Here is a 72,089-nt window from a genome sequence, read left to right as displayed (position 1 = left end):
CATCTTCCATTTTTGTTACAAAGACAGCATGAGGCTTTAGGTTATAGGTAAAGAACTTCTTTTACTAAATTAGTTGATGTGATCTGCTTTTAAAGAAGCCATATTATCTTTTGGTGAATCATTACTTTATTCTTCATTATTTTCCAATCTTTCCATGGTTGCTGTTATTGTTACTTTCTCTAATGCAGATTTTCAGAAATGCAATTATATTGTTCAGTTCCAATTCACTCCTACAATGGAGCCACATCCTTGAATTCTTCATTTTTTTCTTGTGAAATTGTTAAGTCCAAGCATGTTCAAATACAAAGAATAGAAAAAGAGGATTGTAAATGAAATTGTGAATCCCTACTTTGTACAAATCTACATAATAGCCATGTCTGGAAAATGTATCACTCATTAATCATAGAGGTGGGAAACACAACTTATCATCAGTCTTCTGGAGTGTTAGTTGATTGTTATATTAATTAGTTCTTGATTATTGATTATGGTTTTTAAGCCTTTAAAACTGTTCCTTCTATAAATCCTTCTATAAAGTGTTCTGGTTTTGATCACTGAAATCTATGAAGATTACCTCAAACAAACTGAGATTTGGGAAAAACTAGCTTAAAAAGGCCAAGGTGACCCACCGCATCCAGGGCCATCATCATTCATCTTGACCTATGTCTAGCCACTAGACTGGTGATTCTGGAGGAGAGAGAGAGAGGCTCGTGACTTTGCACAGCTCTGTCTCACTTAAATCCAATTCACTTATAAGTCATCACTCTCCTAATGTCATTGGTACACTTTGAGAACAAAGGACAAGCAACTTCATTCTACATATTTTCATACAAGTATTCCCAGATTTCTCTGAATCTCTTTCATCAAATTTATGATACAATAATGTTCCATTCCATTCATTCATCAAAAATTATTTAGTCATCCTCTAACTGGTAGAATCACTTTGTTTCCAGTTCTTGGCTAAAATAAAAAAAAATGATGCTATACATACTTTTGTTCATATAGGTCCTTTAGATCTTTATCTGATTTCTTTGGGGATATATATCTGGTAGTGATATTTTTGGGTCAAAGGGTATACAACTCTTCAGTGAATGTAATTATAGATTGCTCTACAGAATAATTAGATCAATTCATAGTTTCAAGTTTTATATATTCAGGCTTGTATTTGGAAACTCATTCAAATAGGCAGTGTCTGTGGCAGGATTTGAACTCAAGTATTTCAGACTCCAAGATTAGCACTCTATTCATTATACTATCTATCTCTTTCTATAGTACATTAGTGTCCCTGTCCTCCCTGAGAACTTTCAGCAATTGTACTTATCCTTTTTCATCATCTTATCCAATATGATGAGTGAGGGGTAGAATCCCAGAGCTAACTTAATTGGATTTCTTTCATTAGTGATTTGTAGGATTGTCCATATGGTTGTTGAATTTCTTCATTTGAACTATTTCATCTTTAGAAGCACTTAACTTCAACTATATTAAGCAAATAAGTAATAATTTTAGCAAAACTTTAAAAATCAAGCCATTGGGAATGAATGACTTTTTCTTCTTATAGATTATTTCTATTGATTTTTATAGATCTTAGATATTAGAGATCTCTAATGAATATTGGATGTTATAAGAAAAATTCATTGAAAAGATTTTCCCCTTACCTTCTAATTTTAATTGCATTGATTTTGTTTGTCCCAAAGTGTTAGAGTTCAAATGTTGGAGTTTGTTCTTCTCAGGGCACAGCCGGTTTAGAGGCTTAGAGCCCTTCGGATGTCTCCAAATCCAAAGGTTCTGTCCTTCAGCCTCTGCCTCTGCTTTCTCCTGCCTCCAACAGAGATGGAAGATCTCTCTTATCTCCTTCTGGGGAGCCCGGCACCAACTTGCCGCGGAGAGAGGGCTTCTGGTGTAGCTCCACTGAAATCCCAAAAGTGTTCTCTGCAGCAGAGTCGTTTCTCTCGAGTCTAGCGCGATCAGCCAGCCAAGAGGAAAAAATGTATTCTGGAATGGCTGTCTCGCCTTATATCTGAACCTTCTGAGAGAATGGGATTATGGGTTTTCTCCCATAGTGCTCTCTGGCCCAAAGAGCTTTAAGGTGTGGACTTTGAGTAAAGGTGGGAACACAAGCCTTGTCTTGATTAGTTCTACTTAGAACCTTGTTTCAGGTTCTGGCCAAAACAACTTCTTGTAAGATTAGATCAACTCTAATTACTTAGCAGTTAGTAAGGATTCCAACACCAAAGTTTTGCAATTTCATGGAATTAAAAGCCATTTTAAGTCTTGTGACTCTTTCTATTTTTGGTTTGGTCAAAAATGCTTCCCTTAGTTATGAAATGGCTCTTCTAATTAATTTATGATATGACCACCAATATTAACCTTCTTGATATTCTTCACACTTGAAATCTCCCATTTCCAATTCTTTTCTCTGGCTGTTCTTCCTCCTTAGTGCTCTTCCATAAACAAATAATTTAATTTTTTGACTCCAAGCATTCTCTCTCACTATCCTTATGCTTGGTATGCTCTCTCTCCTCCCTTCTTACTATTGACCTCCATGGCTTTCTGTAAATTCTAATCAAAATTCTATTTTTTTTGGGGGGGGAGCCTTTCCCAACCCTTTTAATTCTACTACCTTTCTTCGGGCATTTCATACACATATCCACACACCCATCTCCTGTATATAGTTTGCTCTGACTTAATCGTTTGCATATTGCTTTCCCTATTAGATTGTAAACTTCTTGTGGGCAAGAATTATCTTTTTATACTTTTTGCGTCTCTAGGACTTAGCTCAGTACCATTTTTTTTAAAAATAAGATCCCTAATAGGAATTTTATTTTATTTTTTGAGGCAATTGGGATTGAGTGATTTGCCCAGGGTACTAGGCAAGTGCTAAGTATCTGAGGCTGGATTTGAATTCCAGTTCTCTTGACTTCAGGGCAGGTGCTCTATGGCATCACCTACCTGCCCTTCATAAATTTTTGTTAATTATTTATTGTATCCTCCATTATTATGGAATTAGGAACTATTCTGTGTTCTTTTGCTTTTTCATATTCCTAGTATTTAGAACAGTGTTTGTAAGAGTTTAATAAATATGTGTTGACTGAGTGATTCATGTAAAATACATAAGAAGATGAATCTAATGTAGATAATTTTATTTGAGGGGGAGAGAGGGGAATGGGAGAAGATGTCAGAGAATCTTAGCATTAGAAGGGAGCTCAATGGTCACCTAGTCCAAACCCAATCTGAAGAAGCTCCTTGATAATATACTGGACAAATGGTTGTCCAACCTTTGTTTAAAGACCTTCAATTAGAACAACCTGCTACTTTCTGAGGATGCCCATTCTGTTTTTGATTTACTCATTAGGAAGTCTTTACTTACATCAAGCCAAATTTTCTTTGTAGTGCCTGCATGTTTTCCCTAGTTATATTATCTGAGTCCAAGCAGAACAAGTATAGTCTGTCTTCCAGATGACAGCCTTTCAAAGCCTTGAAGTTATTTCATCCTTCCTAAATCTTCTCTTCTCTACACTATGTATCCCCAGCCTTTAGAGACTAATTACTATTACAAGCTTCAGTACTTCAATTGTCAAGGTAGAAAGCACAGACTGATTCCACAAGGATTCGGTGTCTTGAAACCCCTGTTTGATGAAATGCACATGTATTATTAATGCTCAAAAACCACTGAAGGAGTAACTCTGTGGTGAAAGCTTCCCAAGAAATTTATTGGGTAGGTTTGGAGATTGGCCAAATGATCTTATCCGATTCACATTTTCACTTTTAGTCTCCTTTCATTGACAACATATTTCAGATTTCAATTTTGGATATCAGAACCCATTTAAATATTTCACAAAAGCTTAATGGGTAGTCAGAACCAAATTAAACAAATGGCTAAGGGTTCAGCTGCTAGACCTTTACTTGAGCCATTACTGAGTTAGGAAAAAACCACAAAGCAATTTATATCTAACCTGTCTGCCCAGAGAGAGACCTCTATCTCAGCTCTATCCTCTAGGGCATGCTTAACCCATCTCAAATGACACATGAAGAGAAACATCTGTTCTTTGTCAAATAGGTACACAGGAACTATTCAAACTGCAAACCCAAATCAATAGCAAATGCATATCCTACTGCATTTTAAATAGATCTGGGGAATATTGTAATGCAGAATTCATTACAAGTCATAAAGTTTATTTACCCAGCTTAATGCTTAGCAGCAGAATCAAATTTCATCTTTAAGATGGAGGGAAAGCAACATGTAATGGAGAGAATTGGAGAAGATAAGAATTTAATAAAAGAGAAACCATACTTCACTGAACTTATCTCTTTCCTACATAATTTTGAGTCCTACTCTGATATCTCATATTCCTGTTCTCATAAACCTTATAAGTCTCCCTATAGATCTTTCTTCAGTCACTTGAAATGTCAGGATTTATCCCTTAGGGAATTTGTATCCCCAATCGACAAGATTCTTTTTGTTCTCACCTCATTTGCAAGCTGATCAGCCCTTGCCTGGAAAGATGCTTTCCCTATTTCTTTGGAGAAACTTTCTTGTCCCTGTTGCAATGAGAGATGATGGAGCTCTTTTCTCAATATTACTGTATTTAGGAATAACTTTTCTGGGTAGACGTGTTAGGATAGGGAAATGCAGAAAAGGCAGGTTATATTTATTGTTACTCTTTTCTTTGTGTTTTTCCCTAAAACAATAACAACAACTAAAAATAGTTTTCAACATTCACTTTTACAAAATTTTGAGTTTCAAGTTTTTTTCCCTACCTTCCTTCCCATTTCTCCTTCCCCAAGATGGCAAGCCATCTGATATGTCATATATGTACAATCATATTAAACACTTCCACATTAGTTGTGTTGTGAAAGAAGAATCAGAACAAAAGGGAAAACTACAAGAAATAAAAAATAAAAAAATGTGAAAATAGTATGCTTAAATCTACCTTCAGACTCTGTAGTTTTTTCTCTGGATATGGATAGCATTTTTCATCATGAGTATTTTGGAATTGTCTTAAATTGTTGTATTGCTGGGAAAAGCTAAGTCTTTTTTTTAAGTTGATCACCTGCTTGTTTGCGTTTTTAAAATCTTTTCATTTACAGGAACATATAGGTAAGGCTATGGACTGGGTCTGTAATTTCACTAGAATTAAGAATTCTAGAAGAGGAAACTTCTTTTTTTTTTTTTTTAACCAATGTAGGTCAATTCTTTTCTGTGATCCATAGACTTAGAGTTACCTAGACTAAAAGCTTTGAAAGGTTAAATCATACATTTGGAATTAAATAATCAGTATATGTCAGAGTAAGGATTTTTACCTAGTTCTTTCTGACTCTAAGGCCAATCCATTTAATCTTCCACATTAAGCTGCATGTATGTATGTATGTGTATAGATAGACAGAGATAAAACACAATATATACACACAAATACATACATGTATGTATGTGTATATAGATAAACATTTGTGTAGCACATATAATCTATCCTCTCATATTTATGAACAACAAAAAAGGTATTTAAGTAGAAACTGAATGATCACTTGTCAGGGATAAAGTAGACAAAATTTAGGATTTACATAAATGTTAGATTAATATCTAAAATCCCCTTTAACTCAAAATTCTGTGATTCAATGAGAATCATCAATCTCAGTGATAACAAACTGAGAATGGCTTTGATTTGTACAAATAGCCCAGAGAAATTCAGAATACTATCTATGGATGTCTAAGAAAGCTCTGTTAGCTCTAAGGGTTATCCAGACCAATACTAAGGTTAGGTACTCTTAATTTCAGATCCATGGAACCTTTGGCTTCATCATCTTCTTTCTTTTCTCTCTCCTTCCCTCTGTCCCCTCCTCTTTCCTTCCTTCCTCCCTCCTTCTCTTCCTTCCTTCCTTCCTTCCTTCCTTCCTTCCTTCCTTCCTTCCTTCCTTCCTTCCTTCCTTCCTTCCTTCCTTCTTTCCTTCCTTCCTTCCTTCTTTCCTTCCTATAATACTTATTAAATGTTTATTATGAACATAGCTTAACACAGTGCCTTGTATATGTAAATGCTGAATAAATGTTTAAAGAAGTTAGATGACATGATTTTGAATTTGGAATCAGAAGGACATGAGTGAGAATCCTACAATAGACACTTCCTAGCTTTGTATCCCTTGGCAAATCACATATTCTTTCAATTTCAGTTGTCTCATCTGTAAAATGGGGATAATTATAACACCACATAGAGTGGTTGTGATGATCAGATGTGATTATATGTGTATAAACATGTGCAAGCCTAAAAGTGGTTTTTATATGTATAAATAGCTATCTGTAGGGCAGCCAGGTGGTACGGCAGATAGAGTACTGGGCTGGGAATCAGCAAGACTTACTTTTATAAATTCAAATGCAGTCTCAGACATTTAACTGGCTATGTGATCCTGCCACAATCCTCTAGTTTATACATCTGTTAAATTAGTTGGAGAGAGAAATGGCAAACCACTCCAGTATCTTTGCCAAGAAAATCCCAAATTGGATCATGAAGGATCAGATTTTCTCTTTGTTGAAGAAATCCCCTTTCATCAGAAATGCATCCACATACAGTATCTTTGTTAAAGTATATAATGATCTCCTGGTCCTGCTCATTTCACTCAGCATCAGTTCATATAAGTCTCTCCAAGCCTCTCTGTATTCCTCCTGCTGGTCATTTCTTACAGAACAATAATATTCTATAATATTCATATGCCATAGTTTATTCAGCCATTCTCCAATTGATGGGCATCCACTCAGTTTCCAGTTTCTAACCACTACAAAGAGAACTGCCACAAATATTTTGGCACATACAGGTCCCTTTCCCTTCTTTAGTATCTCTTTGGGATATAAGCGCAGTAGTAACACTGCTGGATCAAAGGGTATGCACAGTTTGATAATTTTTTTGGCATAATTCCAGATTGAAGAGCATTCTTTCTGAAGATACTCCTACCTTTTAGCTGAGAACATTTTTTGTCTAACTTTTATCTTATTTTTCTGGGATCCCAGTACTTTATGACAGTCTTACAATTATGCCAGCACCCTTCTATGAGTAATCTCCCCCCATTACAATGTAAACTCTTCAAGAATTTGCACAGGCACTATTGACTTGTATACCCAATATTAGGGCAGCTGAGTGATACAAAGGGTATAATGCTAGACTTAGAGTTGGGAAGTTTCATCTTTCTGTGTTCAAATCTAGCTTTAGATACTTAAGTTGTGTGACTGAACAAGTCACTTCACCCTGTTGACATCAGTTCCTTACCTGCAAAGTGATCTGGAGGAGGAAATGGCACACACTTTTCAAAATTGTTTTTTTTTAAGTGTCTTTGCCAAAAAACAAATGAACAAATCCAAATGGGCTCATGAAGAATTGAACACAACTCTAATGAATAAACAACATCACCAATACTCTATCTCTGTCTCTATATCTATGTCTGCTTATCTCTTGACCTTTTTTTTTGGTCCCCATATATTCTGGCTGAGAGGAGTGATTAAGACATTCTCTGAATTCCATCCTTTGTCAAAAACTTCCAAAAAACTTGTACTGAAAGGATCCTTGGAGGTCTCGTCATTTAACCCCCTCATTGATATGGGAGAAAGCCTTACAAAGAGTTCCAACCCAGCAAGACTGAGACAGGACTAGCTAGACTCTAGATCTCCCTCCTCAATACTTATCATTTATCATTTATTTAAATCATTTATTTATAAAGGGTTAAAGATAGCAGCTGCATGTTTCTACTGGGCTTATACCCCAAAGAGATACTAAAGAAGGGAAAGGGACCTGTACGTGCCAAAATGTTTGTGGCAGCCCTGTTTGTAGTGGCCAGAAGCTAGAAAATGAATGGATGCCCATCAATTGGAGAATGGTTGGGCAAATTGTGGTATATGAATGTTATGGAATATTATTGTTCTGTAAGGAATGACCAGCAGGATGAATACAGAGAGGACTGGCGAGACTTACATGAACTGATGCTAAGTGAAACGAGCAGAACCAGGAGATCATTATATACCTCAACAACAATACTGTATGAGGATGTATTCTGATGGAAGTGGATCTCTTCAATAAAGAGAGCTAATTCAGTTTCAATTGATCAAGGATGGACAGAAGCAGCTACACCCAAAGAAAGAATACTGGGAAATGAATATAAACTGCTTGCATTTTTGTTTTTCTTCCTAGGTTATTTATACCTTCTGAATTCAATTCTCCCTGTGCAACAAGAGAACTGTTCAGTTCTGCACACATATATTGTATCTAGGATATACTGCAACCCATTCAACATGTAAAGGACTGCTTGCCATCTGGGGGAGGAGGTGGAGGGAGGGAGGGGGAACAGAAGTGAGTGCAAGGGATAATGCTGTAAAAAATTGACCTGGCATGGGTTCTATCAATAAAAAGTTATATATATATATATATATATATAAAGATAGCAGCTGCAGATCATCTGGTAGTAGGAAGCAGCCTGAGTCCAAAGGCTGACAAATTCCACAACCCACAAGAAAAGTAGACCTTTCTTCCTTGTTGATTACACCACTGGAAACGTATGTGAGTGAAAATATGTTCTTTTGGAAATTAGATTTAAGACCACAATTATCCTTTCTGATCCATGTGGTGGTTAATTTTGCACATTTCTCTTCCGTGAAGTGGAAGTCTTTTTGCTAAATATTATACATGCATGAAGGAGGAGGCAGGCTGCCATGAACCAAGATTTACCAGTGGGATAAGAGAGAACAATCTTGCATTCCATTTATGTACTGAATTTTTGAAGAAACCCAGTGGTTTTATAATCATTTATCTGGACTTCTCTTTGGACATTACTCTATTCCTCTGTTCATGGTAGAGAAAGAACCAAATGGAACCAAAATTAAAGTAGTGAGATTGGTGTAAAAGTTATGACATTGATTTTTTTTCTTAAAAATAATTGTAACATGGGCAGTTAGATGGCTCAATGAATAGAGCACTAGTTATAGAATCAGGAGGACTCTGTTCAAATATGGCCTCAGACATTTAGTAGCGTGACCTGGCCAAGTCACTTAATTCCAACTGCCTAAAAAAGTTGTAGCAGAATTTTAACATCCAAATGACTATTTCTCCTTTTAACCAAGTTATCTTATATAAAAATACACTAGTTGCCTATTCCTAAACATTTCTGGAATGTTTCTTTTGTAACTATACTTCAAATGAATTTCCAAAACATTTTCAGGAGAAATTAGATTTTGGTATTTAAAAATCATAATTCATTTTTTCCAAAATGTATTAAACAGCTTGACCAATTACTCTATTCTCAATTCCTCCGGGTTATTTTCATAAAATCAAAGTCATTCTCAATTTGCTACCACTGAGAATATTCATTGAATCATAGAATCTTAGAGTTGAAAGGGAGCTTAGATATGAATCTAACATTTATGTAAATCCTAAATTCTGTCTACATTATCCCTGACAGATGGTCAACCAGTACCTACTTAAATACTTTTTGTCATTATTTGGTCTTTTTTTTTTCAGTTATGTCTGACTCTTTGTGACCCCATTTGGGGTTTTCTTGACAAAAATACTGGAATAGTTTGCCATTTTCTTCTCTAGCTCATTGAAAATTTGAGAAAATAGAGGCAAACAGATTTAAATGACTTGCCCAGGATCACACAACTGGTATCTGAGGCTTGATTTGATCTCATATCTGACACTCTCTCCACTGTGCAACCCAGTTGCCTAATGCTTTTAGTGATAAATACCTTTAGTTGTAGGAAACGTCGTACTTATTGAAAAGGCACATCTCAGATCATGACAGACTAACTTTATTTCCCTTTGAGGAAGTTATTGGCAGATCAGGGCTGTATTTATATCTTATTTAGATTTTTAGCAAAATATTTCATAAAGATTTATATGGGATTCTTGTGGGGAAAATATAGAGATGTAGGCTAGACTACAGAAGAGTTTAGAATTCAAATGGCTTTACATAAAGAGTAATCATTAGCGGTTTAATGTCAACTTAGAAGCAAGTCTCTAGGGTACTATCCCAGAGTGCTGCTTAGCCCAGTGCTGTTTAACATTTTGTATCAATTACTTGGATAAAAGCATAAATGACATGCTTGCCGAATTTGCAAATGAGACAAAGCTGGAAGGGGAGAGCTAACACACTGGATCACAGAATTAAGAGTCAAAAGATTTTGACAAGCTAAAATACCAGGCCAAATCAAAATAAGCTGAAATTTAATAGGGATACATTTAAAATTTTATGCTGAGGTTCACAAAATCGACTTCACAAGTACGAGATGGGGGAAGTTTAGTTAGCAGCAATTTATCTAAAAAAGTTCTGGGGTGGGAGGTGTGGTTCAAAAATTATAAGCTTAATATGAGTCAGTAGTATGAGGCAGCAGCCTTTCGTGCTAATGTGATGTTAGACTGTATTAAAAAGGGGCAGAGTATGTAAGACCAGGAAGAGGATCATCATATTCATTCTGATCAGATTATCTTTGGATTATTGTCTTTTGTTCTGAATACTGTTTTAGGAAGGAGATTTGATAAAGTCAAGGGTTAACAAAGGAAGGCAGCCAAAGGAGAGTTTTCAGTTGATGTACACATGAGAAACCACATGAGTTTTTTTTTTTTTTTGAGTAGGTAAAAAAGACCATTTTTTGCCTCAATTCTTACCTTGACTTAATCACTGAATAAGTAAGGCTTCTGTCAAATTAAGACCTATTCAAGACATTAGCTTAAAAAGACAAAAGATATCCCTCTGTATCCAGAGATATCTCTGGTCCTCCTGGTCTAGATGTGGTCCCTGGACCCAGATGGCTTGGGAGGAGAAAGTGAGGCAAGTGATTTTGCATAGCCCTCCATCACAGCTCTCCATCACTTAAATCCAATTCATTTTTATGTCATAGCATCATCTCCCTGATGTCATGGTCTTCTTCAAGTACAAAGGACAAATAGCAACAACAACAGCATCAATTGAAGGAGCTGGGAATGTTCAGTGTGGAGGAGAAAAGGCTGGATTGCCGCTGAAGGTCATAACAACTTTCTTAAGCTATGTGAAGGGTTGTTTCTTTCAGAGGAACTGCATTTATTTTCCTTGTGCCCACAGGGTAGATTTAGGAGTAATGTGTAGCAGTGACACAGAAGCAAATTTAAATGTTAGGTAAAAAACTAAAACTCCCTAATAATTGGAATTATGGAAAAGTAGCATAGACTGCCTCAGGAAACAGTAAGAAGAAATAAAATAATTTCCAGAGACAAAATTTTGGGATAAATTATAATCAATTAATCATGGACGGCAAATGACTGACAAAAAGGGCTCCTTACCCTCTCATCTGCTAAAGAAGCAGTATGATTTCTTAAGGTTTTGGGGTCCTTGGTTGAGAAATATGCCAGCAGACAGCAATCATCTTTGATTGGTTACCAATTAAGGAGAGGTGAACTTCACAGAGAAGTGAGTTCACTCCAGGACACTCTTGGACAGAAAAACTGTGTCTATATCAGAATACCCTCAGTCTTGGGCAATCTATATCAAAGCTTCTTAAACTGTGGGCAGAGACCCAAGAAAAGATGTAGTAACTGAAAATGAAAGTCATGAAATTATGATTTATTATCAGTAAATTTTGATTTGTATACCTTACAAATGTTATTTAAAAATCAGTTTGTAGCTGAGCCCATCAGTCCCACTATAATTGAGACTGCTCCCTCCTTTTCTCTCCCATCAGAATCAATTTTGACTACGTTATCCTAATTTCATTTTTGAAAGCTTAATATACCCTGAGATCAACTTTTTTCATTATCATTATCAATTATAATAATGTTCTCTATTCACATCATAAGGTATACAAATCAACTTTCCTCACAAGCTTGTGAAATACTATTGTCTATATGTCACAGATACAGACCTGATATTAGGAAAGTCAGATCACTTGGCCCATTGGTATTATCACATTGAATGTGTTCTTTATTATATCACTACCTTGATTATAATAATAATTACAAACCCAGATTATATACTTAAGTCTCCTCAGGCAATTCCACTAGAATTCTGTAATTGTTTTGAGAAATAGAAGCACAGTGACAATAATAAAATAGCCTCCCAAATTTCTACTCTGAAGAGGCCAGTGCTCATTTGAATGTTTCCTTAAATTTCCAAAATTGGTATATTTGTTTAAAAACTTATATTTGGAGGTAGAGTAGTGATTTGGTCTATTCATTCTGGGAAAAAAAAATTGAAACTGTGTTAGAAATGTTACTAAACTGTTCACCATTTTTGAGCCATTGAAACTAGTATAGATCCCTTGTTTACCAAAATATTCATAGTATTATTTGTTTATGGTAACAAAAAGCTAGAAACAAAATTGGTATCCCATTGACTGAATATATTGTTTTATATGAATATAATAGAATACATACAGAGTGTAATAGAAAAGGTGAAACAAATCAATTCATATTTTCCTTTGGTGTCCTCTAGAAAAATATTCTTCCATCTGTGGAGAATGGAACGAAAATGACTAACTAGGAATTACAGAAGAGCAGCAAGGTGATACAATAGATATTACCTTTAAATTCAACCTCAGACACTTACTAGTTATTAGGCAGTGCAGTGGTTACGGTATTAGGCCTGCAGTCAAAAAGATCTGTGCAAATTCAGATTTAGATTCTTATTAGCTATGTGACCATGGTCAAATTACTAAGCTTCCAATTTCCAGTTTTCTGAACTGCAAAATGGAGATATGATAGCATCTATCTCCCAAGGTTGTGAGGAATATTTGTAAAATACTTAGCACATAGTAGGTGCTTAATAAATGCTTCAATTCCCTCTCTTCCCTCCTCACCCCCACTGTACTCCATTATATGAACTGATATAATACTGCAATAAGCAGAAGCAAAATGACTATTGTTGTATATAGAGATTCAGGGGTCCTCAAATAACGGCTTGTGGGCCAAATGCAGTACCTGAAGACATTTATCCCCCTCACCTAGGGCTATGAAGTTTCTTTATTTAAAGGCTCACAAAACAAAGCTTTTGTTTTTACTATAGTCCGGCCCTCCAACACTGTGAGAGACAGTGAACTGGCCCCCTATTTAAAAAGTTTGAGGACCCCTGCTTGGAGATATTGAAGATTCAGTTCCAAAGTGCTACAATAAAGTAAAAATCTCAATTTTAAAAATCACATGAAATTTTTGGTTTCCCAATGTATATAAAAATTATGTTCACACTATATTTATCTATTAAGTTAATAGTGATATATCTAATTAAAAAAACTTTTAGCAAGTGGTAGTCTTTGCTGGTGGAGGGTCTTTTCTTGATGTTGTAGGCTGCTGATTGATCAGAATAATAGTTGTAGCAATTTGTTAAAATAAGATAATAATGGAATTTGCTGCAGCCATTGATATTTCCTTTCATGCAGATACTTAGAAGCCTTTGTAGAATTATTTATTAGCTTAATTTCAATATTGTTGTGTTGCAGGGTATAGGGAGGGCCAAGTAGAAGAAGAGAAATAGGGAATGGCCAGGAGATGGAGCAGTCAGAGTACAGGCGACATTTACCTATTATGTTTGCTCTTCTTGTATGGGAGGTTGTTAATAGTGCTCCCCAAAACAATTACAATAGTAACATTAAACATTGCTGATCATAGATCACCATAATAGATATAATAATAATGAAAAAGTTTGAATATTATGAGATTTATCAAAGTATGACACACATTTATTGGAAAAATGTTCTGATGGACCTGCTCCACATACAATTATTACAATCTTCAATTTGTGAAAAAAAAGTGCAATATCTGCAAAATACAAAAAAGCAGAACTCAACAAAATAAGTTATGCCTATAGCAACACAGAGTAACTACAATGCTACTTTCATTTTTACTATTATATTTCTTGAAATAAGGTAAATGAAAATATCACTAAAGGATAGCTGAATTCAGATTAATTGCAATGACTAAGTTTGGTCCAGGATAACAAATGATGAAATATATTTGAGAGTTAAGTCACTCTTCTATTGAGAGGAGATGGGAGTATATGGATATGTAATACTATATAAGGGTGTCCCAAAAATTTTAGTTCAGCTTTGCACTAACACTTTTGGGACATGCTGTATGTATACTGGCTGATTAGTAATTAAATAGTTTTGCTGAACTGTCTTTCTCATAAAGATGTATTTTCTACAGAAAATGTGATATGTCAAGAAATGACTGGCATACAAAACAAAAGACTACAATAAAATATTAAGAAATAAAATTTTAAAAATTTAAACTTGATTATGTTAATTTATGCATGTCTAAATTCTGAGAAAATCATTTACACTAATAATAAGTCTTTTGATTCTAAAGAACAGCCTATTATCTGGTACATTGCTTTAGGAAGCCATCTGGAAAAATGTCTTACGTGTTTGAAGAGCTGAGTACTTAAATGTAAAACAGAAGTCTTCCTGTTTATATAAATAAAAAGAGGAACTACATTGACTTTTTTTCCACTTGAAATGAAATCCTTTCTAAAGAACTTAATTTTTACTTCCAAATATAGTAACAAAAATTCAAGTTTGTACACCTACCCATATCAAGGTGAGATGAAAACCCAAACTCTCTCATTAGTACAATTAGGAGTTGAGTATTTGCTTTGTAAAATGATTAATTTCAAAATTGCTTAGAAAGTTTTCCTACTATATTTAAATATTTGGTAACATCTTATAGAAGCTGGAGGAGGTATTTAAAAGTAGAGTTGAATTAAAGATGTAACAGAAAGAAGACAAATTATTTCTAAAGTTTTGACACCCATCAGTGGAAACTGATCATTCTATGTATTTATTCCTGGGTAGAATATAACTTTTTTGAGGACAAGGACTTAATGGCTCCTTTTTCAGTCTTTGTGCCTCTACTGCTTGCCTAACATATGGTGCATAGTAGACACTTAATAAATATTGTTTATATGAAACATGAAAATTCCATTTATAAGCAGTTTTTAAGAGTACAGATATAATGAATGTTTATCCATCCAACAATTAATCAATAAGTATTTATTAAGTTCCAATTAAGTACCTTGGTAGGTGCTACCTACCATGTAAAAAGAATGATGGGTGTGGTTAGGTGACACAGTGAATAGAGCACCAGGCCTGGAGTCAGAAAGACTCATTATCCTGAATTCATATCTGGCCACTTATTAGTTGTAGGATCCTGAGCAAGGCACTTAATCATGTTTGCCTCAGTTTCTTTATATGTAAAAAGAGCTGAAGAAGGAAATGGCAAACCACTCCTGTATTTTTGTCAAGAAAACCACTAATGGGGTCATGAAGAGTTGGACATGATAAAATACCTGAAATATCTACCAGACGACATAGTGTCTCAATTTTCAAAAAAAGGAACTGACATTTTTGGATGCTTCTAACAAACATTCCCTTTCTTGACTCCAGAAATTTTCTTTTTCTGTCCCCCAAGTCTGGAATGCTTTCCTTCAAGTTGACCATGTGTTCTTCTAAATGATTTTTAAATAGCTTGATCCTAAAGCTTTTTACCAATATGGTAATTCCCTTCTCTGAATATTGTCCAACTCATCAATATCCTTCTTAAAATGCAGTATCTGCAATGTACATAACTTTCTAGGTAAGGATGTGTCCATAGATAACTCATAAATGTGTTCAACTGGCTGCCTGAAAAAAATGTAAGTATAATACACTTAAAAAAATAGATGGCTCTCTTCATCAGTGCACAAGTGGAATTGGTTTGAATCATTTCAATGTTGCTGAGAGCCACTTCCATCAGAATTGATTGTTATATAGGCTTGTTGTTGCCATGTATAATGATCTCCTGGTATTGCTCAATTCACTCAGCCTCAGTTCATGTAAGTCTCTCTAGGCCTCTCTGAAATCATCCTGTTTATCGTTTCTTACAGAAAAATAATATTCCATAATATTCCTATATCATAACGTATTCAGCCATTCTCCAACAGATGGACATCCACTCAGTTTCCAGTTATTTGCCATTACAAAGAGGGCTGCCACAAACATTTTGGCACATACAGGTCCCTTTCTCTTCTTTAGTATCTCTTTGGGATATAAGCCCAGTAGAAACACTGCTGGATCAAAGGGTATGCACAGTTTGATTAACTTTTTGAATGTAATTCCAAACTGCTCTCCAGAATGGTTGGATCCGTTCACAGTTCTACCAACAATATATCAGTGTCCCAGTTTTCCAATTGTAACATTCATCATTATCTTTTTCTGTCATCTTAGCCAATGTTCCAGGTGTGTAGTGATATCTCAGACTTGTCTTAATTTGCATTTCTCTGATCAGTAGTGATTTGAAGTACCTTTTCATGTGGCTACAAATAGTTTCTATTTCTTCATCTGAAAATTGTTCATATCCTTTGACCATTTATCATTTGGAGAATGGCTTGATTTCTTATAAATTAGAGTCAATTCTCTATATATCTTGGAAATGAGGCCTTTATCAGATCCTTTGTATGTAAAATGTTTTCCTTTCTAATCTTGTCTGCATTAGTTTTGTTTGTATAAAAACTTTAACTTAATACAATCAAAATTATCTATTTTATGATCATTAATTATCTCTAGTTCTTCTTTGGTCACAAATTCCTCCTCTTCCACAAATCTGAGAGGTAAACTATCCTATATTCTTCTAATTTGTTTATAATATCATTTTTTAATGTCTAGATCATGAACCCATTTCAACCTTATCTTGGTATACAGTGTTAGATGTAGGTCTATGGCTACTTTCTACCATACTAGTTTCCAATTTTTCCAGCAGTTTTTATCAAATTGTGAATTCTTATCCCAAAAGCTGGGGCCTTTGGGCTTGTCAAATACTAGATTGTTATAATTATTGGCTATTTTGTTCTGTGAGCCTAACCTCTTTCACTGATCAACTTCTCTATTTCTTAGCCACTACCAAATGGTTTTGATGACTGCTGCTTTATAATATAGTTTTAGACCTGGTACAGCTAGGCCATTCTCACTTGCTTTTCTATTAATTAATTACTTTGAAATTCTTGACCTTTTGTTCTTCCAGATGAATTTTGTTATTATATTTTCTAGTTCAGTAAAATAGTTTCTTGGGAGTTTGATTGGTATAGCACTAAATAAATAATCTATTTATTAGTTTAGGGAGTATTGATATCTTTATTATATTCGCTCAACCTATCCACGAATACTCGATATTTTTCCAGTTGCTTAGATCTGACTTTATTTGTGTGGAAAGCTTTTTGTAGTTTTGCTTATATAGTTTCTGACTTTCCCTTGGAAGATAAATTCCCAAATATTTTATATCATCAATGGTTATTTTAAATGGAATTTCTCTTTGTATTCCTAGCTGTTGATTTTTGTTAGTGATGTATAAGAATGCTAATGATTTATGTGGATTTATTTTGTATCCTATGACTTTGCTAAAGTTGTAGAATATTTCTAACAGCTTTTTAGTTGATTCTCTGGGGTTCTCTAAGTATACTATCATATCATCTGAAAAAAGTGATAATTTGGTTTCCTCATTACCTACTCTAATTCCTTTAATCTCTTTTTCTTCTTTTATTGCCAAGAATATTTCTATTCTAGCATTTCTAATATAATATTGAATAGCAATGGTGATAGTGGGCAACCCCTGGTTTCACTCCTGATCTTATTGAAAATGGTTCCAGTTGATTACCATTACATATGATGCTTGCTGATGGTTATAAATATATGCTACTGACTATTTTTTTTTTAAGGAAAAGTCCATTTATTCCTATAATCTCTAATGTTTTTAATAGGAAGGGGTATTGGATTATATCAAATGCTTTTCCTACATCTATTGAGATAATCGAATGGTTTTTGTTAATTTGGTTATTGATATAGTCAATTATGCTAATAGTTTTCCTAATATTGAACCAGCCCTGCATTCCTGATATAAATCCTACTTGGCCGTGATGTATTATCCTGGGAATGATTATCTGTAATCTCTTTGCTAATATTTTATTTAAGATTTTTGCATCCATATTCATTAAGGAGATTGGTCTATAATTTTTTTCTCTGTTTTTGTCCTACTTGGTTTAGGTATCAGTACCATGGTAGGAATTCTTCATTCCCTATTTTTTCAAATAGTTTATATAGTATTGGATTAATTGTTCTTTCAATGTTTAGTAGAATTCACATGTAAATCCATCTGGTTCTGGGAATTTTTTCTTAGGGAGTTGATTAATAGCTTGTTCTATTTCTTTTTCTAAAGTGGAACTATTTAAGTAATTTATTTCCTCTTCTGTTAATCTGGGCAATCTACATTTTTGTAGGTATTCTGCCATTTCACTTAGGTTGTCAAATTTATTGGCATAAAGTTGGGCAAAGTAACTCCTGATAATTGCTCTAGTTTCCTCTTCATTGGTGGATAGTTCTTCCTTTTCATTTTTGAGACTAACAATTTGATTTTCCTCTTTCCTTTTTCTAATCAAATTAACTAAAGATTTATCTATTTTGTTGGTTTTTTTTCATAAAACCAACTCTTAGTTTTATTTATTAATTCAATAGGTTTTTTAGTTTCAATTTTATTGATCTCTCCTTTTATTTTTAGAATTTCAAGTTTGGTATTTTGTAAAGGGCTAAAACTCTGAATAGGTGCGTTTAAATCAGATAACCAAGCACTTAAGGCTAATTACCTATTCAAAATAAAACAATGACTCTATAAGCAGATGTTTGGAATTACTCTTCTCACAATTAATGCTGGCTCAATGTTTGGGGTTAAGAGAATTGTAGGTAAGGATTAAGGAGTCGAGTGAGAGAAGCGAAAGAACTTCACTTTGAGGCAGGACCAGGAGAAGGGAGGTTGGTGGCAAGCTTGTGGCAGTTTTGTCTGTCTCCTTCACTTCTCCTTCTAAAGACCAAGGACTTTTACTTATCCTGACTCCAGCTTGTTCCTGAGGCCTCCAGGGAACTAGCCCAGACTTCACAGTATTTAATTTTAATTTGTTCTTTTTCTAGCTTTTTTAGTTACAAGCCCAAGTTATTGATCTTCTCTTTCTCTTTTTTATGCAAGTAAGCATCTAGAGATACAAAATTACCATTTTGGTTGCATCCCATAAATTTTGGTATGTTGTCTCATTATTGTCATTCTCTTGGATGAAATTATTGTTTGCGTCTATTATTTGCTATTTCACCGATTCATTCTTTAGGATGTGATTATTTAGTTTCCAATTTCTTTTTGGTCTATTTTCCCCTGGTCCTTTATTGAATATAATTTTTATTGCATTGTGATCTGAAAAAAATGCATTTACTAATTCTGCCTTTCTGCATTTGATTTTGAGGTTTTTATGTCCTAATATGGTAAATTTTTGTATAGGTTCCATAAACTGCTGAGCAGAAAGTGTACTCCGTCTATCTCCATTCAATTTTCTCTGAAGATCTGTCATATCTAGTTTTTCTAGTATTCTATTTACCTCTTTAACTTTCTTATTTATTTTGTGGTTTGTTTTATCTAGTTCTGAGAGTGCAAGGTTGAGATCTCCCACTATTATAGTTTTGCTGTCTATTTCTTCTTGCAACTCTCTTAACTTCTCCTTTAGGAATTTACATGCTATACCACTTGGGGCATATATGTGTAATATTGATATTGCTTCATTATCTATGGTACCCTTTAGCAAGACATAAGTTTCCTTCCTTATCTCTTTTAATTAGGTCAACTTTTGTTTTAGCTTGATCTGAGATCAGGACAGCTACCCCTGTTTTTTTTTTTTTTTTTACTTCGCCTGAAACATAGTAGATTCTGCTTCAGTCTTTTACCTTTACTCTGTATGTATTGCTCTGCTTTAAATGTGTTTCTTGTAAACAACATATTATAGGATTCTGGCCTTTAATCCTGTCTGCTATCTGCTTATGTTTTATGGGAAAATTTATCCCATTCACATTTACAGTTAAAACTACTAATTCTGTATTTCCTGCCATCTTATTAACTGAAAATTATGCTTTTCTCTTTCCTTTTCCCCTTTCCTCCTCCCCAGTATTTTACTTATAAGCACTACTTGCCTCATATAGTCCTCCTCCTTTAGAGACCCTCCCCCTTTTTTATACCTTTCCCCTACTATTTCTCTTCTCCCTTCTATTTCTACCCTTTCCCTTTTCCCCTTTCCCTTCCCACTTTTCTATAAGATGAGAGATGTTTCTCAGTGAAACCAAATATATCTAATATTCTTCCTTTGGGCCAAATCTGATGAGAGTAAGTTTTTTTCCCCTCAATTATAATATGTTTTCTTTGCCTCTTCCTGAGATGTAATTTCTCTCATTTTACCTTCACTTCCACCCTTTTTTCTGTTAGATTCCCCTTTCCATCTCTAGTTTCTTTTTTATATTATAACAGTAAAATCAGATTATACATGTACTCTCAATGTATATCCATAACAGAAATATAGTTCTCAAGGGTTTTTTTTTTTTCTTTTCATCTTTATATGCTTCTCTTGAGTTCTATATTTGGAGGTCAAATTTTTTGTTTAGTTCTGTTCTGGAATTCACCAGTTTCATTGAATGTCAGTTTAGCAGGGTAATTTATTCTTGACTGCATGCAAAGTTCCTTACCTTTCAGAATATCTGATTCCAGGACTTTTGATCCTTTAAAGTGGAAGCTGCTAGGTCCTGAGTAATCCTTATTGTGGCTCCTTGGTATTTGAATTGCTTCTTTCTGGCTGCTTGTAATATTTTTCCCTTGGTCCAATACTTCTGAAATTTAGTGACAATATATCTTGGGGTTTTAATTTTGGACTCTCTTTCAGGAGGTGTTTGGTGAATTCTTTCAATGGTCATTTTATCTTCTGATTCTATGATATCCAGGCATTTCTCTTTGATGATTTCCTGAAAGACGGTGTTTAGGCTCTTTTTTCATCATGTATTTCAGGGAGTACAATAATCCTTAGATTGTCTCTATTTTCTAGGTCAGTTGTTTTCCCAATTTAGGTATTTTACATTTTATTCTATTTTTTCATTTTTTGGTTTTGCTTGATGGATTCTTGTTATCTCATTAAGCCATTCATTTCCATTTGTTCAGTTCTGAATTTTAGTGAATTATTTTCTTCATTTACTTTTTTTTACTTCTTTTTGCATTTGTCCAATTGAATTTTTAAATGAATTGTTTTGTTCTATGGAATTTTTTTTCCATTTCACAAATTCTGTTTTTTAAGGAGCTATTTTCTTTTTTCCATTTCACAAATTCTGTTTTTCAAGGAGCTATTTTCTATTTCTGTTTCACAAATTCTGTTTTTCTGGGAGTTGCTTTCTTTTTCCATTTTATCAAATCTATCTTTTAATGAGTTATATGCTTTTTCCATTTCACTAGGTCTATTTTGTAGTAAATTTTCTTCAGACAGTTTCTATGTTGCCTTTTCCAAACCCTCTTGCAAATTTTTCATTTCCTTTCTCCATTTTTCTTCTAGCTCTCTTTTAAGATCCTTTTTAATTTCTTGTAGAAGAGCTTTGTGTGATGGAGACCAGGTTGTATCACGTTTTGGGGCTTCATCTGGAGAAAATCTGCCGTTAGTCTCCTCAGGGTTTGAAATCTGTTCTTCTCTTTTGCCATAAAAGCTGTCTATAGTTAGAGTTCTCTTTACTTTTTTTGCTCATTTTTTTTTTTTAAAGTTAAGGTCTGCCTTTAGAGTGGGGGAGGTTTTCCAAGTGGCCATAGCTACACTGGATCAGTGCTGATTCATTCCCAATGCTGGATGGGCGTGGCCAGATCCTGTGAGATTCTGGTATTTTGGAGTTCACTATTGATCTTTTGTGTTTGTGTTGGATGTTTTATAACTTCTCTTTCTGATTTACTGGCTTGCAACAAAGCTACAGTGGCCAACACTGCTGTAGATTCCTCCCCCTAGATTCTCTATTATGGGGAATCTGCACCACCTTGGGACTCTGTACTGTTTGTGCTGGCATTTGTGGTCAGCTGCTTGTGCTTCACTGCCTCCCTTCCATTTCCAATTGAAACAGACCTTTCTGGTCTGTTTTTCCCCTGTAGATTCTCTGCCATGCATAGTCTGCATCACCACACACAGACTGTACCACCCCAGAATGCTGCGCTGTCTGCATTGGCATTTGTACTCAGATGCTTGTGCTGGCTGCTTCCCTCCCATTTCCAATTGAAACAGATCTTTTCTGATGATTTTTGAAATTATCTTCTGCTGATAATTTATTACACTCCCAATATTTATGGGTTCTTCCAGTCCAGAGGTAATTCAGATGCTGGATTTTGTAATTAGTGTGAGGGTTGTAGAGAAAGTCAGAGAGAAACGTGTATTGTATCTGCCATCTTGGCTCTGCGCCATTACAGAATCATATCTCTCATTCTTAAATGTGTTTCTTGTAAGCAACATATTGTTGGATTCTGATTTTTAATCCATTCTGCTATTTCCTTTTTATGGTTAAATTCATCCCATTCATATTCAACATTATGAAAACTATTGGTGAATTTTTCTCCATCTTATTTTTACATGACTTTGTTAAACAATGTTGTTAGCTAATTTTCCTAGCTTTGTAACATCTTCACCTGTGATAAACAGTTTCTCTATGTCTTTAATGATGATAGTGCTTTACAGTTTTTAAATGCTTTATTTTATTTTGACCACAATGCTGGAAGGCAGGTTGAGGGATTTACTGGGCCCAGCTCAAACTTAGGATGACCTTCATTTTTAAATTTTCATGGTGAGCACTTATACTTCAAAAATAAGCAAATGGTACAAATTAGAGCTTGATTTATTGCTTTCTTGATTGTCTAGTCTCAAGAAAATAATAGGGAAAATGTTACTAACACAATTGATTAAATCATTAAGTATGTCATGAATACATTTCTCCCCTACCCCCTTCCAGAGAGCTGAGTGTTAAACATTTACCAGAGTGTTACTTGGTATTATTATTCCCATTTTATAAAGCACACATCATTGGGACATTATGTTAGAGACCTTTCTCAAAGCTAATATTGGAGAGCTAATAATTAATCTTTAGTTGTGATCATTCAATAAGTTCCAAGTCCACTTAATCATACTATTGCCTAACCTACAACTCTCCATTTATCTTTAAGGAGTATATGAGATTTTTTTCAAACGCATTGATAAAATTTGGTTTTGATACCTATATCCACGGCACTTCCCTGATTTAACGGTCTAGTTAACCTGCCAAAAAAGGAAATAAGGTTAGTCTAGCATGAACTGTTCTCGACAAAGCTATGCTAGTTCTTTGCTTTCTTTTCTGGGCTCATGTGGGTGTGGGAGTTGTTCAGGGAGGACTAGCATCTGTGGTATTAGCACTTGCCAAGCTCTTTTCAAGGCTGCCCATCCACCTTTGATCACCCGACTCTCACCTGCGGTTCCAAGAAGCTGTAATATGTACAGTGGCCACACCCAGGTAAAACTGTCTTAGCAGATGAGATAAAACAAAACCTGAGTCTCAAACCTGTCAATGAATTAGGGAAGTATCTATCCCAGGCATGTGAATATTTACCCCAGGGGAATGTGTAGATTTGTGCCAACAGTCATCAGCCAAAGCAGATGCTGTGAAATACTTAGAACTTGATCAGATACTAAAGATGCCAGGTCTTCCACTGCATCCTTGGTCACTGCCAGTTGTCCTGACTTTAGTCTTGCTATTAGATCTTGATGACTTTAGAAGAGGGAATAAGGTTGATGACTTTGTCCAAGTCTGCCTCACTTAAATCCAATTTAAGTGGGGGCCAAAACATTGCCTGTGATGCCATTGGTCCTCTTCAAATGACAAAGGATGAACAAAAATATGCTCACTAACCATTCCTTTAATAATACATTCTAGAATCTCACCAGGAATCTTGGCTGGTTTTTTATAAGCAAAGAGATAGAGCAATATTATGAAAAATTTCTGGCAAACAGAGACAGCATAACCACATTCTTTTAAAGTCCTGTGACCTTTCCTAAACCTTATTTTCATGGTAAAAGCAACTTATTTTATATAAAGTACAAGGTAGTTAAATGATTGACTAAAAATCCAATAGTAATACTATTGACCATTCTTTCTTCTTAAGTATCTCTATTAAAGACTGTTTCTTTTTTGTTGTTGTTTGCAAGGCAAGCAGGGTTAAGTGATCTGCTCAGGGTCTCAGAGCTAGTAAATATCAAGGGTCTGAGGTCAAATTTGATCTCAGGTCCTCTTGACTCTTAGCTGTCCCATAAAGACTTGGCTAAGTGAACTGACTTGTTCTTAATACAATTCATCTGTTCTGCATTTCTCTATTGATCTTGAACCCCAGTCATATTCATCTTTAGATCCCTTATAGAACCTATCCCAGTAACCAGCTCATCATAAACACTCAATAATAGTTGTTGCATAAATGAAGCAATGATTACAGCAAAAATGTACTTTAATATCCTCAAATATCCCTAAGGCCTTTGGTTTGTCTTTCTCTATTCCATTTATTGCCAACATCACTGGCTTGGAAATAAAAGGATGGTATTACAGATTTAGAATGAGAAGGGGTTATTCCTTCATTTCATCAGTAAGGAAACTGAGGTCCAGACAGCAGTGTGCTGAAACCAGCTGGTACCAGTTAGAGATCTGATTGTTTAATTTTCAGTGTGAATAATTATACCTAGAAATCAGCAAATGCTTGATTTATTATTTGTTTATTTTCTAGAAAAAAAATGGAGAAAATGTTAATAATACTGAATAAAATTAAAAGTGTGTCCTTTGTATATTCCCCACTCCTCCCGGAGAACTTGTTCTCCAAAGGAATCTTGGTTTCCTCATCTGTAAAACGGGGATAATATTACACAGTGGTCCTAGGATTTTTGAGTTTGAAGCACATTTTGGGGTCCAGATAAATTAAATAACCCTTTATCCATACCACACAGGTAAAATCAGAATTCTAATTTGAAAGCTCAAGGAGCTTTCCACAGTAGCTCTATACCCTTTGAGGCACCTATTAGAATCTGATGTAAGAAGCCAAGACAGTATTCTGAATGGAATTTTGCATCCTATTCAGAATTTTAGATGTTGGTCTAACTGATTGTATTGCAACTATCCCCTCCCCCTTCTTTTTCTCAATCAGTCAGAGTCACTAATTTAGATTCACTGGAACTTCCCCATGTATATTTTAAAGCCAAATTTAGCCTCCAAACAAACATTCAAAGTCTGTGTCTTTCGAGCCCTGAAATTTCCTGCTGTTACTGTTCTTAATTTACTAGACCTAGAGAGCCCTGCCCTTGGAGATTCCCTAATAAAACAGGGATATAAGACCCCAGAACCTTCTTTCATTGACAGCTTCCCCTCTGTTACCTGGCCCCTACCACATATCTTACTAATTTAGTTTATCCCTGCCCTGCAGAGCTGATTTAGCTACTACTTCTGAATCTGAAATTAGATGTTTGGGGAACTTTTGTTCCCTATGTGTTGGAAACCTAAGAAGTCTGAGGCAGAAGTATATCATTGTTCAAATATAATAACAATGAAGAGGAAGATGATCATGATATTAAAAGCAATAGTATCTAGCATTTATATAGCATTTTAAAGTTTGTCAAGCATCTGTTATCTCATTTAGTCCTTACAACATTTCTGTAAAGTAGGAGCTATTGGCTCCATTTTATACTGGATGAAGCCAAAAGAGGTTAAATGGCTATATAAATGTGTGTGTGTGTGTGTGTGTGTGTGTGTGTGTGTGTATGGTATATGTATGTGTATATGCATATATGTCTAAAGGAGTCTCAGTTTCCTTACCTTTAAAGTGGGGATAATATTACTTGCATTGCCTATCACATAGTGTTCTGATCTTAGAATCCAAAGGGACCATTCCTCTTATTCTACCCTCATCCTCCGACTCTAGGCTGCTCTCCCAGTTGTAGGTCTGCTTTCTGAATGTATATTCCCATTTAGAATCATTCCTAAGATAAGATAAGGCAGACCTTGAGCACCCCAAGTTCTCTCAACCCTCTACTACTGCTGGATGAACTCTAATCTAGCTAATCTGAGTCTTTCTTGTTTCAAACACAATGAAAACAGTTTTTGAACTTGATACTGTAGCATTTTGCCTCCTTCATATGAAAAAGTGAATCAATGAGTGACTTTAGATGTATCTATTCTTTACTTTGTGCCAGGTAAGGGTGCCAAATGCTGGAGATACAACTACAAGGTGTCCTTGACATTAAGAGGTTTACACTCCAATGGAGGAAACAACATATTTGGTAAACAGATGTTTTTGTCTTAAAGGAGCAATAGAGCGAGCATTTGCTTGATTACTCTTTCCAGAAATAATGATAGAGTCGGTCTGATTGCTGTTCTTGTGGTAGAAGCAATGTGGGTATAAGAACAAAGAGCCAGCCTCGGAACCATGAGGACCTGGATTCAAGTCCTCTCTCTGATATATATACTAGCTGAGTCAGTTGGGGTTAGGTGACTTGGCCAGGGTCACACAGCTCATAAGTATCAGTGACTAAATTTGAATCCTGATCCCTCTGACTGCAGAGCCAGTGCTTTATCCACTGACCCTCTAGATGTCCCTCCTCTTGATATTCTATTAGTTACAAGAAAAGAAGCCATTCTCCTTTTTCAGAAAGGGTTTCCTCATTTGGGAATTTCCTATGCTGATGAAATTTGAGTCCCATTCCTTAAGAAGGGGGAATAGTAGTAAAATGGGCCATCAGCAGTCACAATACTATGGCCCTGCAAGCAAAAATGAGTATAATTATGTTTTAAAGATGGTTGCTCCCTTTGACTTGCTTGTTTTCCTGCTGCAGATGACCATAGATGCAGATGCCCATAAAGTCTTCTCTTCTCTAAAGCCTCTGTGTGATACCTCCGTGATATTTCCTGGATGCAGTTCTGTGCATCATTAGAACAGCTTGGGGTGGGTGGGTGTGCTATGGTGGGAAGAAGATTCCTTCTGGTCTGACAGCAGTCACTTGAGAAAGACTCATTAGAGTAGGTGGCTGTTCTATTGACATGTTCTCCAGAAGTATTCCTGAAATAATTTGAAGGCCTGCAGGAAGTGTGGCTGGCAGCTGCCTGATGGATGGACATATTCTCATCTTTCCCACAGAGCTTGGCCCTCTCCCCTCGATGCTCAGCCCAATGTTCTGTGGCCTTAGGGCCAGCCAAGACATTAAGTGAGAGTAAGCAACACCTGGCGCTGTACAAATACCATCATCCCTCAAATTACTTCTCCCAGGAAAAAATGATTCCTGAATGGACACAGCAGCTGGAGCGTGCCAGGAGAGTTTTCTGTGAGAGAATATAGACCCACTAGATATAGAATTTCTCCATAGCTCTGCTGCATCAGCATAACATGGAGAAGGGGGCTGACTGAGCTGCTTACTGCTGTTGCTAAAAAAACAAACTAGCCTAATTTGGACTTTTCTCATCTATTTGAGGAAAAAGGCCCCAAAACCTGTTTTCTTCTAAATATGGAAATGTAGAATAATAGGATAACTGAGATAGGCAATATGACAAGTCAGGAGACCCACTGGAAAATCTCAAACTTTGCTCCTAGATACTCAGGACTGAGACTACCTGAGCCAGAGACTTCCTATGTCTAACATGGCTAATATTGGTTCAAAGTTTAAACTTTGCAAAGTCTTATAGGTATAAATATATAGATCATATTTGTGCCATGCTAGCCTGTTTGTTAGTTGCATAGAATTAACAGTCAATAAATTAATCAATTAACAGTGTGCTTGGCCCTGTCCTGTGCATTGATGAAATAGACACAAAAGGGAGAAAAACTAATCTATGTCAAATAGCTTATTGTCATATAGAAGAGGGAGGTAAGGGAGAGAGAAAAAATTTAGAACTCAAAAGTTTTTGAAAAATGAATGCTAAAAATTATCTTTACATGTAACTAGGGAAAAATAAAATACTATTTAAAAAAAACAAAAGACTATGTCCAATTTCAAGTAATATTTATTTTACTAGGGGTATTCTATAATATATCCCTAGGAAGAAAATACAGAAGCTATACACGTAGTCTGAGTATTCCATTGACTCTCAAGTGTTTCCAGTGTTTCTATATCCCTAGATTGGGACTAGCTTATTTATCCAATCAGCAGGTAGGAAAGTCATTCATCTACTTTAACTCTGTTCCTATGAGTAACCCTGCCAATATCATAGCCCAAAGCCTCCACCAGAGTATGTACCAGTTATAGATCTGCCACTTATAATTTTAATAAAAACACTTACTGAAAATGCAAGGCAAACATAGGTCTTTTATATAACATTCTACCCAATTATACACTCCACCAATGCACAAGATTTGTGGGGAAAATAGGCACACACCTAAAGTCATAGGACAGAAAAATACACAATTTGGAAATGTATATGGCCAGTGAAATTCATATCTCTGAAACTGTAGACTTTGAAAGCTTGCTTCTGTCTTAGGAACTGTCCATAAAAGTTCCTTGATATGCATAGAGTCTGCATTGAACAAATGCTTGCACTGTTAAGCTGTGATGATCTATGATGTGCTTGACTAACACTTCACCAGGCTTGACATTTCAACTGAACTAGTCAATTTGTGGGACAGTTTTTCTGATTCTGTTCTTAAGCTTCTAAGCTTTGTTCCTTGATTCATCTGGACTTACTCAACAACAACAACTTTAGTGCATTTCATTTCTATCTTCAAACTAACATGACACCTTTAACACTATGAAGCATGATTTATTGCAGCTTTCTTTGTGGTGGCAAAGCATTGGAAATTGAGGGGATGGGATGCCCATCCATTGGGAAATGGCTGAATATATTACATTCATTACATATGAATGTAATGGAATACTGTGGTTCCATAAACACTGATGAGCAGGCAGATTTCAGAAAAACCTGGGAAGATTTACATGAACTGATGCAAGTGAAGTGAGCAGAACCAAGAGGACATTGTACACAATAACAGCAACATTGTGTGGATGATCAATTTGCTAGACTTTGCTCTTCTCAACAGTACAATGATCTATGTGAATTCTAAGAGACTCATGATGGAAATGCTATACAAATTCAGAGAAACAACTATAGAGTCTGAATGCAGATCAAAGCATAGTATTTGTAGCTTTTTTCTTTCTCGCAGGTTTTGTTTTGATTTTTCTTTTACACCACAATTAATGTGGAAATATGTTTAATATGATTGCACATGTATAACTTATGTCAGATTGATTGCCTTTATGGAGAAGGGGAGGAGGGTAGAGAGGGAGAAAAAAAATAGAAATCAAAATCTTATAAAAGTAAATGTCAAAAACTAATAAATTTAAAAATATGGAACATGTACAAAAATAGAAATTAAAAGGATGAGATAAATATGAAATTATTGATAATATAATTGATTATAATTATAATATATGCCATATAAAAATATAATTATAATTATAAATGATAATATATTGATTATATAATTTTTACTTTTTGTTGAAACCAAAGCAGTATTATGTTCTTTTACAGAAAGACATATTTATTTCATCCTTTTTAGTATTGATCTTCTGCCACGGAAAGCTTTGATTTTGGCCCTTCAGCTACAAAATCTTTCTGGCCATGGGCAACCAGTGCTTGACCTATGAACTCAACCTGTACAACTCGACAAATGTGAAGACTAGGTCAGAATTGACCTGTGCTCAAAGAAAGAAACATAAACCGGAAGAGGTAACCCAGACCTTGGGTCCCAATCTCAGATTCATCTAGACAAATGCATATTCTGCCACAAGCTATTCTAGCCATGCTAGTTACTGCTAAGGAAGGAAAGGGGATAGACATCCTCTCTTCTGAATAGAATAGTCTGGCACCAGAAAAGCTGCTATGCTCAAAAGGGGGAAAGAGACAGAGGTAAACACTTTGTTCTTTCCTTTTTAAACTGAGTGGGAAGCTCTTCTTAGCTCAGACAACAATCATCTTTAATGCAGCCTCAAAGTCCCGGGGACCAGCAGGGGACTATTGTGATATCTTAAAGCACAAGTAGCTGAGTCAGATCACGAATTTCTACCCACTGAGTCAGAGTGGGCATGTTCATCTGTATGGAAGGTGCCCCAGCTGAGCAGATCAGAAAGGCTCCCCTTATCACCCTCTTATGCCTATCTTTATATACATTATCTCATTTGGTTTCCACAATAACCTTGTGAAATTGGTACTGCAGGCATTATCAATTGTACAAAGGTAAGATAACATAATATAATGATCTCCTAACTCTTTTTAGTTGATTACCTCTGTCAACAAAACATTTTTGAGATAAACTCCTGACATATGAATATATATTTATAAATTATTTACATGTATTAATATTTTATGTACTTTATGAAACATAAAATTGCAAATTAAAAAGATAAAAATTATCTTATAAAGTAAAGATAGCTAAGTGGCACAGTGGATGAAGCCCTGGGTTTGAAATCAGGAAAACTCATCTTCATGAGTTCAAATCTGGCCTCAAATACTTACTAGCTATGTGACTCTGGGCTAGACACTTAACCCTGTTTGCCTCAGTTTCCTCTTCTATAAAATGAGCTGGAGAAGGAAATGGTGAACCACTCAAGTATCTTTTGCCAAGAAAACCCAAAATGGCATTATTAGGTTGGATATATCTGAAAAATGACTAAAAAAATGATGAAATATAGTGTTGCTAAATAATTTTATTTTCTAATGTTACAAAAATATTTTGCCATTATTATTAATAATGATATTTTTAGTGAGAGCAATGTGATTCATTTTTAGTTCATTATTTTCAAAAATCCTCCTCCTCCTCTCTTCTTCTTCTTCTTCTTCTTCTTCTTCTTCTTCTTCTTCTTCTTCTTCTTCTTCTTCTTCTTCTTCTTCTTCTTCTTCTCTTCTTCTTCTTCTTCTTCTTCTTCTTCTTCTTCTTCTTCTTCTCCATCTCTTCTTCTTCTCCATCTCCATTTCCTTCTTCCTCTTCCTCCTCCTCCTTCTTTTTCCTTCTTTTCCTCCTCTTCCACCTCCATCTCCTCCTTCTTTTCTTTCTTCTTTTTCTTTTCTTCATCCTAAGTGCTTAACATAGTGCCTGGCTTACAACAACCACTTAATAAATTTTTGTTGACAACTAAGCAAAGATTTTTGTTGAAACTTCAGTGAGCACATTTTCATATTTCCTGACATTGATCAGTTTTTCTTATAAATAGGAAGGTATTATAGTTCTAACTTTTCAATAACTGGGTTTAACATTCCCTGAAGGTCTTCATTTAGAAGATTAAAAAAAAGAATATTTAAAAACAAATTTGAAAGTTCTATTTGCAAATGATAAAGAACATATATAAAAGATTATATAAGTGACACTTAAAACATGTTTTTTGGCAATGCAACTTAATTTTTAAGTGCTATGTTAATTATATCACTTCATGCAATTTTTAGCTAATTTGTTTTGTTCAGTCATGTCTGACTCTTTGTGACTATTTGGGGTTTTCTTGGCAAAGACATTGGAGTGATGTCATTTCCTTCTTCTGTTCATAATACATATATGTCTATATATGTATGTTTATATACATATATATGAGTGTATTTATATAGATGTATATGTATGTATATACATTTAACTAATAGTTACTATATATGCAAAGAGCAGGATTTATTGCTAATGATGGTGGATTAAAATCCATATTTTAAATATATTATAGATAATTTACAATTTGTTGCCTAAATTTGTCAGCTTTGATTAGGGTGTCATTATTTTTAACATTGAAATGAGGCTGACAAAGAACTTATACTAGGAGTAGAAAGAGTTGGCTCAGCTGTTTCCACTGTTGTTCGCTTATGTTTTCATTATCAGTTTTATTTTCAGCCCACAGTTTTTTGAATCTCTTGTCTATTTTGTGAGGGATAGTATGGTTAAAATTAGATAACCTAATCCCCAAATCCATCTAGTAGGCATACATGAACTTCAGTATGTCATAACACACTGGCAAAATAAATATATGATTCCTTTTTGGGTTGGAGCTTCCTCCCTTTTCTTTAGGGCATGCTCCCTGCCATTTATGATATATAACTGTAACACAGAAACCAGTGAGGGCATTGGTGTTAAGTTCAGACATTAAATGGTCCTAAATCTTAAATTCTTTCTTTTTTAGATATTAAATTTACGTAGAAATTCTAATATTGTTTTTCAATAACCCAGTGGATCTTATGCAGCCTGCTTTAGAGACTCCTGCTTAAAGAAAAGCCCTATCCTTGAATCTTGAGTTCAAGTTCCAGCTCTTACTATTTATAGGCTGTGTGTCCCCAGAAAAGTTATTTGATTTCTCAGTGCCCCAGGCATTACTATAAGTTTATAAATTACAGAAAGAATGTCTCAAGATTCCTAGGCTGTTTTCATTTTCATACTTACATGTGAAAAGGGAGATTCTAACAGACATAATACTTTAATCCAAAGAATAGATTTTTTACCAAGGATTCTTTTGGCAGTTTCAGACAGTTTTGCAGAACACTGGGGGAAAAAACAGGGTAGGGTTAAGGATTGGAGAAGAGTTACCTCTATTCCTGCCAAATCACAGATAACAGGGCTACTGTTTATTGTGTACTTAAATCTTACACCATTCTCTCTCTCTATCTCTCTTTCTGTCTCTCTCTGTCTCTTACTCTTCCTTCTTCCTCTCTCCCTTTTATCCTCTCTCTCCCTCCCTCCCATTCTTTATCCCTCAGTTCTTTTTCCCTTCTCTTGTTTTTCTCTCTCCATGTATAAAACAAGAATATCCTAGATGCAGGCGTCCTCAAACTTTTAAAATAGGGGACCAGTTCATTGTCCCTCAGACTGTTCGAGGGTCGGACTATAGTAAAAACAAAAACTTTGGTTTGTGGGCCTTTAAGTAAAGAAACTTCATAGCCTTGGGTGAGGGGGATAAACGTCCTCAGCTGCCGCATCTGGCCTGTGGGCCGTGGTTTGAGGACCCCGGAGAGAATAGCAAAGAGAAGGTTGTTCTTGGGGTCAAAAAGACCTTGGTGCAAAGCCCTCTTCATGATAAATTCTTAACTATGTAACTCTGGATAAGCTACCTAACCTTTCAAGACCTCAGATGAAAAGTTACATACAAATGACTGCTGTTCATTGATGGTGGGAGTTTCCATATTGGGAATTCCCTATAGGGCTAGAATAATGGGTTCCTGGGTTCTATCTCAGAAAATAACAATTTAAAAAAGCTCGAGTAATCATGATTTATGGCTTACAAAGTGCTTTATTCACTCTCATCTCCACCCCTCAATGGGGATGATTTAAGTTAACTCTTTTTTATTTCATGTGTAAAGGAGAATAATGTAAGATTCTTTGATTTTTCTCAGAAGAAAAACAAATAATACATGATAAACAGGAATTTATTTCTATTATGATGATCTATTTAAAGTTATATTTGCTGGAAAGTACAGGGTGACTCAGAAACTGGACAAAGGGAAAAACCTAATAGGGAAGTTTTTTTTTACCAACAACGTAGTTTACACATTCTCAATATGGAAAGTTTTCGCTTCCTCTTCTGAATCTTTTTGGTTCTCAAAATCTCATGGGTGAATGCCCAAGGAGCTGATAATATTTTACTGTTATGGTTTTAGGGGATTGGTTAATGGTGGAGTCCATGCAGAAGGCACATTGGGCAAGGAGATAGGGTAACAACACATGCTTCATTGATGCATCTAAATGCGTGCAACAATGAAGGTTTGGCAGAAGTTGCCCTTCTGGATGACTGAAATTAGAGAGAAAAACTTTGGAAAGTGTTCATTTGCTTTCTTGCTCAAGAATTATAGCAGCCAGTGCATCTAGATGGATAGAAAACTGGCCCTGGAATCAGGAGTCCAAATCTGACTTCAGACACTTTCTAAGCTATTTGATCCTAAGCAAGTTACTTAACCCTAATTGCCTAAAAAAAAGTTGAGAGTAGCCAAGGTGCTGACCCTCAGGCAATGCTGTGAGAACCTTTGAATGTTGAGGTTCAGAAGGTCATTTCTTTGACCTAGATGAACCCAGTCGGACAAAGGATCATAAATATTAAGCTAAAAGGAGCCACTAACCTCATTGAACAGATGGGGAAATGGAGGCCCAGAAGGGTGAAGGATATCTTCATGGGAATGAAGGTCTTAAGAGGTAATGAGGGGCAGAGCAACATTTAAGCCCAGCCTCCTGACTCTAAACCCCACCCTATTTCCAGTATACTATCCTGTAACATATAGACTGAGGTATCAAAACAAGGAATGATGCTGATGCACCTTTACTGCTGCCTGGCTTTCCCTTTTTTTTTTTTTTATTATAAGGGGTTCCTATCATGTTCCAGTTTACAAAATCATTTTATAAGCTGAGAAATAGTGGGTGGAAGCAGGCAGGGGTAGCTTTCCTAGGTTGATCTAAAAAAATAATAATTAAAAAAAATTCAAGCAATCATGATTTATGGTTTACAAAGTAGTTTGTACATAACAATCCTATAAAGGAGGTAATTATTATTCCCATTTTACAGATGAAGAAATAGAGTCTTGAACAGGTTAAAGTACTTACCCAGGGTCACACAAAGGGAGAGCATATGAGGCAGCTGGATAGTACTATGGTGTATAATGTCAGGCCTGGAATCAGTAAGACTCATCTTCCTAAATTCAAATTTGACCTCAGGCACTTAGTAGCTGTATGACCCAGCACAAGTCACTTAACTCTGTTTGCCTCACTTTCCTCATGTGTAAAATAAAGTAGAGAAAGAAATGGCAAATCACTCCAGTTTCTTAGTCAAAAAAAGTTCAGATGGGGTCATGGAGAGTCAGACACAAGTGAAATGAATGAACAAAAATATAAGGCAGGGTTCCAAACAGGCTTCTGACGCCAAATCAAGCACTTTATCCACTTTGACCTCTTAACTCACATAATTGAGTAATGTCCAGATAACTTGTCATAAATTAATTCAAAAATATGTGTGGAGTATTTAGAACTTTTTATATGTTAAAAAAATATACGTTTTAAGCTGAGCACAAAAACTCAGGGCATTTTATAAGGCGGTATAATTTATTGTTTAATAATTTCTAAATCTATTAATGAAAGTGAGCAAAATCACTCAATAAAATCTTTGTTTATCCAGTACCTCCAAAGTGCCAAGCACCATGCTAGAGGCTAAGGATTTAAAGATGAAGCAAAAATGAAATAATCTCTTCCCTCAACGAATTTACATCATGGAATGCTAATACATAAATAAATGAACAAAATAATGGCTTGGTAAATTGGAGGGAGGAGGAGATAATTAACTAAATATATGTAAAATGAATGTAATGCAAATTTTTTTGGGGGGGGTGGAGAGAAACACTAGCAGCTGTAGAGATCAGAAAAGACTTTGTGAGATAGATGTCATATTAGTGAAGGACATAATGAATTCCAAGAGGCATAAAAGGAAGGGAACAAGCCTTTATTAAGTGCCTACAGTGTTCCAGGCACTGTGCAAATAGTCATGCCCTTTACACATCTTATTTCATTTAATCCTCACAATAGCTCTGGGAGATAGCTGCTCTTATAATCCCTATTTTGCATGGGAGTAAACTGAAATTAAGTGGCTTGTCCAACATCAAACAGCTAGTAAGTAACTCAGATAAACTGGAACTAGTCTTCCTGATTCTAGACATAGCACTTTATTCTGTACATCATCTAATTGCTTCTAGTGCATGAGATAAAGCCAGTGTAAATATATACAAGTTGAAGATATAGTGCATGAGGAACAGACCAGATAGTTATTGGAGCTTATTGAACATGGAAGTGACACTGGTCAACCTATGCTTCAAAAGAATCACTTTGGTAGTTGTATGAAGGATGAATTAGAGAAGGAAAACATTTGGGGGATAATTCCTTTCCAATGTGCTTTTCTCTGACAGGTGACCAGGATTTAACATATCTAATTCTCCAAAGATGTTGGAGGTCTTTACTTGCATGCTGAATGGTGAATGGGATGGAAGGTAGGAGAGGGAAGAAGGGAGACAAAGTTCTGCTGTAGAGGAGAAGGCACACACTGTAGCTTGAGTTTTTTGTATTGTAAGAAAAGTCCACCTTAATACAAACACCTGACATAAAAGCCTCCAAGAAAAAGATATTATCTCAATGACTCATTGTGATCTATCTGTGACCCGTCGTTCTAGAAGGCAGGACATCTGAGAGCACCCATTCTATCTGGTCCCATCATGATGGAAAGGCAGGAGAAGTCCTTGACTGGCTGCCTCTGACCACTATGCCTTCAGAACCAGCCCATATTCATTAGGCATCATCTCCAAAGGTTACCTGGTGATGATTTTTTTCCTTTCATGTCGGATAGGAGAGAAAGGGTTATGATATCCTCTTTTTTAGAGAATTGCCACCCTGCTCAAATTCTGGATCCTTTGAACAGAACCTGAAAGAGGAGTTTTCCCCACTGGAGTAGTTCAGGTTGCTAATGGTTGGCTGATTCTCCTAGAAATCAGAGAAAGAAGGGGGGCACCTGCATTCACTTTCCGAAGCTATCTTCTTTCCGTATACTTCCCCCCAGGGTGGCTGAGAACTGGGCGGGAGAGGGGTGCAGGGTCATATTATAGATGGGGCTCATATTATATAATTATATATATTGCCTCTAGACAGGGAAGCAACCTAGTCGAAAAGGAAGAGAAAGTGAAAGGCGGGGGAGAGGGAAAGGACAGTAGGAGGTGGAGCTGTCCACGCAATTGGGAGTGGGGGCGGAGGAGGGGGATGCCCCGAAGTGGCGCAATATCTTAGGGGGAGGGACTGGTCCTTTCGTCTCCCAGCAGGGGGAATTCCCTAAAGCTCAGGGGGACAAGAGGGTGACGACATAGGGGGGAAGCCCCAGCGCTGGCTAGAGAAGGCTGAGATCTCGGACGCAGCAGTCAGTCAGTTTGTGAGATTTGGCGTCCTGGAAGGCAGAGCTTCGAACAGATACTCTACTGCGTCTCTGCGCTCAGCCGTGGCCAGCTTTGCTCCCCAAGCCATGCGCATTCTCCAGCTTCTCATCTTGAGCTGCAGTAAGTGCCCGAAACCGACCCCGAAATCCCTTTCCTTGAGCTCTCGGGGGCTGGAAGGTGGTGATTAATGTTTAATTAGCCCCTCTCCTCGTTTCCCCATTGCGCCGCATTCATCCTCCCTTCATCCATCCACTTGGCTCACTGGTGTCCCGGCTCTTTCTCTCAGCCTGGTGCTTGGTGCCGGCAGCTCAGGTGGTGGAGGTGTTATGTTCAGAGGATGCTCTTCTGACTTGTTCAGCCCCCTGGAACCCTCAGACCCCATACGTGATGATCTTCTGGGATAAGGTAAGAAAGACCGGAGCAGGGTCAATTCCTTCTGATTGACGGCATTGAGTCAATGCGCGGGGACAGGGAGAACTTAGCTTCTAAGGTTCTGAGGAACCTGAAGAGAGTAACCTAGGGAGCAAGGGAAAGGGTATTCTGAAGATCCTAGCTTTACTAACGTGCCCTCATTGTCAGGTGAGAGACCCTTCCGTGTACTACCTAAGGCTTGACTGACTTTTCATTGTTCCCCAAACTGTAAAATCCATGGCCAGAGAAACTTAGTATCTATAACTAATCTATAATCAGAATCTTTCTTCCTCTTCTTCCCTCCCTCCACTTTTTACTTGAGTTAACTTCAGGAGTCTTTATGACTCTCCTCAAAGCCAAAAGGTTCCCAAGGTCAGAAATAATGGTCCATTTGGAACTTGCAAACAAGAAATATTTTCACATTTCTATGTGTCTGGGGCAATTTTACACACACACACACACACACACACACACACACACACACACACATACATACATACACACATTTCCATAAGAAAGAGAAACAAACTGTTGAAAAGTATTTTTTGTTCACTCAAACTGTCAACTTTCAGTTATTCGATTTATGGCTTACCCATTTCCTCTGGCCATTCTTCACTTCAGCAAGGCTGACAACCAGACTCTGAACATGGTAATCTTTGAGCATATATCCTCTACATCTATAGGTGTGCAAGTGTATTTGAACAAACCTAACTCTTCCCCATTTGGAAATTTGACTAGATGTTCTTCCAGATCCCACCCAACTCTAAACTGTTTTGCGTCTAAGATGTTATCTGATTATATTCCCCAAATGAAATATAAATTAATTTTAGGCATTAGATATCAGCCACAGCTAAGATCCAAAAGAAACATGATGTTCTGGGTTCTTCTTTTATCCTCTTCACTGATTTGCTTTATGAACTTAAGACAAATTAGTCATCTACAAAATTGGGAAATATTTACCACCTACATTATAGCAAAATTGCTATTAGAGAACTTAATGTCTGAGCCTTTCATTCGCCACTTATTATATCTATATCTGTGTGTGTATATACACATACATATATATTCCTATATTGCTAGTTCTCTAAAGTATTTTATGATTTTGATGCCTTTATTTTTAAATCATATAAATTTCTGAGGTCATCCCTTTTCTTTCCTCCATTAAGCCATTCCTTATGACAAAGATTTTAGAGATAAAAAACTAGCTAGCATATCTTTCACATCTGATAGTGTATACATTATTACATATCCATAGCCCTAGTTTCTTCAGTAAAAAGAAGATGTAACTTTTTTTATGTATATAAAGCTTGTTTCCCTAAGTAAATTGTATTTAGGGAAGGGGACTATATTTTCTACCTCTTTAGCATTCTTCAGTGGTGGGGATGGGGAGGGTAGGAGATTGGTGTCCTCTGTTAATGTCTGTTTTTTAGCTGATGTGAGCATAAAGTGGAGAGAGTTCTATATCATAGCATAAAATTCTAGGTAGATTGGTAGAAGGGAGTTCTGAATTACCTGGTTCAGCCAGACCCAAGAACAAATCCCATTTAGTGATAGCCAAGAGATATTCAAGATGAAGTCATCCATTTTTTTCCCCCAAAGATTTCTGGTGACAAGAAACTTATTATATTATGAGGCATTTTCTTTTTTTTTTCTATAAGTTTTTATTTTATTTTATTTTATTTAATAATAACTTTATATTGACAGAATCCATGCCAGGCTAATTTTGTTTTTTACAACATTATCCCTTGCACTTGTTTCTGTTCAGATTTTTCCCCTCCCTCCTTCCACCCCCTCCCCTAGAAGGCAAGCAGTCCTATATATGTTAGATATGTTGCAGTATATCCTAGATACAGTATATGTTTGCAGAATCGAACAGTTCTCTTGTTGCACAGGGAGAATTGGATTCAGAAGGTAAAAATAACCTGGGAAGAAAAACAAAAATGCAAATAGTTCACATTCGTTTCCCAGTGTTCTTTCTTTGGGTGTAGCTGCTTCTGTCCATCATTTATCAATTGAAACTCAGTTAGGTCTCTTTGTCAAAGAGATCCACTTCCATCAGAATACATCCTCATACAATATCGTTGTCAAAGTGTATAATGATCTCCTGGTTCTGCTCATCTCACTTAGCATCAGTCCATGTAGGTCTCTCCAAGCCTCTCTGTATTCATCCTGCTGGTCATTCCTTACAGAACAATAATATTCCATAACATTCATATACTACAATTGACCCAGCCATTCTCCAATTGATGGGCATCCATTCAATTTCCATTTTCTAGCCCCTACAAACAGGGCTGCCACAAACATTTTGGCACATACAGGTCCCTTTCCCTTCTTTAGTATCTCTTTGGGGTATAAGCCCAGTAGTAGCACTGCTGGATCAAAGTTGTATGCACAGTTTGATAACTTTTTGGGCATAATTCCAGATTGTTCTCCAGAATGGTTGGGTTCATTCACAACTCCACCAACAATGCATCAGTGTCCCAGTTTTCCCGCATCCCCTCCAATATTCATCATTATTTTTTTCCTGTCATCTTAGCCAATTTGACAGGTGTGTAGTGGTATCTCAGAGTTGTCTTAATTTGCATTTCTCTGATCAATAATGATTTGGAACACTTTCATATGAGTGGTAATAGTTTTAATTTCATCATCTGAAAATTGTCTGTTCATATCCTTTGACCATTTATCAATCGGAGAATGGCTTGATTTCTTATAAATTTGAGTCAGTTCTCTATATATTTTGGAAATGAGGCCTTTATCAGAACCTTTAACTGTGAAGATGTTTTCCCAGTTTGTTGCTTCCCTTCTAATCTTGTTTGCATTGGTTTTATTTGTACAAAGGCTTTTTAATTTGATATAATCAAAATTTTCTATTTTGTGATCAGTAATGGTCTCTAGTTCATCTTTGGTCACAAATTTCTTTCTCCTCCACAAGTCTGAGAGATAAACTATCCTATGTTCCTCTAATTTATTTATAATCTCGTTCTTTATGCCTAGGTCATGGACCCATTTTGATCTTATCTTGGTATATGGTGTTAAGTGTGGGTCCATGCCTAATTTCTGCCATACTAATTTCCAGTTATCCCAGCAGTTTTTATCAAATAATGAATTCTTATCCCAAAAGTTAGGATCTTTGGGTTTGTCAAACACTAGATTGCTATAGTTGACTATTCTGTCTTGTGAACCTATCCTTTTCCACTGATCAACTAATCTATTTCTTAGCCAATACCAAATGGTTTTGGTGACTGCTGCTTTATAATATAATTTTAGATCAGGTACAGCTAGGCCACCTTCATTTGATTTTTTTTTTCATTAATTCCCTTGAGATTCTCGACTATTGTTCCATATAAATTTTGTTGTTATTTTTTCTAGATCATTAAAATATTTTCTTGGAAGTCTGATTGGTATAATAAATAGATTAGTTTAGGGAGTATTGTCATCTTTATTATGTTCACTCAGCCTATCCAAGAGCACTTAATATTTTTCCAATTATTTGTCTGACTTTATTTGTGTGGAAAGTTTTTTGTAATTTTGCTCATATAATTCCTGACTTTCCTTTGGTAGATAGATTCCCAAATATTTTATGCTATCAACAGTTATTTTGAATGGAATTTCTCTTTGTATCTCTTGCTGTTGGATTTTGTTGGTGATGTATAAAAATGCTGAGGATTTATGGGGATTTATCCTGCTACTTTGCTAAAATTATGAATTATTTCTAATAGCTTTTTAGTAGAATCTCTGGGGTTCTCTAGGTATACCATCATATCATCTGCAAAGAGTGATAGTTTGGTTTCCTCATTGCCTACTCTAATTCCTTTAATCTGTTTCTCGACTCTTATTGCAGAGGCTAGTGTTTCTAATACAATATTGAATAATAATGGTGATAGTGGGCAACCTTGCTTGACTCCAGATCTTACTGGGAAAGGTTCCAGTTTTTCCCCATTGCAAATGATGCTTACTGAAGGTTTTAAATATATGCTCTTGACTATTTTAAGGAAGAGTCCATTTATTCCTATGCTCTTAAGTGTTCTTATTAGGAATGGATGTTGGATTTTATCAAATGCTTTTTCTGCATCTATTGAGATGATCATATGGTTTTTGTTTGGTTGGTTATTGATATAGTCAATTATGCTAATAGTTTTCCTAATATTGAACCAACCCTGCATTCCTGGTATAAATCCTACTTGGTCATAGTGTATTATCCTGGGGATAATTTTCTGTAATCTTTTTGCTAATATTTTATTTAAGATTTTAGCATCAATATTCATTAGGGAGCTTGGTCTATAATTTTCTTTCTCTGTTTTCAGCCTACCTGGTGTAGGTATCAGTACCATGTCTATGTCATAAAAGGAGTTTGGTAGGACTCCTTCAATCCCTATTTTTTCAAATAGTTTATTTAGCATTGGAGTTAATTGTTCTTTAAATGTTTGATAGAATTCACATGTAAATCCATCTGGTCCTGGGGATTTTTTCTTAGGGAGCTGATTGATAGTTTGTTCTATTTCTTTTTCTGAGATGGGAGTGTTTAGGATATTTACTTCTTCCTCTGTTAGTTTGGGCAAGCTATATTTTTGGAGGTATTCTTCTATTTTATTTAAGTTGTCAAATTTATTGGCATAAAGTTGGGCAAAGTAACTCCTAATTATTGCTCTAATTTCCTCTTCGTTAGTGGTGAGTTCTCCCTTTTCATTTTTAAGACTAACAATTTGATTTTCCTCTTTCCTTTTATAAATCAGATTTACTAAGGGTCTATCTATTTTGTTGGTTTTTTCATAGAACCAACTCTTAATTTTATTAATTAATTCAATCGTTTTTTTTTTACTTTCAATTTTATTGATCTCTCCTTTTATTTTTAGAATTTCAAGTTTAGTGTTTGACTGGGGGTTTTTAATTTGTTCCTTTTCTAGCATTTTTAGTTGCAAGCCCAATTCATTGACCTTCTCTTTCTCTATTTCATGCAAATAGGCCTCTAGAGATATGAAATTTCCCCTTATTACCGCTTTGGCTGCATCCCATACATTTTGGTATGATGTCTCATTATTATCGTTTTCTTGGATGAAGTTATTAATTATGTCTATGATTTGCTGTTTCACCCAATCATTCTTTAGTATGAGATTATTTAATTTCCAATTATTTTTTGGTCTACTTCCCCCTAGCTTTTTGTTGAATGTAATTTTCATTGCATCGTGGTCTGAAAAGGACGCATTTACTATTTCTGCCTTACTGCATTTGAGTTTGAGGTTTTTATGTCTTAATATATGGTCAATTTTTGTATAGGTTCTATTATGAGGCATTGAGACATTTTCATTGTATTTTTTGGGACAGCTCTAAAAGAGAGGGATGAAGAGGAAAAATAAAGATTTATATAAGGTCTATGTACCAGACATTGTGCTAAGAGCTTTATAAATGCTATTTCATTCTATCCTCACAATAAACATGAGCGGTAGATATTATAATTATCCTTGTTTTACACTTGAAGAAACTGAGTCAGATTAAGTGATTGGCTCAGGTCACATGACTAATAAGTATGTGATGTAAGATCTGATGTCCCATCTTCTTAATTCCAGGCCTAGAGTTTATCTACTGCTTACCAGCTGCTTCAACCTTACATTCAATTCAGTGGAATCCAACCATCCAAGTGCCTAAGTACCAGGTTTTGTGTACCATTGTGGAGATGCAATGAGAAAAATGAAAACAATCCTTATCCTCAATTGGATGGAAAAACAAATAAGTAAATAATAAGCTAAAACCCTAAGAAATGGGGGATAGTGGTAGTGAGAAAGAACAGGAATAGAATATCTAAATAACAATTTGAAGGAACAATCAAATTTATGTCTCTATAATCTCCATTCACATTTTCTAGCTTTGTTCTACAGACCAGGTCTAAAGACTTTTGCATGTGCTATCCCTTCAGTTATCTGAAGACATATGTTACACAAAGAGCATTGCCTTTGGAGTTACAGGGTCTGGATTCCAATTTAAAGTTTTTTATTTATTCATTTGTACAAGTGATACTTTCAATGTCCAGACTATGCTCTCTCTATATATCACCTATTGAAATCTTTTGCTCTTTGGCCTAGATTACGTACCATTCCCTTCATGTAGCCTTTCTTGATTTCCTCCATTGGAAAATGGTCTCTTTTCTTTCAAATTTCTTTTATAAATGGAACAAGCATTTATTAAACACCTGCTCTGTGCCAGGCACTATGCTTAGTTTTTTACAAATATTTCATTTTATCTGAACAACTTTGGGGTAATGGGTGCCCCATTTTTCATTAATCCTATTTTTCCATCTGAGGTTAGATGACTTATTCAGGACCACACAGTTATTAAGTGTCTGAGAAAGGATTTGAACTCTAGGTCCACTGCTATACCACTGTGCCACTTCATTGTCTGTAACACTTTTTCCTTCCTGAATCTCCATTTATCTTTAAGACATTCTTTCTTCCTTCATAGTTATTTGTGCGCAAATAACTTGCCCATCCTCAATTAGATTCTAAATCCCATAAATCCATAACAATGTTTCTTTTCACCTTCATATCTTAGGTTTTTTACATATAGTTAAAGTATAAGAATACAGTGAATTGAATGTTCTCTAGGCTAAACATTCTCAGTTTTCTCAATTTCCAAATGGCATAGTTTTCTATCCCTTCACCCTCCTACCTGTATGCTTCTGGCTCTGTTCCAGTTTACCAATGTTAATCATTCTCCATTCAATCAGTAATGCAAATTTCCTAAGCCTTTGCTCTGATCATAACTACTCCCCCTAATCAATAACCTGCAGTGGCTCCTTGTCTCTTCCAAAATCCCATCATTCTAAACTCTTAAAACCCTAGCTCTTTTCTACCTTTTAGTCTTATACCTTACACCTTCAATCCAGTGACACCGGCCTCCTGGCTGTTCCCTGAACAAGTCATGCTATTTCTCAGCTCTGTACATTTTTCTGGCTCTCCCACATGCTTTGAATATTCGCTCTTCTCTGTTTTGACAACTGACCTCCTTGGTTTCCATTATTCCCAACTCAAGTCTTACCTTTTATTGGAAAATTTCCCCAACTCTTCTTAATTCTAATGATTTTCTCCTGTTATTTTCTACTAATCTTATGTGTAACTTGACTTTGTATATATTTATTTGTTTTTCATCACCTCCATTAAATTACAAGTTTGGGATTGTCTTTTGTCTTTTTGTGGGGTATCCCTAGCATTTAACACAGTATCTGGCACACTGAAGGTACTTACTAAGAGTTGATTGATTGAAAGATTTCCTAAGATGTGGTGCCCAGGACTGAATACAATATTTCAAGTTTTGTCTGACTAATAATAAATTTCACTTATATAGTGCCTTAAGATTTGCAAAAAATTTTGCTTATGTTATATATTCCTCACAACACCCTAGTAGGTAGATGTTATCTATCATTACCATTTTATCAGATCAGGGACTGAATGAGTAACCAGGATAGAGTTGGTATTTGATGTAGGATTAAGGTTCAAATCATCTTGACTTCAAATCCTTCACTTTATATACTAAGCTTCCTAGCTGCCACAACTAGGGAAAAGTACAGCAGTAAGGTCACCTCTCAGTATAAAAATAGAAGTAATTCTTTCTCATTTAGTCATTAGTCATCTGAAATGAAACAAATATAGTTTTTCTTTTCTATAATCCTTCAGCTAGCTTTATTCTTAATACTTCTGCATTTTCTTCCTTAATTACTTATGGTAGGAACCCTCCTCCTTTTCCTCCCCACCTCAAAACCCAACACAAAACCACAAAACAACATAATAGCTCTAAGCTAGACAGATGTGGAATTAAACAGTCATTAAGAGAGGGGTAGTTGTGAAAAGAACCTACCACCCCCTCCAAAGGGTAATCAGCAAGCAATACACAAATCCCCAAGGGTGTAATTAAAAAATACTTCATGAAATAAGTGGATAGATTTTTAGACTATAGAATTCCAGCTGCTGTTAAGACCAATATTTTTGTGTTTAGGTTGTTTGGAATGATGTGGTAAACCTTAGTCATTAACCTTTGCTTCTTATGGGCCTTTAACTGATGTTCTAACTGTACAGCTGTAGGTGGTTGTTTTTATAGACATATTCTTTGCATTATTTACTCTGTAGGAAATCTTAGGACTTTATCTTTCCTCATTTTCAACCACCACTAAACATTCTCCTCTTTCTCTGTTGTCTGTGAAACCAAGCCATTTAAAATCAAACTCGAGTTTTATTAAAACAACAATAACCTTTTGGGTGTTGGGATGTGAAGGAGTTATCACTATGGCAATAAACCTATCAGAGATAGCTAAAGTGATATTTATTAGACTTTTCAATACTTTTAACAGGTTTGGTCACATCCTGCAGATGTTTGTGATTTTCCAGCCCAATAATTATATGTTTGTATTGATTATATTTGTGCCACAGAGAAGAAAGTGGTGTTTGAGAAGGGAGGGAGGGAGAAGGAAGAAGGGGAAGGTCCCTGGTGAAATATGTTTCTTTACAGAAGATAAAACACCTTGTAATTTTTTCCACTACTTTCTTGAAAATTGTACAAATGAAGCAGAAAGGGAGCCACAAAAAGAAGAATTTTAAGCAGGTATCTGTGTCAGGTTAGCTATCTCAGCTTATTTTATCTTCTAAAAGCATGCGTTTTTTTTTTTTTATCAAATCATTTTTCTTCCCATATGGCACTGAGCCTGGAGCAAGTGGGTTATGCAGATGCCATCTTTGAAGTTGGTTTCCAATGTCAGGCATACTAGGGCAAATTCCTGTAGAGTTTCTCTATATCATTATTACCATTCTAATTACTCATAATTACAAATTCCATTGAGCATCTCTAGTCCTCTAGGCTTTGTGCAATACATAATCTCTGTCCAAATGGCATTGATTTACCTGGGATAAAAATCAAGCCTATGCAAGTCATGTATTTATCAACTAATTTTAGCCAAAGAGCTCAAAACACTCTATAGACAGTGCCCAGTTAGTTTTTTTTAATTACACAATCCATGTGAGTCTAGGAGGGATGCCATTTTGTTCTACTGATGGGGAAATAAATGGAGATATAAAAAGGTAAAGCTTTTGACATGTTTCCAAGGTAGTGAGTCACTAGTGAGAGTTCTCTCAAGCCAACTACCTTTGATTCCATTGTTCCTCCCACTGGACCAGGTTTCTCCCAAATGAGAATCTGCCAATCAAGGTCTCCTGTTATCTTTTGTCTCCTGAATTCTTCTCTGATTTTTTATGTTTCTGTTGTTAGCCACTGTGTATTCTTAGTGTTATGAGAACAAATGAGCAAAAAGAAAGAGAACAAAGAGATGCAGAAATGACTGCTCTCATGTAATGGTCAGCAATCAGTGGCCCTGTGCTAATAATCTGGGATACAAAGAAAACCAAAAATTGCTCCTGCTCTCAAGGAGTTCACAATCTAGTAGGAAGATAATGCATTTGAACTCAAAAACTGGCAAAGGATAAGCAGTGGTTGTTAATGTAAGCATATGTATTATATATACAAATAGACTTTTGATTCTCATCACCAATTGGAGTTCTTTCTCACTCAGTTGGGTAGGACTGGGAATGCAGTGGATCGAGCACTGGGCCTGGAATCAGGAAGACACACCTTCATGAATTCAAATCCAGCCTCAGACACTTACTAGTGTGTGACCTTGGTCAAGTCATTTCACCCTATTTGCCTGTTTCCTCATCTATAAAATGAGCTGAAAAGGAAATGGCAAATCACTGCAGTGTCTTTGCCAAGAAAATCCCAACACAAAGAGTTATACACAACTTGTCAACAATTTGAAAAACAACAAACCTCATGAAAGGGAAGGAAAAGGAATTAAGAATTTATGTAGCATTTATTTATAGGCCAGGCATTGTGCTGATTGCTTTCAAAATGTTATCTCATTGATGCTTACAACAACATTGCAAGGTAGGTGCTATTATTATCCTCATTTTACAATTAGGGAAACAGAGACTCAGAGTCACATAGCTAGCAAATGTCTCAAGTCTTCCTGACTTTAGGCTCAGTGCTCTATCCACTGCATTACCAGCTAACCAACTTAAGGCAGAAGCGAGCATGACAACGATATTTAAATATTTGAGGAATAGTCTCATTAGAAGAGGAATGGGGGCTCCGGAGATCAGAACTAGGATCAATAGGTAGAAGATAAAGAGAGGCAGGTTTAGGCTTGGGGTAAGGGCAGAAAAAACTTCCTAACAATTAGAGTTGTTTACACTTAGAATGGAAGCAAAGGATTGAATGATCCCTTTGAGAGTTGAGGTATATTCTTGTCTAGGTTTAGGTTGGACTCTGTGGCCTCTGAAGTCCCTCCTAACCCTGAGATTTTGTGAATTAAAAGACCCAGATTTATGTACTGGCTTTGCCTTTGAAAAGGAGCAATGTAACCTTGAACAAGTCAATGAACCTTCCTTATCTTTAAAAGAAAGACAAAACTCATATAACCTTACAAGTTTGTAATGATAATCAAATGAGACAATTTGTATAGAGCACATGTATTACCATCAAGTGTCAGCTTTTCTTATTATAGGAATAGCTATAATTGATGTTAGCCACAAATAGCAATGTAATCTGTTAAAGTATGCAGCTGATGTTGCAGTGATTGAGAGCTAAGAAGGATGTCCTGCCTACTTACAAGTTGTCTAGGATGAGGTAGAATGAAAGAGGATGTTAAGTTAAGGAACACCCATTTTGTCAGGGTCAGAGTTGCAAAGGGATGCGTCACAGAACAAGTGACCTTTTCTGGATGAATTATAAAGAAAGAGAAAAAGGGGAAATGACTTCACGTGCAAAATCAAACTTGACGTTTTTATTATTATAACACAGCAAAACTGAATCAGCCCAATGGTCCATCCAATCTTCTGGACAATGGCATTAAAGAATGTTTTGGGCAAGATTACTATTACTAAATGCCTACTGTGTGCTGAGAGACAAAGATTGGAACCTCCTGGACTGATAATAGTACCTGCCTTTCAGAGCTGTAAGGAACAATAAATTAATATTTGTAGAGTACTTAGCATTACTGTCTGGCACATAGTAACTGCTATATAAATTATAGTTGTCATCATTATGATTATTATTACTCTAGGTATGAAATCCTTGTCCTGCCTGATCAGAAAGTGGACATTTCCTGGAAGAGTCAAATCTTAACAATCATGATAATTATTAAATGACTTGAATGTCCCACTTATAGTCTCCTGTTGTCCAGGGAGCAAGGAAGGCCACCAGTCTGATGGGTGATAAACTTATAGGAGCCCTAAATACGACATCCAGGTCATGTAGTGGATAGACTGCCAGACCTAGAATCAAGAAGATTCAGTTTCAAATATGGCCTCAGAGACTACTAGCTGTGTGACTCTGAGTGAGTCACTTGATATTATCTCAATTTCCTCTATTGTAAAATGAACCGGCAAAGGAAATGACAAATAAAATATTATCTTTGCCAAAAAAAAAAAAAACCCAAATAGGGTCACAAAGAATAGGACACAACTTCAATAAATGAAGAACAACAAGCATAGGAGTCACACAGGATGGTTAGCATAGACAGATTGTAATCTGCATTGTTGAAGGGAATAGCAGGATTGAGAAGCTCAAAAAAAATTGAAGTAGTTGGTTACTATCACATAGAGAAATACCAGAATATAAGGCTGAAATACCTTTAGAGAACATTTGCTGTAACTCACCCCACCTCATCTGGAAAATTATGCTCATAATTTTTCAAAAGCTTACTATCTGATTCTGTATCAGAAATGCTCTTTTTAGTATATTGCCCTGGGACCATATCATGAAGAGCACTGAATGTCATCTTAGAAAATTTGGTCTTTATTCTTCAGGAAATGAGGAAATATTGAATAATTCTGAGCAGACAAACAAGGTAAAGTGATTTGCCACACAGCTAGTAAGTGTCAGGCTGGATCTGAACTCAAGTCCTCCTGACTCCAGGACCAGTGCTCTATACACTATCCAGGGGTCCTCAAACTATGCCCGTGGTCCAGATGCAGCAGCTGAAGACAATTATCCCCCTCACCCAGGGCTATGAAGTTTCTTTATTTAAAGGCCCACAAAACAAAGCTTTTGTTTTTACTATAGTCTGGCCCTCCAACAGTCTGAGGGACAGTGAATTGGCCCCCTATTTAAAAAGTTTGAGGACCCCTGAATCCAACTGCCCTTAACTATTCTCAGTTGATTGCAGACTCTTTCTTTAGAATACTGCAGTGACAATACCTGGTGGAAGGAAGTCTCATAGAATCAGACTACATTCTTAGCAAGGAACAGAAATAACACCTTTGAATAAAACTCTTGCTAATGTTCATAAATTTCCAAAGAAGCTAAAAAGGTCATGCCTTTTAAAGAGCAGGAGGAAGGAAGAAGGCTGCTGACAGCTGTAGAGCTGAAACAACTTGTTTTCCATGACAAAAAAGGGAAGCTCAGTGGCATGAGATTTGCCTGGCCTGGGCTAAATGCCTAGGTAAAAAGCTATAAAAGGATAAGGAAGTTCAGAGGCTCCTTCTGGTGATGCAAAAGCAGTTCCCACATTTGTTTCAGCCTCTTCTCTCTAGGAAGGGCAAGATTTCAGGTGAAGTGGTTCTGAGGAGCAGAGCCATAGTCCTAATAGAGTTCCTTTAATTGAGATTATAGTACAGCCTGCATGGATAAAGAGCCTAGAATGTGTTGGACTTTGTAGGCCCCAGATGTATTTTTCAAATATTTTATGATGTGATAATTCTTCTCCTGTCAGAAACCAGGTGGGTTGTGGGGTAGCTGGTACAATTCTAACAATGTAGTAATTCTAACTGCAGACTGAGAAAACCTGGCATTTCATAGAGACTATGAGCCAGTTCTGTGGTCACTATTGAGATAGAGATTTGTTGGCTAGAAGCTGGAAGTCCTAATCAAATCAGGGTTCTCTCTTCTCTCTCCTTGAATGGATAGGGACACCTAGGAAAGTCCAGAATCTATCTAGACTTGGAAATTCTATAGGGTGACTCTTATAGGTTCCCAGATGCCAACCTGTTTTCTAAATTCTGGTCCTGATATCAAAGGAGAGCAGTGATTATTGCCATAATATTTAAAAGTCTATCAGGTCTTATGGTTCTCTTCAATGACTTGTATGAAAAAGATCCTTCTCCATTGAATGCTGGGTCTGGAGGCAGGAAGACTCATCTTCCTGCATTCAAATCTGGCCTCAGACACTTACTAGTCATGTGACCCTAGGTAAATCACCTGACCCTCTTTGCCTTAGTTACCTCACTTACAAAATGAGCTAGAGAAGGAATGGCCAAGTACTCCAAGATCTTTGCCAAAAAACCACAAATGTGGGCAGCTAGGTAATGCAGTGGATGGAGCACAAGCCCTGGAGTGAGCATCTGAGGTCAAATCCAGTCTCAGACACATCCTAGCTGGGTGACTCTGGGCAACTCGCTAAACTCCATACTCCCTATTGCCCGACTCCATATGGAGTCACAGAGAGTTGGGCATGATTGAAAAATGACTAAACAGCAATAATAAATATTTCAAAATTCCAGCCTTGGTAGTCAGTGAGAGTTGAATTCAAATATAACACTTATCTTGATACCCTGAAAGGCACACTTCAAAGATAAATGATTTCCCAGCTAGGGAGAGTAGAAGAAACTTCAAATGGCCAAATGGGTGAATGATGCTTTGAGAAAACAGTGTAAAAGACAAAGTCTTCCTATCCTTTGTAGTACTTGTTTTTGTTTATCCGGACAAGATGACAGCCAGATTTGATTTGGGTCAGTACAAGAAGGTGGTACAAATTAATTTGTGACCACCAACTCAGTCACCAGGGACTAAGAAAATTTCTATTGTTTGGATATCTGAAAATTCACTTGACAATGAGGAGTAAGAAAAGTGAAGAGAAAACTAGCTTGGGAATCCAGAGGGACCAAGGTTCAAATTCTGCCTCTGATATATAGTGACTGTGCAACTCTGGGGAGGTCATTTTACCTCTTACTGTGGGTCATCCTGTTTTGGTAGAGGGAATTTCCATGATCAGGATTTCCATTGATTAGTTAAATCTTCAGTTTAGATCCTGTTTCCAGCTCCTTTTAAGTTTTTTTCATTCATAGATTCACTCAAGTCCTATCTAACCTGTCATTTTCATAGCTTTTGCATCTTTTCTTTTATTTTAATTTTTGTTGTGATCTTTCCAGTCTAGATATGCATCATCTTTTGCTGGAAGAATGACCTCCTAAATTACCTCCCTGCTGCCTCTAAGTCTCTTTACTATCCAGTAATGATAAAACAATCTCCCTAATGCACAGGTTTATTCAGGTTATTCCCATCCTTGAAATATCCTTTTATATGGGGCAGTTAGGTGGTACAGTGGATAGAGCGCCAGCCTGGAGTCAGCAGACTCATTTTCCTGGGTTCAAATGTCCTTAGATACCTACAAGCTGTATGACCTTGGCAAATCATATAATCCTATTTGCCTCAGTTTCCCCCATGAGTAAAATAAGTTGGAGGAAATGGCAAACCACTCCAGTATTCTTGCCAAGAAAATTTCCAATGGGGTCAGAAAGAATTGGACAGGATTAGCACTACTGAGCTACAACAAGTGAAGTTAATTATATCCCAATTTTTATAATAAGCATCAGTGTACATATTTCATCCTCCTACTCATCTTTGTGTATTCACAGTGCAAAGCACATGGCAGTTCAGTTTATCAGGAAAAGATTATGTGAACCAGAAGAGTCTTAAGTAAAGATGAAAATGCTGGTTCAAGCTTGCTGAATTCCACAATGGTTTAATTTAATTAAATATTTGATAACATGCCTACTGTGTGTGAGACTCTGCAAAGTCCTAGTTTAATTCCTTGGTCATTTAAGAACTATCAAGATGAATCATTCTAGTAACATCTATAAATCTAGACTTGTCAATTAAACTTAGTAAATTTCAAGGAAGAAAACCATTTTTCTAATAAAATTACCTTGGGGGGAGGGAAAAACCCATGTTAATACTAATACATTCTACCCTCATTATGACATCAGCCTGGGAGCCAAACCATTTTGCATGTAAGAAAGAGTTGTTTTTATGATGGATGGGGATTATATTGGCAGTTTAATTGAGTTAGAAGCCAAGGTACATGAAGGTTCGTGTGCAAAGAATGCAGTAAAAGAAAGCTGTTTGATAAGATTGGAAAGCACTAGATTAATTTAATACCAATTCCATGTTTTTAAATATATTTTACCAACTTGTTAGATGAAGTATTGGAGAAACACATTTATTTTGCCCTATGATGTCATGGATGCAGCCTTACAAATGTTATGCAATTTACGAGCTCATCTTTTATTGTTCAGTCATTTCAGTTATTCTTACTCTTTGTGACACCATTTGGGATTTTCTTGGCAAAAGTACTAGAGTAATTTCTGCTACTCATTTTACAAATGAGTAAACTGAAGTAAACAGGATGAGGTGACTTGCCCAGCATCACACAGCTAATAAGTGTCTGAGGTGGGATTTGAATTCAGAAAGAGGAGCCTTTCTGGTTCCGTGACCTGTACTCTATACACTCTGCTAAATCAGAAAGACTACATAGTTGGCTCTCTATCCACTATGCCATACTATCTTTCATATCCATAATAATATGTACTCTGTAGCTTTGAAGAAGTCTATATTTGTAGAAAAATGGTGAAGAAATGGAAGGAAAAAGAACTTTCCCTAGTTAGACACTCAAAACCAAATGAAATGTTGGCATGATTGGGTTTTGATGCTGTTTTCCAATTTTCTTTCTATAGCTCAGTTTCAAGTGAGTTTTTGTTTCATTTGAAAATTTTTGTGTGTTTTACAATTCAATTAAAAAGAAACAGGAATATATCCATGGCCTTTTCTTTATTCAAGTCTTTGGTTCATGCTCTTCTTTTGTCCAAATGCCTGCTCTAGATGAAGAGCCTAGTGTCTACACTGTTTAGTCAAATTAGTAGCCTCAGAAGTAGTCAAAAGAAAAGTCATTGATGTCTCGTCTCTTGTAGTTCAATTGAAGAGTGAAACTGCTGACTGAAAGCTAATATGGAAGGACACAACATAAGAAAATACTATCAAAAAAGATTGGTTGTTTTGAGTGAATAGTGTCCAAGTTATGTTGTGGTTTAGCTTTTTAAAAAAGATTAGGTGATCTAAATATATTCTTATCAACAGCTTTTTTTCCTGTGAATGAATAAGATGGGTTTTTGTTGTTAGAAATGACTATTTTCAAAAATGCTCTAAAGGAGAGCAATGACATACATATATGCACATTTAAGTCATTTGATCTTGCTAATAGTTGATCTTTTTGTCCAGTTTCCAGATTAAGAAGAAATTTACAACATAAAAAAGTAGAAGATCATTTTTTCATTTTGTTTTTTCCCCTATTTTTGAAGTCAGTACAGCTTAGGTGCATAGTGCTCATAATGGTCTTTACCATGCCATCTCTTAAGTCCCCACTCAGAATTTTTCTCAATGAAATCTTCCATGTGAGCCAAACAATCCATTTGGAATATGGACAATTAATGTAAAAAAAAAAATTGTGGCCATCTTTAAGGGTTTTTTTTTTTCAAAGGGAGGTCACAAAAGGAAAAACAGTTTTGATGGCTAAAAGGAGGAGAATCTGCTTTAGGAGCATAAATTGAAAAGCTGAAGATCCTGAAACATAAATTTAGTGCTGGAAGACACCTCCAAGATTGTCTAGCATGGAGATATCAAACTAATGGCCAAATTCACACAACTATCAGGTGCACCCATTCCAAACCAGATTAAAATATAAATAAGAAATGTTTGACAAAATAAATAATACTTCCCAACTCCAACTGTCCATATCTGCAATTTGGGTGACAAAATGGGAGAGAAGGGGCAAAACTTTAAGGGCTCATTTCTGTTGGAAAAGAAGTCTTTTCCACTGACTTTTGTACTCTGAACATGACATTTAAATGTCAAGCCATTTTGTGTGCCTCCCACAACTAGGGTAAGCAGTTTCATTGTCAATCTAGTCCACTTTGGTTATGTTAAATTAATAATTGTTTCAATTCCCTAGAATATAAAGAGTGAGGAGTCCCCAAATCTCTGGAAACACGGAAGTTGCCATAACTCAAATTCAGAGCTCATTCTACTCCTTTATACCATTCCTTTTGTTCTTTCCCTTTCTTCTGGGCAGGACTTAGTACATAGTTGGCAGTTAATAAACTGTTGTTGAACTGAATTGATTGCATTGCTTTAAATTCCCTTTCTTTCCTTTCACCCTTCCCATCTACTACTAAAAATGGCCAGTGGCTTTTGGAAGACTTTGCCAGTGGCCCATGGAAATGTGACCATAAAAACAAATTTTCATTGTTGTTGCTGAATTTTTAAAAATGACTTATCTCATGAAGCTAGGCAGGACACTGCCGGCAGGTCCCTGATCACCGGCAAGATTCTTGCTTCAGTAATTCCCAGCAGCCAGCATGGTAATGAAGCCATTTTTATGTAAATGGACTCAATAGTTTATATTTTTGCTGCCTCCAGTGGGATGTACTGTTTTTCTTTTGAATTCCAGATGAACAGTTGGGAATTAGAGAGATGGATGGGCAGGAGCCATCCACTCCCGCCCTGCCCACTCCTTCCCCTCCGCAGAAAACCAGGTGTAGATAACCTGGAAGTTCCTGTCATTCTTCCAAGCTTTTGTCATTTCAGACGCGGGAGTTTCTGTGGAAATATAGTCCCTCTGAAATTCAGGGGGAACCAATCTGGGCTGAACACATTTTAAGGTTAATTAAGAGAGGAGAAGCAGGATGCTGCAGCGGCATGGAGACGGTGGCTGCCCATTGTCTCTTGCACTAATACCTGAAGTGCCTGGGCAGAATTAATTAGTTAAACTGGCAGCAGCCGAATAGTTGTAGCATCACCTGGAGGAGACTTGGCGTGCATTAGCACTGGATTATCCCAGGAGTCTGACCTGTTAAATGCCCCGTCTAGCAAGTGTTAGCGTGTGTCTGCCAAGACGTGGGGGCGTGTGGCCTGGAGGAGGCAGGGCCGGGGCACATGATGAGGCAGCATTCCGTGTTTTAATTAGATTGGAAAGGCTCAAGTTTGCGCTAACCCAGATAGGTGTTTAAGAAGCCGTCTGACTTCTGACTTTGCTTTAATCTGCATACTTAATTGACCTCCCACCCCTTCCTAATATCTGTAAGGCCACATGTTCTTTACCTTTCTCCAGCAGGGTTCTGGTAATTATTTAGGAAGAAATCCTTCAACACCTAAAATACGGCCAAGAAAATTAATTCTTTCTCCTAGACTAGTTCTAGGAAAGACTGTGAGGTTAGGGCTCCAAGTAATCTTTAGGAAGGAATGATCGGGCTGCCACCAGAGGTCTCTGTAGCCTCATGGAGGATGAATACTGAATAGAATGGAAAAGGGATGAAGGGATGGAAACTCAGTCTTTCTGCTGATCTGGTAAACTCCCAAATTAATAAAGGAGCAATAGCAATGGAAAGAAACTGTGTTTTCTTCTCCAGGGGAGGTATCATGAGGACCTCACAAGCTGTTCCCTCAATTTCCTGCCTATGTGCCTCAGTATTTATTATTTTTCTTAAAAGCAAAGGGGTGGGGGAGAGTTCTCAGGAAAATAGATCTTTATAGACTAGACTTCACTGTAAAGTAAAAAGACCGAGAACCTGCATTTTAAAACAAAGGGAGTGGCAGCAAAATCATTTCATTGATCATGTCTGTTTGTATTCATAAAATGCTTCTTGGCTGAAGGCACAAACTAAGAATAATTTGCCATAAATGTCAGCACTTCCCCTTGGTCATTGCTGTACCCCCAGCTGTCCAAATATCGCTCCATTGAAGGGTCTGTCTAAAAATGATAATTTGTCTTACCATTTGCCGGGTTACAATTTAGAAAGCTTGAAAATTACATGAGATCAATGGAAGGTTAGGTGGGGACAACTTTTTCAGATAAGAAAAAAATCAGAACTGATGATAGGGTCAGGGGTGGGGTGATAAGTGGTATATTCTAACCTCTGTATGTAGGGGAAGATGGAAACTAGAAACTGCAACACTTGAAAAGGAGTCCTCTGGTTTAGTCAAAAACTGACCAGTCAAGTCAGTGAGGGAAAAATCTATCATAGAAAAGTTATGTGGTTAAGTTATTGAAATACCACTGGCCTTGGAGTCAGAAGATGAAGATTCAAATCCTGCTTCTGACACAGGATCCTGATTACCTGATTAATAGATGGATAACTATCTGAAAGGAAACATTATTATTTTATTCAGAGAAAAAAAGTACCATCTATCATGATTACTCCATAGCAAACATTTATTTAAAAACTACTTAATCATATAGCACAGTAAGATGCAAAAAGATTTGTCATCTCTTTCTTCAATATTGAATTAATTTTATTCTTATCAATCTTTTAATAGGAGAGTTACAAGTTATTATTGTTGTTTGACCTCCCATCCATTCTTAAAGATATAGCTCAAAGCTCATCTCCTTCTGAAATCTCTTACAGCACTTTTGGGTGAAAAGAGTCTTTTTCTTTTGATTCTCATGGGACTCTAGCTCGGTGCGACAGTGGAGCAAGTGCTAGGTCCAGAGTCAGGAAGATATGAATTCAAATCTGGCCTCAGAGACTTACTGGTTGTATGCTATTCACTTAGTGCTGGTCACTGAGCAAGTCACTTACCCCCATTTATTTCAATTTCTTTATCTCTAAAATGACCTGGAGGAGGAAATGGCAAACTACTTTGCCAAGAAAACCCAAATGGGGTCATGAAAAGTTGGACATGTGAACAAAAAGCATTATATTTATGCATATTTTAATCTCCCACTAGATTATAAACTCCATAAGGGTGGAAGGTGCATTTTAGCTACTTTATACCTGTCTCAATATTTAGAATATTAGAATATATCACTATAGTAAGCACTTAATGTTTGTTGAATGAAGAAAAAAAGAACATATCTATAAAAAGCCAAAGATAGACGGTGGCAAATGGTTAGTGTCAAATGTATGGAAGAAATATGGTAGAACATAAGACTTAGAATAAGAAGCCCCAGGGTGTAATACTGCCTCTGAGTGTAGCTTTCAGCAAATGATTTCATTCCCCTAGAATTTTGGTTTCCTCATCTGTAAGATTGGACATTTGGACTAGATTTCTCTGAGGTCCCTTCTAGCCTTAGCACTATGTGACTCTTTGTCCTAGACTATCATCACTATTGTTGCTGTTATCATTGTTTGACCTTTGATTTTGAAGATAATCAATGACCTCATGGAGGTAATGTCTTGATTCCTGGATAAACTGGATTTAAATGAGGCTACTAAGCTTAAGGACCTCAAAAGAGGGACAGATTCCTAGGTTTGAGGGAATCAGGGAAGACAAACAGGAAGTGGACTCAAACTGGACCTTGAAGCAAGCTAAGACTTGGGACCTTTTAGGCAAATAGAACAATATCCCCAAAGACTGAGATGGAAGAATGCTCATGGTGTCTATTGGGAGAGGGTAAATAGACTAGTTAGATATTTCATCTATAGATCTAAAGATACTGCAGAGGGCCTGGAAAGTCAGGATTTTGTATTTGAGAAACCCTTGAAAGTATTTGGTTAGGGAGTGATATGCGGAGTATATCTTAGGAAGAATAAAATACATTTAAGATATGCTCATGAAATACAATGAATGTGATCAATCTTATACCTATAGATGGAGGAGGCTGCCACCTAGTGATGGAACCTAGTGATTTTTCTTCTTGCACAGAATGGCCTATCAATAATGTCTGGGATTCTACCATTAGAGATTCATTCTTTTGAAGATGAATATGCAATAGGATTGTCCCTTGCTAAAATGGGAATAACCTTAAAACTGTGAACACGCAAAGTATTTCAATTAATTATTTGTACCTTTATGTAAATTTAGTTAAGAGCAGCTTTCTGACACCTAGCTGAGCTTGATTTAATAGGGCTGAGAAGTTTTAGGAAGGGAAAGAGGGAAGAACTTGAAGATTTGGAGTGAAAGCTGTTCCTTAGGGGAAAATAGGGGAAATGAAGAAGTAATGACTAATTCACTTCTTTGTTAATTTGTCTGATAGTAAAATCAAGTCTATGATAGCATCCTTCATTCTAATATTTAAGTTTTGGTATTTGATAAGAAAATGAAAAAAGATTTGGGGTAGTTAGGACATGCTCTGAAATTAGGAGGGCCTGAGTTCAAATCTGGGACTTTGACACTTACTAGAGCCTGAGCAAGTCAATAAACTCCAATCTATTGCTTCATTAAAAAAGACTCAAGGTTATATGTCTTTTTTTTTTTTTTTTTTTTTTTTTTTTTTTGGTGCCCCTTAGAAGTTTGCCCTGGACTAGTTGAATTATAAGTACATGTATTGTGTTTATTCATTTTTTTCTTCTGTCCTGTTCTTTGTGATCTCATTTGGTGCTTTGAACATCTAATATATAGACATCTAATATACATCAGGCAATGTGGTTTAATGAATATATTCTCGATGTTATAGTCAGGAAACTAAGTTTGAATGTGATCTTGGACTAGTTCTATGCTCATGGTCAAAGCATCAGTTTCAAACGGAATTAATAATCTTGCAGAGTAGTAGTAAGGAAGATGCTTTGCATACTTTCATAAGCTATAGAAAGGCGAGCTATCATCATATTAGCTCTAGCAAAGAAGCCTCTAAATTTAAGGATCCTCGGGAAAAAGAAGGGGGTCTGTCTCTGATGAGCTTTTCATTCTTTGTTAAAGAATGGGTCTAGGCCCTTTGTGATATTTTTGCTGATGGGCTCAGATTTTCAATTTACACCAGTATAAGGAGCACTAATAAGAAATCAAGAATCTGGAAAAATCTTTTTTTTTTTTACAATTGAATTGGCAGTTTTTTTTTTTTTAATCATCGTGGATTTGTGCGCTGTTGTGGTAAATCAAGAAATTATGTATCATGCAGTAACAGTCCATTGAATGTCAGCCACCCAAATTTGTCCAGGCTTCAGCAGTTTTCTTGTTCCAAAGTAGATATTTTATTAAGTGTATAGAATGATTTTTTTTTCTTCTTATATCCCACATTTTCTTTAAAAACAGGGTTAATATTGCTTCTTTGAAAAATTTATACATACAGCTCTGGTATTTGGGTTCAGGGTTTGTAGTTCTTGGTTTGTAAAATGCAATGCTATTAAAAGATAGTGGAAAGAGCATTGATTTTTGGATCAGAAATTCTGGCTAGTGTTTCAGTCCTGGCTGAAACACAGGATAGGTATCTAAACTTGTGCAAATCACTTCCCTCCTGTAAGTCTCAATTTCCTCATTTATTAAATGAATCCTACGGTCATATCCAGCTCTGAAATTCAATGAGTCACTGATACTTTTTACAGGTTAATGAACAAAGTGGAGAGCTGACCAAGATGTTGGGGATGAACCTAAGCCTTAGTGAACAATACCATGATCAGAAAGAAACAAATGGCTCATTACAGGCCTGTCCTTCGGAAGAATGTTCCCTAAAGATCAAGAATACTACCTGCCAACATGTGGGGACTTACAGATGTACTTTGTGGGCACCAGGAGAAGAAAACAGCCCAAGTGCCACAGTAGAACTCAAAGTGACAGGTATGGTGACTTATTGCAAATTGTTTCATTTGCCATGATCAGCAGTCACTGCAAAGCCACTGAATGTCCAACATTCCTCTAAGTACTAGGATATAATAGCTGAATCCAAATAAGATTGGGAAGAGTCAGACAGGACTGAACAACAACAGTGCTTTAACTTCTCCTTCCTCCTTTAACTGTCCAACTAAGCAACTGTCAAATCATCAGGTTCCTCCCCAATGGGATGAGTGAATCTAACAAAATGTTAAAACTAGAAGAGACCTAGAGGTCATTTAGTCTAATCATGACACTGGGAACTCAGAATTATCTAATTACTTGCTTACAATTCCATAGCTAGAAATAGCAGACCTGGAATTTGAACAAGGTACACATTATCACAAGGGCAGAAACAGTACATTATTCCAACAGTAGTAAGTAGCAGATTCAGAAATTGAATCCAGGTTTTATAGTGCTTTTTAAAGCATACCATCCTGCTTCCCTTTTAGCCATTATTTTCTTTTTTACTTCAAGGTATAATACCCAAAGATCATGGTGCTGATGTAAAGGAAGAAACAGAAATGGCAGAGAAATAAACTTTTTTTTAGACTGGGAATGATGTACTTGAGATAGTAATAGATCTTTTATTGGAAGTAAAAACAAAATCCTGAACAGATGATTTGTGCTTTTTGTTGTCAGGTTGTACCATAGAGCTGGATGATAAGTACAAGAAATACCGAGCTGAAATTCTCCTACTGTTATTTCTTGCGATGTTTTATGTATTTCTCATCATTTTTACCTGTGTAAGTATCTTCTTAAGATGTTCAATTCCATTCAGCAAACATTTATTAATTGTTCATGATGATACCAATGGCTGAGAATAGAAACATTTGTTATTCTTTTAAGAAAAAAAATTTAAGGCTAATTTTAAAGGTAAATCTAAAGTTGTTGAGGGGGGAGTGTTATAATAAATGTGTATGTGTGTGTATTTGGGTGTGAATATCTCTGAACCTGATTGTGCTAGTATATGGAACTTCAGTTCCTTTCAATGAAGACTAACTTCCTTAGTGAATTGCCTGGGACACTGTGAGATTAAGTATTTTACCCATGAGCACTCAGTCAGCACCCTTCAAAGGCAGGAACTTAACCTGGATCCGCCTCACACCCAAATTGTCCCTCTATAGCCCACATTGTGTTGCATCTCTGTTCTTTAATAAGTAGAAGAAAAACTGTTTCTATTTTCACTCAGCATTACAGTACACTCTGAAGTACATGGAGCTTGAAAATAATTTTAGGAAATTTAGCTCAGGTATTATTGTGATGATAAAATGAATCATGTATTTGAATCTGCATTGAAACAGAGCCAAAGATTACTGGACAAATTCAAAATATTTTGTAGTTATTAGTAATCACAGTTACCAGAGCTCTAGGTAACTCTGTCTTATTCAAAGGACAAACATTTGTTAGATGCCTACCATGTTCCAGCTATAATTGAGGAGAAAGGAAGCATGTGAAACTCAGTTAATCTTTATGAATCTTCAGGAACCTAAAGTATAGCAGGAGAAAATAATACATACACACTCAAAAGGATAAGTCCTACAAGAAAAGAAACACAGAGAAGAAAGCAATATCTTTGCTATTTTGCATTGGCACATATGAGTGTATATTCTCTTCTGTGACCTGTTACTTAGAAAATGAATTTGAAGAGAGATATAACCTCAAGAAACTCATACTCTCTGTCTGGAAGAGGTTATCCATTTCCAGGACAGTGGTGACAGTCCAAAAGGAGGAGAGTAGTGGGAAGAATAAAAAATCAGGTCTTAATGAGTTTTGTGTAACTGAGAGATTACACAAGAGTTGTCTCCCTGATCCCTGAAGACCACAGTGTGAACTCACTGATTTGCCATTAGGGGATGATAAAGACCTTTTCTGCTTCTGGCAGATCTTATGTCCCTGGGCACTGAAAAGTTTGTGCTTTGAAATGATGATGCCATCCCCCTACTAGCTATGTGTATTGACTCTTTCTGTTTGGTGGTCAATAAGGGGCTTTGTCATTCTCAAAGTATCTAACAGCTGAGCTAGCACACATGGTCCACTGGAAGCAGTAAGGAAAGGTCTGTTTAACTCCTTTGTCCCCCAATCACATATTTGCCACAGGCTCAGCAAATATTTGTTGAAACTATAATTGAATACATAAGTCTTTTCCTCTTGGGCTACATGGTGAGCTTCCTTCCCAGGAAGGAGTTATTCAGCCATCATCATGAATTAACATTTTAATTCTATTGCTAACTAGACTATTTTCATTTCTTATTTCTATTACTCCTCTTATTCATTCTCCTCTTCTTCTTCTTTTTTTTTTTTTAAAGAAATTTGCAAAACTACAGAACATATTTCCAGATATCAACAAACAAGGCATGGAACAAACTTTTCTCCATGTCCACTTCCAAAAGAAGAAAAATACTCAACAGATGTGTCCAACAACAATTCAGAAGATAGACTTGGTCTGAGCTTTTCCCTCTGTGGGTTGTTTTTAGAACACCAAGAACTCACAAACTTTCATTGTTCTTTGGTCAGCCAAAAGAACAAAGACACTCCGATGAAGGGGCAGCACCACTAGGATCACCATTTTTGAGATGACTGAAAATAGGTCCATAATGCCCATCTAGAACATGCCTTAGAATGGACTAATCCAACGGTCAGATGCAGAGCCTCTGATTCAGCGCTCCGGCAATATGGAAGCACCATCTCTCAGGATGATTCCTACTACTAACATCTTAAAGCTTTTCATCTAGCTATGTACTCTGCCCATTGGCCAATCATGTGAAAACTTCTCCTTTTGGAGAAGGTGAGTGCTGACCTAAGGAATTTTTTTGGTCATTGGCAGCTACCCTCGGGGAGATATTGCTGAAAAATGCTTTCAAGAAAAATGAATGTATGACACTTACTCCTGCATGGGACTCAGAGACTTGATTCCCTAAGTCAGATAGTGACCTTCCTGTATCTCAAAGAGACCTTTTGGAAGCTGTTTGGATTTTGCTGCACCAGTACAGGTGTTTCTTGTATCGAAGAAGACTGACATGTTCTGCTACAAAGTGGTGGGAAATAGCTACTAAATAACTCTTTGACTTGAAGGTTTGACAATTATGTATATCATGTATACATTAAATAACAAGTCAATGAACCATTTCTCAGCAACGCCTTTTTTATTAGGGAAAGGCATTTGCAAGGAAACTGTGAAGAAAGATGCCATGTTGGATGAATACATGCCTTATAGGGAATTCAAACAGAGGCACAGACACACTACCCCCTTGGTAGTTAATGTAAGGAAATTTTCAGACAGGAATCACTAATCTCCTATGGAGCTTGTGCCAATTATTGTGTCTCATACCCAAACTTGGCTCTCTTCTGTACTGTTTTACCTGAGGTCATAAAGAAATTCTTTAGAGCTAAAAGTACTATCTATGCTAATGTACAAGTGTGATAAGGATGCCAAATTCAGCTCTTTGACTTCCTAGTTCCCTAATGCAACAATTTGTATTAAATGTAAAGAGCTCAGTGTCTGAAGATTTTCCTGAAGAGACTGGGGAAACGGGGAGAAAGAAAGAGGGTTATATGCAGAGGAGAAAGAGAGAGGGAGACGAGAGAGAGAGATAGAGACACAGTCAGACAGAATTGGAAAATGGTTTAGTGCCATATATGTTGCTTAATACATTCATGCTATCTCTGAATCTGTATTTCCCCTTGCCTTCCCCTCCCTGGTTTCTTTGTATTCCTTAGCATAGTGCCTGGAACTTAGTAAATTTTTTAATAAAGTTATTTTAGTTGAATGGAATAAATGGTGTTGTTTACAGGAAAATCTGACTCTTAAGGGGTGGAAGTCCTTTGGCTGTCAGAAGATGAACAAACAGTTACACAATAGAAACCGATAATTTGACTGTCACCATTCTGTGATTCAGGGGACTCTGGGAAGGGGATCCACTTCTTTCTCTTGCACTGACAGAAACAATGAGGCATTTGATTAGTTTTAATTTTTTAGGATTTCAGACTCAACATAGTTTTGTTTTTAAGATACTCCCTCCCTTTCTTTTTTCTTTTTAGGCATGAGAAACACTCCTTCCATAAAACAGACAAACCTCAAAACCCCTACCATACACCTCTATAGGATGATCAAACTTTATTTTTTTTAAATCACTAAAACCCTGGACATGGGACTTAACAAATTAAATTGATTGGGTATTTTATTTTGTTTTGATGCTGCTTTGCCTGTAGCTTTTCAAGTATTTCATAGGAAGAACATCATGGACTCACACTAATCATGTTTCATTTGTCCAGGAAAGCACTGTTTTTGTAGTCCTTCTTTGATTATCAGTTGACCTACAGAGCTTAATTTACAGCTACTCTGGAATATTTGGGTGGAAAATGTAGTCATAGATGTAGCAGCATCAGCTCTACATCCTGTTAAATAACTCTGCTTTTCTCCTCTCTCTACTTAATTTGGTAGAATTCACACCAGATGAGTTCAGACTACATGGAATAAAACGAAGACTGCTCATCTCTTGGAAGCAGGGGTGAGAGGAGAGGCAACAGTCTTTTGTGTTTACATGAAAAAAAAATGAAGTGGAGATTTGAGCTGCATTAATTCAATCAAACTAGAAAAACTTACCAGGATCATTTAAACTAGAGAACCTTTTTTTCTCTTCTTCTCTTTTCTTTCTTTCTTTTTTTTTTTTTTTTTTTTTTGGTTGATGTCTGAATTTTCTGGATAAATGCCCTCTCTCTGTACGTTACTTGGCCTAATAGAAATGATCCAGGGCTAAGTATATTCCAATAACAATTGCTTTGTTTAAATCAACAGTAATGTCCTCTGGTTAAAAACAATATGCTGATTGATTATAAAGAGAGACCTGTTCTAATAGCTGATGAAATGACTCAATTTAATCAGTGGTTATGATTGAATCATTTATTATGGTTTATTCTTGTTCAAAACAAGAGCAGTTTGTGTTTTTATCACTGTCTTGCCCTTCTTTAGGACTAAATATATTTTATTGCATAAAACAATTACAAGTCTTAACACCAATTTGTTTTCCATAGTTTGGTTTCCTAACTAGAAATCTTAAAGCTCAAAGTGATTCACATTCTTTTCATTTACCAATCTTGCTTAACCCTCCCTTCTCCCCTTCCCCCCCCCCATAATTAAATGTATGGCTCCTCTTTCTTCTACCAATGAGACAAATGAGAATAGAACTTAAAAAAAAAATTTATAGAGGAAGAAATCTTCTAATTTCTTTCAGAAACCTTTCCCATATTTAACAACCCTCATTCTTTTATAAGCAAATTTTAACTTAGAATTGATTATGACTTATATTTATAAAACACTTTAAGGTTTACAAAGTGATTTTGGTAAATTATCCATGATACAATTTCACCTTTTCATTTTTGAAGCCAAATGTCAATCTGTCCTCACTCTTCTCCAAACCAAATAATCTTCATTCCTCTCTCCTCATTAAATATTTGACAAATATTTATTTAGCAACTTACTATGTACAGGGGTACTTTTCTAGATGTTGAGGTGGATTCAAAGGTTAATTAATAAGAGGAGTTTCTGCCCCACAAAGAATTTACAATCTAATAGAGGAGTTAAGATGTGTTTAAAATAACTTTAATAGGGATTGAAACTGGACCTGTGAATTTGTAAATACAAAGAACTTCTGTTTGAGGAAATCATCTGTATTAATGCAGATTGGTGCCTTTTTTTCCTCTTAAGTCTTAGAAAATTGGTGGCCTGGAAGAAGTGACTTGTCTACAATTAAAGAGCTAATACATGAGATCAATTCTTTCTTCACCATTGTACTGCCTTTCTATATTTCATCTATGCAATTAACTTTTTCTATTTTGTGTTATAGTTTATTATCAATTGTGTCATATACAAGTAACTGACACAAAAATAGAAAAAAATATTAAACACATGAGACACAAAGTTCTTTTTGAGATCTGAGGAAGAAAAGGTTATTTTTTAAGCAGAATAAAGATATCAGGAAAGACTTCATGGAGGAGATGGTCTGGGAGTTGGGTTTGAAGGATGGATAAAAATTCAACAGATGGACATAGGGGAATGAATCTCAGGTGAGGAAGCCCTTGATGAGAGAAGTTTCAGATGACAGAAAAGAAAGACACATTCAAGAGACTTTAATTACTCATTTTAGCTGGAGTACAGAGTGCAAGGTAGAGTATTGCTGGGGATTAGTCTGGCTTGATAAATTGTAGTGAGACTATAATCTAGGCTAAGGAGTTTGGACTTCATTCAATAAGCAATGGGGAACTATTGAATATGTTTGCATAGGGAAATAATATGATCAGAACTGTGCCTTAGGAAGATTAATGTGACAGCAGTATGCAGCAGGATTAGAGTGGGGAGAACCCAGGGAGAAGGGGGGAGCCCATCCATAGTGACAGAGCTCAGTAGTATTACCCCCACAATAAATGAAAGAACATTGGAATGTTCTTTAATAGCTAATTTGGTTTGGTTTACAGCTTGTGTGCAAATTGTTGGTGTTTGATGTATAACTGGATTGGGACCTGTATGCATTTGTTATACCTGATTAAGTGACAATTGCTTCTCAGCACTTTTAATTTTTTTTTAAAGTTATATCTCATATCTGTTTTTTGACTGACAGTCCCTACTTCCAAAATAGTTTAGAGAAACAGATATGTATTAAGAACAGTATTAGCAGGGTGTGAGAGGGTGCTATGCAATGAGAATAAGCATATCTTAGAAAAAAAAGAAAATGATTCCTTGTCATGTTGCTATTAAGAGCAATTGGTGGTACAGTAGATAAAGTGATAGGTCTGAAATCAGGAAGACTTATCTTCCTGAGTTCAAATCTGGCCTCAGACACTAAGTAGTGTGTGACCCTGGGCAAGTCATATAACATTTGCCTCAGTTTATTCATCTATAAAATGGAGTCACAACGAGTCAGACATGACTGAAAAATGATTAAATGATAACATATTGTTATTACCTTGAATTGGATAAAAATCACACATAGATCCTGATCTGTTTTGAGCTATGGGGTGTTGTTTCACAAATAGCCAAGTCTTCCCCGCCCCCCATTTCCCATTTCTTTATTTCATCCTCCTCAGGAGATCTTAAGAAACATATAGTTAGGTAACAAAGGACTATCAGATATTTGTGGGAAAATGTATAGAGAAATTGCACATGTTTAACATATATTGGATTACTTGCCATCTAGGGGAAGGGATGGGGAGAAGGAAGGGACAAAATTTGGAACACAAGGTTTTGCAAGGGTGAATGTTGAAAATTATCTATGCATATGCTTTTAAAATTAAAAAAAGCTTTAATAAAAAAATTTTTTAAAGGATTATCAGGAAGAATGCCATCTAGGTGGGAATTTGTCTCCATGATCTCCAAGGAAGTCAGGGTGAAGGGAGGAGACAAAATCTGGGAAATGAAAAGAAATCTCTTACTCTTTTACCCATTTAATGCTAAGATGTGCATCACATCCCATTACAAATTTACTCATGGTGTAAAAGGGAACAGGCCTCACCTAATAGTTCCTTTAGATTGTGCATGAAATGAATATTGTTGTATTCTGCTTTACTAGAAAGGATTTCTTCCAATTGGTCTTTTCTTTCTCTTTTGCAAAGTAGCCTGTTTCAGCTATCTACTCTGTTGTAGATTAAGGTCTATAGCAGAGATAAGTGGGAAGGAATTCAGACATTGATGAGCCTAGAGGGACCCCACGGAGTCAGAATGCTTTTTAAAAATCTGCAAATGTGTGTTTGTTTCCCTGTGTACCTAAAAGGCCCAGTTGAACAGCCCATAAAAGGCTCCTATCCAGAAACCACAACAGCTGAAGTCAGAAGTCAGGGGACACAAGACTGAGAACTAATAATAATTTTGCACTTACACAGCAGTTTTCATTGGAGGACCTTGGAGTGCTTTATAAACACTAATTAAATTGTCCAACATCCCCGTGAGATTGCTCTGTATTACTCTTTCCAATTTACACTGGGTGGGGAGTAAGATAAATTTATGCATGGGGTGAAGTTGGAACCAGGCCATCCTACAGAGAAAGTTGTTTTGTGGACTCAGAAAAAGGCACGAGAACTCAGATTGTCAAACTTTTCTACACATACACAAAGCCGCTGCTGATCTCCATCTGACACTATGCAGATGTAACCACAGAGCAGGTGTACTTGTCTTGAGAGCTGTCTAATCCCTGCCCCTTCCCTCCACCCCATCTAGGCTGATCTTATGTGTGAGTAGAATAAGCAAGTGTGTGGAGGATAGGTTAAGAGGAGCAGAGAAGATCCTGTGTCCCCAAACATCTGTCTCTCAAGCCTGTTGAGGAGTCTGAAATTCATCATTTCTTTAGAAGCATGAGACATCAGATGATATTGCTTAAAATGCAACATTTCTATAGTAGTGATTTATATTTTAGTCTGAATTAGTGTAACCATTCATAAAAGCAAGCATTTGTAATGCTTCCTCTGAGAAAAGCTAGTGTTTACAAGCTGAGAGCTTGTACTGAGGAATTGGAAGATGTGACTGGGGTTTATGAGAAGTAGGAAGATAATTTTGAACATGGGGTTCTGAACAAGGAAGATGGGCTTTGATATAAGTGCCATAACATGGAAATTCTGCATAACATAGAGATTCTTAGCACCTACGCTGGCAGCACTTGTTTCTTAAGTAGGGGTAAGGCACACAAAAAAGATAGGAAGGAGCCCACTTCTCTGTTTTCTCCTAGAAACTCTTAGAATCCTGTTTTCTTCAGTGTCCCTGGGTGAGAGAGCCATGGATAAACCTGCTGAGATCAGAATTAGGATAATAGGGAAGGAAGAAGGATTAGTATACAGAGAAGGCAAAAGTTAGTGTGGAAGATCAATGGTGATTTACCACTACCTAGTCTGTAGTGACTGGTCTCTAAGGGAACGGGGTACAGGAAGGACCATGTTGACTTCTTTATATGCTAGCAGCAATTTACCCAAGTCCTGAGCAAAGCATGTGCAAAGGAGATGAGTCAGAAATACATGTAGAATTTAGAATATATGTAGAATAAAACAAAAATTGCATTTATCATGCTGAACTGGGAATCAGACTAAAATAACTTACAGGAAATGAAAGCCAGTGAGCCCAGCTTCCTTACAAATGGCCCTCCTATTCAGCCAAGTACATATGCCCATTAAGAAAAAAACAAAATAAAAAAATCCACTTCCAAATGTTCTGACATCAGATGATTTTTCACAACTTTTAGAAGATTTTAAAACTTAGATTCCTTGTCCTTTTCTTTGGCTCTACCCTATTCTTGTTTATTTTTTTCTCCCCCATTCTACCCTAGAACTTTAATACCTTTATCTCTAGGTCAAATGAGATTTTGTGAGTCTTATTAAATTCTACCCTCTAGAGAAAGACTTTCCTGATTTCCCTTAGTTATACCTTCTCTCTCTTAATTATTCCAAATTTATCTTTAATATAGTTTGCTTGTACATATTTATTTACATATTGTTGCATTCTCCTTGAATTAACATCAAATAAGGTCAGTCTGCACTAAGAAAATGGTTTTCTGGAAGGATCAGAGGCACTATTTCCATGGGTCACTAGTCCTACTAGTAGTACAATAATTGGTCCAGCCCAATGATCTTTCTAGAATCAGATGATCTCCATCAAACTAGCCCTACTAATAGTACAAGAATTGGTCCAGCCCAACACTCTTTCTAAAATCAGATGACTTCCATCAAACTAGCCCTATTAATAGTACAAGAATTGGTCCAGTCCAGCTATCTTTCTAAAATCAGATAATCATCAAATTAGTCCTACTAATAGTACAAGAATTGATACAGCCAAATGGTCTTTCTAAAACCAGATGAACCTCCATCAAACTTCCTTGGTAAGGAAGGGGATATTCAAAATGGCAGCCAGAGATGGAAGTCTCTCTGAGACAGAGAACAGTGAGTTATATCTCACTGGTGAGCCTGATTTGTACAGGGAACCCTAAGGGAGGAAATAACCCAGAATGACAAGTGATCTTGAAGGAATGACAAGCCATATTTTCAGTTGTTTGAGTCAGTTTTGATCAGTTTCTCTGGAACATTTGGTGCAAACACAGAAGTCCTCCCTTTATCAGGCATTGCACACACATGTTTGCCTTTCCCTTTGGCTGTTTAAAATGTTTACGTTGTAGACTGTACAGAAGACATCTTCCTCTTCACTGGTGAGAGAGAGTTTCCTTATTTCTCTCCTGATTTCCCTCTACCCCTTGACTCAAAGAGCAGTGATGCAGTACAGATAGATGCGGCTCTTGTTCCAAGCCTGTATAGCAAGCACTAGCATTTAGTGACCTTCTGCACCAGTAATTCTGTCCTTTGGGGATTGAAATTGATTTTTTACCTCTTTGTCTGTGAGCACAACATGAGTACAGCTGTTACTGATGCTGATCTCAGGTGCATGTTTAAAGGTGAACTGCAGGGCTTTAAAAAAGATAAATAGAAAAAGTTGTTTTAAGAAGACTCTTATGACCTCTATAAATACAAATACAAAAACAGTATGCATGTTTAAATTTAAAGGGCAATACTTTTTAGAGTAGTTTTTAATTTTCCTGACATCTGAGAGAATTGGTATCTATGGCTCTGAGAAATCCCTTGTAGAAATTGCCAAATTCCTTCTCTGATCCAAATCATAGCTAAAAATGTTCTTCAAACTGGCTGTAGGCCCTGTCCAATTCTGAGGCATTTGTTTCCAGTCCTCATATTCTGAATAAATTATAATTATAATAGTTCTTCCATTACTTAACTGTGTTAAACTAGATTTTAAAAATTCTTCTTGCCATTGCTTATATCACCCCTATGCCAAGCAGAAGAGGTACTACATCATTACTCTTTTTGGGGGTGGTATAGGTCAGAGGCGTCAAATACTAAGATATGTAGCCAAAATAAGATTAACATATAATTGGGAAATATAGACAAAATAAATAAATAAAAGCTAAATAATCTTAAAAATGTGTTTTTTAAAAGTCAATATGTGCCCTCAGGAATCCTTCTGTACAATTTAGTGACTTCTGTTTCTATTGGAACCATTGGTAAAGATAACCAATGGCCAATGATTAATATTGATAGGAGGAGGCTACAATGAGGCTCATGATGAATCCATCTGGCAAATAGTCCCTGCTTCTGGAGTTTTCAAAGGCCCTCACCTTTCTCTCCAAAGTTCCCTCAGTTTATTTTCCAGGCTTAGTTGTATATGCAGATCCTTTTTGCATTTATACAGATCATCACCACTGATATGTTTATAGATATCAGGACTATGCAGGTATCATTTCAGAAGCTAGTTTTTAAAGATATAATCTGTTGGATTGTGTTTTCTAATTAATAATTTAATCCAACCAACTATACAAAGCATTGTGCTGGACATTGATGGTAGCAGCAGCAGCAATGAAAGTGAAAGATATAGACAACAATTAATAAGATATGGCTCCTTAACTTGGGGAAATATGCAATTAATTAGGGAGATATATAGTATGTACCTAAATAATTATAAAACAAAATAGAACATAATTGGTGAGTATCAGAAGTGTAAACCTTCTAAAGAGTCTAGAAGAAAAGTAGAAAGACTAGTAGATTTCATGGATTAGATGTCTAAAAAAGTGTGTAGAATCACTAAGTAGAGAAAATGAAAGAAGGGCATTTCAGGTATTGGGAATTGCAAGAGCAAGAAGATAGGAAAGAAAAGAATATATTCAGAGAATGGCTAATGGTTCAGTTTATTTAATATAGATACAAGTAATATGAGATTACCTAGAAACATAGAATAACAGGGAACCATTAAAGGCTTTTGAGAAAACCTGATCATATATAAGATAAAAATATTTAGTGATATATGGTTGGTGGGGCAGAGGAGAAAGTGGAAACAAGAATACTACTGAAGGGGTTATTGTACAGAAAGAAGTTAGAAAGGATCTATGTTATGATGGCAGCAGAAGCAGTAGAGGAAGGGGAATATGACAGACATTTAGACAGAATCCTCAGGTCTTTTGCAACTCATCAGATAGGGAGGAAATGGGTGAGTAACTAGTCAAAAATAACCTGCAGCTTCTAAAAATGGGTGGCTAGATAAACAGTGGTGCTCCTGACAGAGACAGTCAAGTCAAAAGGAGGGACAAATCTTTTGGAAAAAATAATGCATTCATTTTTGCATATAAGGAGTTTGTAGTGTTGGTGGGACGTTTAGGTAGAGATATGCAGAAATATGGAACTAGAGCTCAGAAGACAGGTATAATTTGGAAGTAATCAGCATGGAAGTGATAATTAAAGGCTTCAGATTGAATGAGAACATTACCTCATTGTGAGCATGTTTTGTTTTTTGGAAAAAAAT

The 72,089-nt window shown here is 36.2% G+C and overlaps 1 protein-coding gene across 1 annotated transcript; it reads left to right on the top strand.

The window, feature by feature from the left end:
• The first annotated feature begins 36,587 nt into the window (after positions 1–36,587).
• On the top strand, positions 36,588–63,534 carry CD83 (CD83 molecule). The gene is made up of 5 exons (XM_051970657.1): positions 36,588–36,856; positions 37,023–37,141; positions 59,491–59,722; positions 60,398–60,501; positions 62,065–63,534. The coding sequence occupies exons 1-5, from the start codon at positions 36,823–36,825 to the stop codon at positions 62,203–62,205; spliced, it is 630 nt and encodes a 209-aa protein (XP_051826617.1). The 5' UTR covers positions 36,588–36,822; the 3' UTR covers positions 62,206–63,534.
• Positions 63,535–72,089: the final 8,555 nt, after the last annotated feature.

The sequence above is a fragment of the Antechinus flavipes genome, chromosome 1 (genome assembly GCF_016432865.1).
Source record: "Antechinus flavipes isolate AdamAnt ecotype Samford, QLD, Australia chromosome 1, AdamAnt_v2, whole genome shotgun sequence".
NCBI lineage: Eukaryota > Metazoa > Chordata > Mammalia > Dasyuromorphia > Dasyuridae > Antechinus > Antechinus flavipes.
Note: the sequence above shows the minus strand (reverse complement) of the source record. Positions and strands in the feature narration are given on the sequence as shown.

Bases quoted from the DNA above. Each gene is read 5' to 3' on its own strand.
- CD83 (XM_051970657.1), top strand. From the start codon at position 36,823: ATGCGCATTCTCCAGCTTCTCATCTTGAGCTGCA. The intron at 36,857-37,022 runs GTAAGTGCCCGA...TCTTTCTCTCAG, and splicing joins GCTTCTCATCTTGAGCTGCA to CCTGGTGCTTGGTGCCGGCA. The intron at 37,142-59,490 runs GTAAGAAAGACC...TACTTTTTACAG, and splicing joins TGATGATCTTCTGGGATAAG to GTTAATGAACAAAGTGGAGA.